The sequence below is a fragment of the Tigriopus californicus genome, chromosome 9, assembly GCF_007210705.1.
Source record: "Tigriopus californicus strain San Diego chromosome 9, Tcal_SD_v2.1, whole genome shotgun sequence".
In the NCBI taxonomy this organism is placed as follows: domain Eukaryota; kingdom Metazoa; phylum Arthropoda; class Copepoda; order Harpacticoida; family Harpacticidae; genus Tigriopus; species Tigriopus californicus.
Window position 1 is genome coordinate 14804550 of NC_081448.1, and position 72089 is coordinate 14876638.

The window sequence follows — 72089 nt, forward strand, 5'->3', positions numbered from 1 at the left end:
ACACATTCGCACACTCAAAACAATAAAATGACGGGTTATTTGTTCGAGTTCATTTTGGACTGAGCAAATTCACAATTGACACATATGCACTCCGTAAGTGTGTGTCTCTCTGTGTCTCTGAGACCGACTAAAACCACACTGACGGATGGACGTGTTCTCGGAAAGTCGTCATTGGTATGCGTGTGTTTCCTGTGGCTTCTGGTTGCTCTTTCAGTGTTTCTCGAGTTCTCTCCTTCCCTTCGTGCTCCTCGCACGAGACTGGAAAAGGCGCACTCGGTCTCAAATTCCAGGCTGGGCCATCGAATTTCCATCGGACGTGAGCTCGAGCATTCGCCGTCAACGAGTCACATGGCCAAACCCACCCTGCGAACGCTCAAGCGTACAAATTTCGTTGCTACGTACGTACAGTACATACCGACCGGTAGGTACACACGAACCTGATGATGGGAATGGATACGTTTGCATACGAAGCAAGATGAAGGAAGCAGTTATTTCTTGAGTGAGATGACTGTCGAATGGCATTTTCTCTCAGGCATTATTGAAAAGGCGAAATGAATTGTCGGAAATGCAAATTGTCACCGTCATCAATCCTGGTGAGTCGAGGAGAAGCCCTCCACTTGGGGGTCTTTTTGCCTTGAGATGAGAATGTGGATGAGGTGACGAGAGTCGAGCGACACTTTGCCCTTTTTCCACCTTCATCCCTAACTCAATTCAAGGGACTGACTGGCCTCCACCCTCCCTCCTTCAAATTCAACCCCCGTTGAGTGGGGTGTATTAACGCATTCGGCATTCCAACTCCATGGGCATTGACATAATTCCAATTCGGCCAGTTTGTGGTTCAGGTTGGACTACGTACTTCCAGTCCAATCAATTTATGAGCCTAGTCTGGAAGTCTTGTGTGACACACGCACGCACGCACGCACGCACACACACACACACTCACACACTTCGCTCCACCTTACTGGTGTAACCATTAAAGCAACTTTAATTGGGTGCTTAATGTCCGGGGGAAATTTTTGTGCAGTCACCAGAAGGAAGTTTTTCGCCATTAAGCAACTTCTTTAATAAGTGGGTCGGTCGGCTTGTTGCCGTCCCTGTTCCTGTTGATGTTAGTTAAGAAGGGGAGAATTTGCCTTTGAAAAGCGAGCTATGGAATGCTTTCCACCTTGTTCGAAAATAAATCCTCCTTTAATATCGTGGCTCTGTGTGTCCGAGTTCAAAGTGAAAAATTCCTACCCAAAAAAACACGTAGTCTGACAAATCCTGAAGTTCTTCTCTTTTTTGCATTTTGTTACAATACTTATCTTTGCAGTCGTTTTTTATCAGGAGGCAAAATTTGCATTTCCGTCAGCTAAATACATTCTTCTACTTGCCCTTTTTATGGACACTGAAAAGACCCTCGGACGAAAGCTGAATGTTAGAACCAAAGTATTAGTCACTTGTCTACCAAATACGTACTCATTTTCCAAGACGATTTCGTTGACCTACTAGTATCACGAGGTATTGAGCGAACAATGACTTGCTAACCACTTTTAAGGCGAGTGTGCCCGCCATAAACATCAAAACTGCATCAGGATCAGACTGCTATTGAATGCTGAGTGATGAAAAAGTAACCTTTTTGGAGGGAGACTATGATGAAGGGGATCATTGGCGCTCAATCCGTTTCATTAATCATTCCATTCAGAGTCCTTTGTCATGAGAAATGCCAAGGGAAGCTGCTTCGAAATGGATTCTTTCTACTCGCTTCCAGCGAGTCACCGAGAATGTTTGTCGGACTGACTGACCCATCAAATCCAGATATATATTCTATGGAAGACAGAAAGGACCGCAGCCCTAGGAATCGGAGGACAGATCAAGGGAAATATGCAGAAAATCCGGGAATCAAACGAAATGGACATAATTCAAATATACCCAAATAACTTTGGAAGGACTCTGGATGGGGAAGACGAAGTGGAATTGACTCCAACGACCGATCCAACAAAAATAACTCTCATAAACTTATAGTTTGGGGCTGCCATAGACAATTCTTTGTCACAAGTCCAACCAAACTTTGAAGGAAGGGGTGAAGACAGAAGATGGAAGGTGGAGAAGGTGTTGTAAAGTCAACCCAATTAATTTGAGCGTGTCCCTATCGCCATCACGTCGACCAACTAACAACAAGCAACAAGATTCCAACGAAAAAGAATCCCCGGAAAATTACCATTGATGGCTTCAGGGACTTGGCCGACGGATGGATGGATAACACTAGACCTGAACATGCAACCACCCGTCGTAGATATTGCCCGATTACCAAAATGCATCAAAATAAGCATCCAAGTTTCAACTCCAAAATTTTGATCATGTTTTTTGCCTAAACTTGACTGAATATAAAATTAATATTTGCAATACAACCTTAGAGCAAAAATAGTGGGTTATCCGACTTGTTGCCGGTCTGTGGATCAATTTACTTGATAAGGCTTGAAAAAGAGGTGTTCTTAGAACTTTCAGCGTGAAGTCCAATAAATGGGATCCCCCTCCCCTCCTTTTGCCTTTGGTTTGAAGATGAAGGAGGTTGGAAGAGGAGCTTCCAGCTCATCAATTAGTCATGCAGGTGCATTTTTCAACAGATCTAAGAAGAGCCAAAATCCTTAAAAAGCCTCACTCCAATTTGTACTTGGAGCATGAGGACAATCGGGGTCGAGTTTGGATTTAATTGAAGTGAATTAGCTGGAAGACTTCAGCAAGGTGTCAAGTTCAGTTGAAGCACCGCTTTTGGGCGGGTTTATGAGGCTTGATGGATGCGTTTGAATGAGGGTGAAAACAGCCAAAGATGGCAAAGAGCAATACCCCTTTCAAGCTCTTCAAGTTTGGCTGAATGGTTGTGTTCAGCTCTAGACAGCTTCTGCCTTCAACGACCAAACCCTCCTATTGAAAACATGCCTGTCATTTCATGGTTCTATGTTCACTTAGGCCAGTTCTCATTTTGGGCCTCTCAATAAAACAGTCGCCAGGGCTGCCATCACTTGGCCATTGAAACCTATACCAAAGGTGTAATACGTTTCTCTTTGAACTGACACTTTCAAACTCAAATATCGGACATGATTTCCATATGGCAACACTGTGTTTGTCACGGTTGTTGAAAAATGTCAAAGCTAAGTGATGAAGCCTAAAAGAAGGTGCCTCTTGAGTTGACTGCTTCTCACTTAAAATTGATTGACTGCCAGACTAAAGTTGGGGCATAAATTGTCCAGTTCAGTTAAAAATGAGCTCTGTACTTTCTACATAGCAAGAGTTTCAGTTGGCTATTTTTAACCATGTGCCCAAAGTCAGAACTAGCCAAAGTCAATGGACAATTTTGAATAGGAAAAGGGGTAAAAGCCCTTCTTTCTTCTTTTGTGGTGTGTTTCGCAAGAGGAATTACCGCTGAGATGAGAAAACGAGTCCTATTTGTGAATCCATCACGAGCAACATTGCTCGTCGACGGCGATTTTCAATATATCTTCACAATGAGCTCTTAATGAGGCTGGGGGTTGACCGCTTCAGTTGCGCGTTCTGCAGGAGGAATGTCATCCCTGAAATTGGCCACAATTCAAAGAACTTCACACCCGGTCGGATTTGCGCTAATCTAGCGTTTGATTACGGAGAGTCGTTCGTTCCTTTTTCTCTCTCACTACTCGCATTTGAGTAAGGTTGAAATGAGTAAAATTTCACTTCACCTAAAGCCTCAAGAAAGGTTTTGACAGTTGCAATCTCGAGGAGCTCAATAAAATTGACAACTACCTCCTCCTTTTTCCCTCTCCCCTCAGAACCCCCCTCTAAAAATTGCATCTGTCTCTTGAGCGAGTTACGTATTCATTCAAAACATGTCTGTCTTGGTCAGAGGTGTTAGCACCCTGTAGTGTTTCGCCGGGACATGCAAATAAATCAAACAAAATTTCAGAAGTCAAATGTCAATGATAGCAAGTATTTCTTTCATAATAATACCCTTTATTGCGACTTGCGTCATATCAATTCGTAAATTGCATAGATGTGTGTGTGTTCAAATATAATACATAGAGGTCTACAAAAGAATAAAAACGATCGGAATGATGAAATAGCTAACTATAATGTTACATCACATCAAAGACTTGGTTCAGTGCACATCGTATAAATAGTTAAGAGGGGTGAACGGTGTAAAAACAGGCAGGTAGAGGTTAGTGATGAAAATCTTGGTTAATCGAATTTACTTCAATTACACTAAAGACTTAAAATCAAACGCTTGTTGAAACTGGTACCTTGCCCATAGAATGTAAAATCCCTTTTACCTTTGAAGTTACCATAAGCCGAATTATCGGCCAAAACTGACCACCGCCAACAACGTTGCTCCTTGGAAGTTTGTTGTTAGATGACTCTAGTTCAACTCTGCACCCTTCTCAATCCTCTCTCTGGAAAGCTTAAAGGAAGACAAGCCTGGCCATTCAAAGAGGATTTAATCCCTCTAGTGCCGCAAACAGCAGGGCGCTTCAAACGTCAATTGAGCCGCCCCAAATGGACACATTTGCACATCAGACCCAGCCTACGAAACACCACTTTTGACCCCACTCCAAATCTGTGAAGCTGATGCAGAAATATAAGGATATGTCAATATTGTGGCCCTCAATGGTCATTGAATTGGTCGAACGGAAGAGCACCTGCCCCGAGAACCATTGGCCGATCGATCACGCCAATAAGTTACCCTTGTCATCGTATCATCACTTCAAAATATTTTGGCCCAACATGCATCCGGGGCAAAACAAACTATGTTTTCTCCTCACCCTTGATGATATGGGGGTAAATATTGCTCATTTCACAAGGAAGAGGAGGATGAGGCCAATCTCCATTTGGCGAACGAAAAGTCGAGAGGACATTTTTGGTCAGTCAAACCTGATCCTCAAAACGACTCCATTTATGGAACTCGAATAGGAAAAGGGACAGAAGAGGGGGAATTGGGAGTGCTTCCCCCTCTTTTCTTTCTCTCTGGCAACTCAGGGACAGGGAATTAATGTGGCTCTTATCATCATCATTGCTTGGGCGTTGGTTGGTGGGGACTGGTCCGAGTATTTCAAGATAAACCCCGACAAAATGTCCAAAAAGTCTGAAGAGGTCATAAGTTTCCTTCCAAACCAATGGCACTCCTCACTTTTCCTCCCCTTTGGACGGGGTCCGTCCGTCGTTGCCCGTTTAGTTGTTCCACAAAGTGGACACAACGACACCCGACCATGATTTTTACAACCTTTCAGTCGAATGTCGGTGGTGAAGCTGCTTTTTTCCAGGGTCTGTTTTCTCGTCTAAATGCAATCACTGCGATTGAAATCTGATCACGTACATAAATCACAGTTGGCGGAATCCCATTGCCACTCTATTATGGGCAGGAATCCCTTGGGTGCATCAAATATGAAAGCTCATTTGGCAACTGTTTGTGGATCAATGAACAGACCACTCCTGAGGAACAAGATTAGTGTGTACTCCTACTTTGCCGGAAACCTCGGCCGAGATAGCATTAACGAGCCTTGATTCATTGTCGGAGAGCGCACATCAAATCAAATTTCTCTTTGTTACCAGATATTGGAGACGACCATGGGAGAGAGAAAGGTTCACTGTAAAGATTCTTTTTAAAAGGATGCCATTACCTCTCTTAGAGTGGCATTGAAGCTTTGAGCGGGTTTTCGCCCAAGTGGAGGCAAGCATCTCTTTGTGATCCTCTGAAGTGATGTGGTATTCTATCATAGGGAGGCTCGGCCAACTATTGTTGAGGTCCACCCGTCTAGACTATGGACCATTCATTTCGTATTGTGTACACACATGTGTGCATACTACTGTTTGTGGACGACAATTCGTGCACTCCCAAATTGAGCTTCAATTGTCCTCTAAAGACTTTGTAAAGATTCCGAACAGAAAGGGTGTATGGGGATAAAAGGGGACCCTTGATCCTATTTTTGAGGGTTGTTGCCAAACGAGGTATTCCATTTTCACACTCATTTCCTAAAATGCCATGTGCTTCTTAAATCTAAGAGAGGTAAAGTGAAAGAGATTGCATACCCCCTTGAACTAATGGGGAAAGTGGAAGTTGGAGGGCACAGATGTGAAGGGGCGTTGACGGCTTTCATCTCGCTCGAGTTCCTTGGAACACGTTGAAAGGATAAAAGATTGCAAACCAGGATGATTGCCAAATGAGCATTTGTTCCCACTCTTATCAACATTGGTGATGAAAAGCTTCCATGAAAAATTACTTTATTTTTTTCGTCTCCTATTTCCATTTGTGTTTTTGTCCAATGTCCTTAGGGCACATTTGAGCGAACCACGTCAATTTTTGACTATTGGGTTGGTAACACAAAAATGGGGAGCTGATGTACCATCATAGAGCGGAAAGTACAGATTGGGAGGATCGAGATAAGAATAGTTAGAATGTCGTCTAGTTGTAAGTGTGCTGTCAATGAATGCTCGTGTATGGTCGATCATGATCGCCCCCCCCCCTTCATGAGCCAACTGGATTTGCATTCAAAGACTTCGAATTTGCATATTGATTGAAACATTCCTCTTTCCTGTGGATGTTCTAGTACAGTACGAGAGCAGATCCTTCGCGTTCACCCCGACCAATAACAACATCAGCCTCACGCTACTAGCTTTCACTTTCAGTCTCGTTTTCTTTTCTACAGCCTTTAAAACAAAATTTTCGTGCTTTTCGTAAAGGGAAATCAATAGCTTTGTGAGTATTGTAATAGGAGTAAAAGTTATTTGACTCACCACTCTCTTCAAAATCCAAACTAGAAAAGTAAAACCGAGCCTACCATAAACTGATTTGGGGTTGCGAACTTTTTTTCTTCATGACACTAATTTTGACGCATTTATAAAATCAAACGGATGTTTTCATCAATGCCTGGTCAAATATAATACGTTCGTATGAATGAAAGAAAACATATAAATGCCTGGGCTTGATGTTAAAACGTGGCGAGAATCCTGGAAGAGAGAGGGCGTGAAATGTAATGCAAAGGATCTCCAGGTTTAAAAACCCAAGGGATTCAGATACGGAGCTCCGTACGTGTCAGGGTCTTTATAAAACATCGAGTGAGAGACCCTACCATTACTCACGTTGGACTATCGAGCCAGACGAATCTGATAATTCGCTCTCATTTAAGCGAGTATCAGCGATATCACCTCGACTCTCACCTAAAAATGGTTGGCACTTGATGGGCAGGCCTTCAGAAAAAGGAGTGCCTTGATCATGTGGCGATTATGGTGCCCTTGATGCCATTTGAAGCTGACTCCATCACTGTCGTTGTTTCTAAGGTCTAATTGAGAGTTCTGATCTAATTCAAATGCAAACTGCCGACGCGATGACGATGAGAAGAGATGATGATGGAAATGAAAAGAGAAAACAAACAGGCATGCTCAGGGTTGCCATTTGTCTTGAACTTCGAAACGAAACTGGATCTTTTACTCAAATCTCGTCCTTTTCCTTTTGGCTAGACATTTTTTTTAATGTTTAAAGATTGAATAATAGGTCGATATCATCGAGGCTGCAGCCCTGAAATCTATAACATGATGAGAATCTCTCAGCATGAATTTGATTGGGATCTTAGGGAGAGAAATTGACAAGAACAGACTGACTGACTGCTCTTGATTAAATTCATGCTGTCTTCACTCAATTCTCTTAAGTGGCCATGAGCAATTCCGTCCTCACAGGTCAGTAGTTACACGACTCTTTTCCTCGCTTTTCCAAGTTCGAACCTGGGGCTAATAACCTTAGATCCATTTGTTTAATGCACATTGGCCATCGTTTTGCTTACGTGGCCTCCATGCGACGTGGAGGATTTGTTGCTTCATTCAGAAATTTGCCAAGGGATCGATTTGGGATATGAAATCCCTTGGTGATCCTTCTTACACATTAAGAGATTACTGGCTTATTCGAGTGTGGTTCTAAAGTACAAAGGGAGCATCATACCTTCTTGCTTAATGAAACCCACTCTCATCATGAAAGTACATCTAACAAAAGCTGGCAATTGTAGGATATCCAGGCAAAGCCCCGAATTGTAGTGGTTTGCTTTCAAATTCTACCTTGAAACCGCATCGCCAGATGGCGTCAATGTCTGCGTCTGAAAATCGAGCAAAAGGATGGGAGAAAGCTCAATTGGTATTAAGGCGAAGTGAGGAGGGAAGCTTTTGGAATGGCATTCCTTCGTTTGCATTGTATGGCTGCGTGTGTCGATAATAGATAAATATGTCTGATCGCTATCGCACCTACTGCTTGTTGTGATTCCCAATTGATATGTTTGTGGCAAATTGGCTCTTGTTTGATCAACAACCTGCTGAGTGGAGAGCACTCACTCACCACTAGTCACTACTAGTCAGTTCAAGTCACTGTCTCATAGAGCGCCAGTATTGCCAACCGATTTATCTATCTATCGTTCCTCACGAGGAGGTTCGATGAGTCTTTTTCCACCTCTGGCTTATCTCGTTGAATCTCTTGTAAAGCCAGTCGATGTCTAGATCGCCCTGTAATGACAAATAACAAGTGGTGAAACAGTAACCAAACCCATCTAAAACCGGCTCATAAAGGGGTCAGTTACCGTGAATTCATTTTTGTTGGGAATGGAAAGACCTGTGTTCAGATGTTTTAGTCCAGGTTGAGTTCGAGATATCCACCATGAGGTATGATGTTTTAGACAAGAATACGATAGAGATGAGAGCCCACAATTTGTCAAACAATGAGGTGTGTAAATAGTGAAGCATCACTTCACCCTTCTCTATAGATCCCTGTGGCAGGCAGCTTCTATATTCTACTGCATATACACTAGATTTAGTATTATGTCTACCTCATCCATCTCGAGTCTGTTGGAGGCTGGGAGTACTATTGCAGCTCTTGAGAAAGTATACGTAGCTATAGGTAACTGTTGACGAGCTCTTGAATTATAGATTAGTTAAATCGTCTGGACCTGGTGGAATGAGGATTTCTTTTAAAGTGTTTTTTTTTTAGGTCGCTTTTTCTGTGGCTTGCTTGATCAGATGGGACGGATCCTGCGTACGTACGTATGTACGTAGTTCGAACGCGACAACCGATCCTGAGAAGGCCAAATGGCGAGGAAGGGATGATGAATTAACTGTGAGTGAGTCTCCTCCAACCACTTGGTTCGTCTGCTCTCCAATGGAGAGAGATCATTTGATGAGTTCGGAGTGACTGGACAGTTTTTTCCAACCTTTTTCCATGAGTTCAAGTGGGTAAAAAATTGAATTCAATGGGTAAGTGAGGAGGCACTATTTTCCTCGTGAACCGGTAAGACGTCCGTTCAGCTCTGGTCGCCCTGAACATGGAATCGATTGACACCATCAATTGATTAGCATTTGCTTTTGGGTATGATACAGCGCTTAAGATGGACCACTTCTATTTGAGTTCTTATAGTATCAAAGTCCACGAGCATAAGTTTAATTTATTTTGGTCAATTGGCAACCCTGAATGTTGGCGAGTTGGCAAGTCTTTCCCGCCTGAAAGGGTCTCTGTTTCTTTTGAGAAAATTCGAATTTTACGCCATGACATGAGCCTCTCAAACTTGTCATTTCCCGTCACAAATTTAGTCCACACCTTCCCAATCCTCGGGACGGGAATAAAGAGTCAGAGCCTGCTTACTCATCCTGAATTCAATGCAGACCATCAAGCTCGAGATCCTTGAAATTCGAATCCGTCCACAGTCTCCTGCAATTCGAAGAAGGAAGACTCGAGCCCCCCAAGGTAAGTCTCGATTCGGATGGTTGAAAGCCTCAATGATTTCATCCTGGCCTCTAGATCGCTTCTCTGGCTGCATCTCATAAGCCGGAGACAATCATTGAGACCCGGGTTTCTGCTCTTTGTGGAGCTCCACTAATTGGAATTGTCTCTTATGGAGGCATTCTTCCGTGATTCCATCCCATATTCAACAAGTTACGAAATTATCCTCATTACTGAAGGACTTCAAAATGCGGAATTGGCCTAGACATGACCAAACATTTGCCGAATTCTGACTCATTGAAGTGCTCATCAATGATTGCTAATGTAAAAAGATCCATTCCAACGCCCAAAAAGGCGATTAGGGATATAGGAAGCGTCATAAAATGAAGGATTGAATAAGTGGCCACTATCATAATAAATTGAATGGCAACAATAACTCTAAATGGAACATTTTAGTGCTCTTTGGATCCTGTTTTCTTAGGTATGTGTGACTGTAATATCCACATTGGAATGAGAGCACCCAGAAAAGCTTGCCACAAGGAACGGACCGGCTTGATTTTGCCAACTGATTATTTCTCAATTCTTTTATGGCATCACCACTTGGACTGACTACTCAACTCCAATGAATTGTAGTATTGTACCTGATAATGTCATTGTACTTCCATGGCTAGAACTTCAGTGGAGTGTCGGTTACTTGTCGTATCTTCCAGTTTCTTCCCTTTTCGCATTTGTCTTCGGAATGAAGCCAAGAATTTGGAAGCGAGTTCCTGACCCAGTTGGTGGTCTCGGACCATTCACCACCAGGAGCTCACTCATTCCCAAATTAACTTATCTCCTAGGTAATCGAGAGACCCCAAAAAGATATTTGGTCTCTCGTCTTTCTTTCCTCAAAGGGTCACATAATTAAAGTTGCCCTTTTTTGCTTCGTTATAATGAACCTGAAAATTCTTGACCGAAAAAAGCCCCACCAGAGTCAGGTCATAAGAAGTGCGTCTCGTCAGAAAAGAAGGAGAAAAAAGCCAAGTAAATACACTCGCTTTGGCTAGGCTACAAACGACATCGACATCTTATCTCTCCCGCTAAAATGTCTCGCCAAAATGTTAATTCGAAAGCCATGCCAACCATTAATTCCACACACACTCAACTTGAATCCCCCGACAACGAAGCAGAAGGAAAGAGAAATAAGAGGGGGAGGGTTGGTTGTTCTTTGGATGTTGGGATGGTAATCTTCCGCCCAAAGATCCTGGATTCCGCTTGACATTCGTAATGCCTTGGCTGGGTGAGAACGATGATGGCGACATATGGTAAACAAATCTTGGCAACCCCCTTGAATTGCAACGATCACAGACATGGCTTTCCAAGAGAGACGGGGATGTCTTTATGTCTTTGAGGGGAACACGAGGAGGAGATGGTGAAAACAATGGATTCCTCTTTTTTTCTAATTGGTATTAGAAATGGGTAGGAATCACGATGAGCATAGTAATGACTATAATAGGGAATAGAGGATCGAAAACTTTATTTCGTAATGACAGGGGTGTGATGCGATATTTACGAGGACGGCTTATTTCAAATTGCTCCATGTGCAAGAGAAATATTGTTCTGGCCTCTCGATAAAGATTTGAGATGCTTTCCTAATTTCGTAGGGTTAAATGAAATTGAACATGTTTATTGTTATTTTTTAAAAAAGGGGAAAAAAGATGGATTGTCAAAGACAAATGCATGAAAAGTCGAATCAATACTACTGAAACTCGCCAACCCTCCCGATTCTTAAATGATCCTTGACGATTTCTAAACCCAAGTTGGCAATTAAATGGGGTAAAAGGGAACTCCATTTGGGCATAGCCTCATGAACAGGGATCTCTCCCATACTTTCGATTTGATATGAGGAAGGAGAACAAGTCTTAGAAGTCCCTCGAGCAAATCTGTTATGTTTTTGGGCCAAAAGCCACCATCTTTTTTTTATTCCTTTCGAGGTGCAAGGATTTCGTCCAACATACTCGTAAACTTAGTAGGCGATTTCTTGCTACTCCGAGTTGCTTTTTTCATTTTGAGAGTCTTGGCTCTGGATGTCTTAGTTTTAAATGGAGAGCTTGATTTCGCACGTCTGCACTCTTTGAGGTCTGATTGCGAACTGAAATAATAAATAATCTTTGGCTTTTTACGGTCATTGACAAGATGAAACACTTATTTTTATTCCATATTCAATAGCAATCAATACTTATAGCATCCTGCAAATGCTTGGCAATGAGAAATTGCAAAACTTTATATAAGCAAGTCGCAATTGACACGATTCCTTAAGAGTCCCTAATGTTTTTCCATCTGCGATTTCTCCTTTCCTCCTTCAAAATCGGACCACAACTTTTCCCTGTCTCAATGGTTTCATTAGTCAGATGATCCAAGACTCATCATAATCTGTATGTGTCACTGCCAGATCTATCCTCGCTCCACTTATTAGATCGTGTCAAAGCATCATTGCCTCGTGTAAGCAGTAGCATTCTCTCTGGATCTCTGGATCTCCTCTATCTTGAATGGACTGACTGGCTTTCTTGAGTAAATAAATAGCCTTGGTTCTGGCAGTCTCGACCCCAAGTGCGGTGTTGTCTGGTGACACTTGTCCGTGCTCAGATCCGATTGGCCAAGTACTGGGTACATTGTAGTATGTCAAGACTCGGGGAAAGTCCCACTGCCATATTTCCATTTCGTTGTGATAACGTCACACAGCGGAAGAAATAGTGGCAAAGTTTGGTTCTTTATCGACGCCTGACCATGATAAGAGATTCCTTTGGCAATGCATTTGATTAGCAAACACACAAACGCACACCATCTTAAAGGAAATCTTGCTTCTCGTTTCAATTGGAACTATTTACTTGTCTCGCAAATTTGCAAATCTCGCACTCCTTTCATCTTGAGAGAGTAAAAACGCCATCCACAGATTTGCGCAGGACTTCTCATGTACTATATAGTACAGTACTGAACGATAACTGTCAATACGCTTCCGCTTGATTTGGCCCTGCAAAAAATGAGCGTTCCCCTTAAATCATCGTGTTCTCCCAATACCATAAACCTGTGGCGTTATGAAAAAACTAGTTGCAACTGACGTGGCTCATGTACATACTACATAGCTTAGAACGATTCTGGAACGAAGCTTGGGTAACTTCATTCTTTATGCCATGTGGTCTCCTCTCCTCTGTTGCCATCTCTCAATTTCTGACTGAGTCTCTATGTCCTAGGAGTGGATTCTTGGGTAGGCAGAGTTTTGGGCGGGTCGCTTGTTGTCCTCAAGGAAGCATCATGATGGTTTCGTGTCCTGGGACGTCATCATCGTCGTCGTCATCTGCATCCGACATGCACCAAAGGAACTGGGTCCGCATCGCGATAAAAGGCAGGCACAGGGTTGTGCATTTCCCCAATGCTTCCAGTTGTCCAAGATAAAAGTGGAAATGCAACCCCGGACTCACTTGGAAACAAATGGCGCACCACCGCAACAAGATCGAAGGTTGGTTGGCCCTGAAGCCTTTGCATTGGCCAGATCGCCGAGTGAACGAGTGTATTATGCGATGTCAATGATATCCAGCATCCTGATCATTGATGTGGTTGAAGCAGGTGTGAACCTAATCAAGTCATCGGGATGGGCCCCACTCAAGACGGGATCAAAGCAAACCCAACGGGACCGCAGAAACCATTTGTCTTCCCTTCATAGTCTTCTTGAGAGCTGGAGAGCAAAACTTTCTGAAACTCGCAAGTGCCTCTCTAATGCATGGGATTCTAACAGTTCCAATAGGAGCTGCCCTGTGGGACGAGATGGGCACGTGGATGGAAGAAAAGGCCTTCTTTCTCCTTTCCTTCCTGTTTTGCACTTCCGGATCTTTCATTGAACTTTGAGGAAATCACTAGTTTTCTCATCCTCATCATCATTGTGGACCACTTTGCCACCTTGTGCACATGATATCCATCTCATTCCTGTCCCGAGTAGCTTGGCTGGTTGGCTGGAAAAGTGGGGTCTTATTTTGTGATTCCATTCGAATCCCAGGGTGTCACAACATATCGTATTTTTCAAAACACTCTCAGACTTGCCAACGTTCTTGTCCAACGGAGTCGCCTGCCCATGGGGATGTTTCTCATATCTGGGCTCAAAATTATTGCTCTCCAAGTTTTTTTAAAAGCCATTTCCACCCTTGGTGACAGCCAGCCGTGAGCAATGTTTTATGTCAATGCCGACTTCGCCTGGGATTGGAAACATGGACAAGGTTATGGGATTCCATTCTGAGCCAGCGGCCAGACCCACACTGAGCCGCCGGGTTTTGTACATATACAGAGCAAGCAACGAGCGAAAAAAAAGCAACAACAAAGTTCCAACCTCGACGAGCGAGGTTGTTAGTCACTACTATTTAGTTCACTTGTTTGTGCCTTGTTTCGCCTTTTAAGAATGTTGAATGCTCAGATACATTTGTGGCGGGAGAACGGTGACGCTGATGCTCCCCGAGGATCCAAGCTTGTTTATGTCTATTGAGCATGCATGTATCAAGTTGATCCGTAAAGCCGCTCATGTCAAATTAGTTCTACAATTTCTCCAAATTCCGTTTCGCCTCATGAACGCCACGCACACACGCCATAGACATGCACGTACATACACTACTACTACTACTACCACCACTATCTCGTATGTACCCATGTTGAGTATGTTCTACGTAGAACTGGAGAACGAGTGAGAGAGCGGGAACATTCTTGTTCACTCGAGGTCTTCGAATGCAACTAACTTGAATTTGTTGTGGCCATTACCTGCTTGTTGAGCTCAGGGGCAATGTTGTTCGCCAATGTTGAACAAACCCAAGGTGAGACAGACAAAGAGACCGAGCAAGTACATAAACGAGAGCACCTCCGTCGCCATCACATTAAAAAATAAGAGAATGGCAAAACTCTTTCGAGTCCAGTTTCTGAAGTTCGTGCTTTTGGAGGCCATCTCGAGTCGTGGTCACATGTCATGATGATCTGAACATTCATTGGCAGGATGCATGGACCAAGGCTCATTGGAGCAGACCTTGAGCAATTGTGACTGGTGACTGGTGAGTAAACAAAGGCAGACAAAAAGGCTCAAAAAGAAACAAACTGAAGGTGGAATTGGCCAATCTGAAATGTCAAGAGAGATAGGGAGTACTTGTCTTGTTTTCTTGAAATCATCTGGCTGACATTTCGGAGCCCAGGAGTAAGAAACTTTCAAGCTCAGCTCAGGGTTAGACAAGATTTGAGCCAACGAATCACAAATGATGGTCACTCTTTCAAATCGACATAGTCCCATATATTCTCTTTGTGTATTTAGTGTTCTTAAGATGCATTCTTGATCCTTTTTGATGATTGGGAAAGAATACGAGCCGCTAAAGAATACCAACAACAGCCTTTCGTCTCTAACAAAAGGTTGAGCTCACGTGCTTACTCTTTCGGAAAGGATGCCAATACTCGTATATGATCTTTCAGATTCCACCAACTCCTTGAAGTACGTACATAGTCGTTGATCCCAATTTCGAGCAATGTCGTTTGGTGGCCGCAGATTTATTGGACTAAGTTAGCTACCAATTACTCGGGGTTCATGTAGTAATTGAACAGGGCCCAACACACTCACTGCTCGACTGTTCTCGTACAGAATAAATGCTCACTCACCCACCAAGTCCAGCACAATCAGAGCAATGGCAAAGGGTAGGCAGGAGTCCTCGTAGTCGTAATGGTGGCTCTTCCGAGTATCAAGCCAAGTGCCAAGAGATTTTGGGGTACCTGAAAACTGCCATGATTTATGGCTTTCACAATGCTAAGCACGGACATCTTGAAGGGACTTTACAGCTCCCATGTGGATATCGTTGGTCGAGCTTCACATCTAGCCATGAACTGATCTGTGCTTTGGCCTTTGTCGGAAGGAACTCGACAGAGAGAGAGAGAGAGAGAGAGGCCAATAGCCGCAGACGAGTTAGAAAGTGAAGCAAGTGATGTCAGGTCAAATAATCTCTAATGACAAGGTTTGCCTTGAAATTGAAAGAAATTTATTATTAGGAAGCGGCGGGCAGGCCGCTTTGTTCCACGACCAGGATGACAAGCATTGGTCTCGTCGTCAAGGAATTAGCCCTCTGGCCACTGAAACGGTGTAATTGAGACTCCATCCAATTCTAGCATTTTATTAGCTTCCGCTTTCTTTCAATTATTACTAATTGAAATTATCCCAATACCAACCATTAAGGAGGAGTCATTTCTCGGCGCCTTTGTTTCAATTTTTGTAATCGTCGTCCTGAAAAACTTCCGTCAGGTTTTGATTCGAGAGCTCTGTCATCCAATCTAAATTAAAAGACTGCAGGTATTTCGGCATGGAGAAAATATTTATATCAATTCTTGACCAGTCATTCGGGGTCTCGAGATTTTTGCCCAGCTCCTTTGTCTCGTTATCCGAGTTAGAAGCTTGATTTATTGTAATCTTCACCCACTTAGATCGACCTGAGGACAATATGATTAATCTCGGCTTTACATGATTTCCAGAATAGCATTAAAGGGTGGTTTTATTCGAAAAGTTCTACAGATTGTGAGTCAGTTACTGTTATAGTTGTTGTCGTCGTCGTGGAAGAAAAACAACACCATCGTTGCCTTCATGGGCAAATCGTGCTCGAACACTAATGAGATGATTTCCCACTCAAGTTTGAGCATATTCAGACAGATTTATGGCCATGTCTTTTTGCTTTTGAGGAACCCAAGTGAGCTCGTTTTATTTTCGGTGTTATTAGATCCCAAATACGTAACCTGGTGCCAGCCAGCCGCAACATTCGAACACAAATGGAAGACGACGACAACGACGATGAAGCTCGTTCGTGGAGCTTTTTTTTTCTTTTTTGAAAGCTCTTCTTTGCCGACAATCTTGGATTTCGTGCTCAAAAATTTGCAATGCATTTTACCGTGATGAGGCGTAGAACGTTGGCAGGGATGCCAAATTGGCGACTGCTCGTCCTCTTGAGTCAATATTGAGGGTCCCATCGATCACAATAACGAGACTCGGATACAACTTGAAGCCATTGCTTGGGTCTGGACCTTCGAGCAAGCTTTGGCATTCATGCCCAGTCAATACTTAATGCTTGTCTATCTACATACAATGAATAATATACAATGTACAATGTACAATGTTCTCTCGCTGAGATCAAGGTTCAGCACTGATTGCACGTGGAAAATGTCAAACCACATTCGACATGCCGTAAGGGACTGCAGAATGCAGAATACGTAAATAAGCTGCGTATCGTACAGTACTTGGTTCGACCTCCGATCTCTATCTTTTTCGTCCAGACTTCAGACACTCCTTCGGAGAAAGTACAGTTCGTTTGGCCGGAGCATTTGTCTTGCATTTTTCCGGACGACAAACATCTTTCCTAAACATTGGAATTCGACTGAATCATGACATCGAATTCCTTTTGTCGGCTGGATCCAAAGCATAGTGAAAATAGTGATTGGTGTGAGCTTCTTTTGGTTGGAGAAAAAGCTCGAGTTTGAACTTTTTCGAGGGTTCTCGGCTTGCTATGTGGAAGTAGACTTTATATTAGTGATTCTATAGTTTTAGATATGGTGAGGTAGAAATTCGGCATAACTTATTTTTAGAGAAGAACTCAAGAAGTACTTTAGTGTTTGTTGTTGTAAGGTATTTAACTTAGATTTAAACAATGTGTTCGAACGAGTACAAAGAAAATGAGTCCAACTATAAAAAAAAAAACTTGGATAGGATGAAAAATGTACGCAAATAGAAAATACAATATGAAAATTCATAGAACTTGTCGTAAAAAAAATGAACGATTTTAAATCCATCCATAAATGTTTACAAGACCTCTGGTGTCTATTAGAAGGGCCGTAGATTGCCAAATTTCTTTGAGTTGATTAGAATAAAGAAATTTAGAAACTTGCTCTCCATGTTGAACTTTGAGAACTAATCAACGGGGTCCTTTCAATTCAGAAGCACTAATGCTTTGGAAAAGATAACACTTTACACTTCGGACCCGGCTCATCAATTCACCCCCCCCCCCCCTCGGTCCCTTTTCGTCCCAACTTCCTCATATGCTTTGTCCTGAAAGATGGATGTTTCTCGGAAATAGGAGTGGGAAGTGAAGATTGGTCGTCTTCATGTGAACTTTCAAGCCCTGCACCACGCACGCACAGCAAGGTGTGAAAGTGAGTGCTTCAAGTGGGGGTAGTCAACCTGTTCAGATTGGAATTTTTCTTGCCAGCTGTCAAAGTTCATCAATTCCTCGTCTTTCATCTGGCAGGGTAAGTCACTGGCCTTCGTTTTTCTTCTTCCTTCATCTTCCTTGCCTATCGAGAGATCTTCAAGTTCCTTCTCCTCGTTCTCTTTCTGTGTGGAGACTTTTGATGAGCAAAAACTCGCCATGTTTTGGCCAGAGGAGTAGAGACAAAACAGGGTTGCTAAACTGGCCCAAGCTCGTTTCTTGTGGGCGAGTTTTTTTGGGGATCTTACTGGATGATGAAGCGAGTGTGAAAGTCCGAATACGGGCAATTAAGGTCAATTACAGTTGCTGCTCTTTTGAGCAGTTTCCCTCGTCTGGAATCTGACATCCCTGCTCATTAACGTTAAGTTCTTCCTCTCCAGTAGCTGTTTTCAAAGCTTATTCGTACGTATGTTTTGTCTATGAGGGCTCAAAACAGTGACATTCAAGGAATACCGTGCCACAAAGGTGATCGTTATTTGGAAGACATAATAACGATGATACTTTACGCCCCGAGGGTAAAGAAAAGCAACTTCAAATTCTCCTTGACATGAAGAAATGAATGCACTTTTTATACGGAAGTCGTTTTGCAAGCGGCGTGACAACCGGGATTTTGACATTTTTGAGCAAGTCTGAGAAAAATGGAGGGTGCTTCCTTTGGCTTCCTCACACAACATCCAGTTTAAAGAGCGATCCTACAATTAAAAACCGGGTAATTTGCAAGCAGTGAAAGTTGTAGTGTGACAGTAAATGATAGAACATCCGCTAAAGCAATAATGATTCGATGCCGACAAAACTTGGGATCCACCAAGACGATTTGGGGAGAGATTAAAAAAGTTACGAGACGCACAAAGAAAAGTCTGTTCAACAAAAGTGAGGGCTGATTTTTCCTCATTCCATATGTTATTTCTCATTAACCAATATTGCGATGAGAGCACCCATTTTTCCGTACTTTTCTTTGGACATTTCAAACGGGGTTCAATGTATAGGCTGCCGCACTTGAAAACGCCATCTATTGATCGGAATCAGATGACCTCTCTCAAGATGTGTATTTTTTTCAAGCATTATGCAAAATACTTATCTGAATTAGTTCCCCCATTCGTTCTGTGATGTTGTCGATGCCAAATTGGAGAAGAGGCTCTTAACCTTGAAGCCCCCTTTTCTTCGACCGAGATCTTGAAGAAATACCAGCAGAGTGAGTGCCTCAACTCAAAGAGCAGAGCAAACCAACCAACCCACCAACCAACCATTCAACCCGGGTGAGCAAGGAGTGAAAGAAAGATCTATCCATCTATCCATTAGCTCAATTTGCCGCAAAATATGCACGCGAAAGGCGAAAATACCCTCGTATTTTTGGGTGAGGAACCATTCGTTGTCGTCATTCTCTTTTGTTCGTGTGAAATTGCATGTGCTCCCCCAAGACACAAGAGCTCCACAGATACTCACTTGCTCACTTGCTCATGCACTCTTTCCTTGGACACTGCTAAAGACACTTGGCATAGATTGGGGCTGCATGGTATTTAAAAGAATGCGGTTCGGTTTCTATGAATAAAGTATTTACATCAATCCTACTTGGAAAAATTTCCCGTGTATCACATATTACAACCAATATCTAGGTATAATGAGATGGCGTACCCATACCCATATATCTACTTCACTGTATTTTAGTTTGGTACAACACTTAGGAAGAAAGTTATTCTGCAGTAAAATATTTTTTATCTTCTCCCACTTGCATTCATTCGAAATCGTTGACCATGGTTCACTTCGAGCTCTTTATAAGATCCCTTTTTTTAACCATCTTCGCCCAAGCACCCACTCGGCTAGATCCTCCACCTCCCCCAACCTTCGTACCAAAACGAGCTAGTATATGATTTTATTTCTTCAAATATGAGGCCACTGCTGTTGAAGTAAAATTGTAAAATTGGGATTGATTTTCAACAGTGTGGTGAGTGGTGAGCATGTTTTGTTTTCAAGCCCAATTCTGTCAAGTGAAGGTAATAAGTTTATTCTTCTGGTCCCCTCTTAGAATTTTGTGTTTGAATACCTCCTCTGAGCGCTTAGCTGTGTACGAGTACGTACCTAAACAGTGACTGTACCCTCATTCTTGCACATTGTAAAGTATCTTTGAGGAGGATCTCATATTGGAAGGACTGCTCAACACTTTTTGCTCATTAATCGCTGAATTCAAACTCTTCTCTCTGTATGAAGCATCCAGACAGATAGATATCGGATCCATCCATCCCAAGCATCGATCTCGGAGCCAGACTTGCCACTGACTTGTCAACCGTCTTGCTCGTTTTGGTTAAGAAGTCCAGAGGCCCGCCAATTTGGTTTGTTCCGAATATGTATGCACGGTCAGGAAACTTATTTTTTGCGAACAAAGAATACGATGGTGGTAAAAATATTCTCACTTTGAATAAAGAGCTTCTGAAACGATCTGGACGTAGTACGTAGTGGCCACGACGAATCCATGATCGCACCAAGTCCATCCATAGAGGCCAATCAACCTCAGGCGGACCCGAATCAAATGAGATGCATAGAAGATCGGCCTACAATTTTGGTCATAGTATCTGATGTGGAAAATTTTGATCAAGGGTCATCCTCGCAATCATTCCTATCCGTCGTTCTCCTTTTAAGCGTTCCCCTCGATCTGGACGGCTTTGGAAACATGTGTTCGAGAATAATGGCGCGTTTGAGCGAAGTTGTGTGATTTAGTTGGGCTGCGCCGAAACGGGACCAGGAAAGGGGGCCTACTTTTTAATGGCCGCGCCTTTTATGAGAATGCATTCCACTTTTGCTTCATATTGCATGAGAATTGTCCACTTGTCTGTCTTCTTGACGTGGGTTGGATTTAAAGGGGATAAGAAAAAGGGACGACGACTCGGTTGCAGTTAATGTACAACTAATTCTTTGCTCTTCTGAGGGCGCCTATTACCACTAGTCCAACCAAATCGTACATCCAGTGAACCAATTCAATTTCTTGGCCTAGAGACCATAACTACAGAGACACGTCCACCATTCTTCTTTTAGCGATTGCCACCGAAGTACATTGAGTATCTGAGAAACAAGTTTGATGTGGGTTTTCTATTGTTGTTGGTCTCTCTACATATATATGAAATATCAGACTAATACGTACGTAACATTGATCGATGCTACTGAAAGGACTAATGGTACGTGATTCAAAATTACTTTCAAGTTTCATAACGATTTTGCAATTTCTAAGCATGGCTTCATAATCTAGAAATTACAAAGTTGGAAGATAGCATGGCCATTAGTCTCCCAGTGGTGTTAAATTACCAAGATCAAGCCACTTTATAGCTGTCTTTGGCTTTGAAACGAACAAAGTATCTACTTTTTACCTAACTTGTTAGTTGGTCAGTCGTGTCTCTGGATGCAGATTTGAGGACTTTCGTTGTCGTCGTAACTCCTTATTCCTCCTGCCCTGCCTCGGACACTTAGGAGTTTGGACCCAGATTTGTATGCAAAGTGACCATCATCAGCATCAACAATACCAGCAGAAGGAGCAGAAGCCGAAGCCGAGGCAAGAGCCTCCGGAGCACCACGAATCTCCGGCTATGAACCAACCAACCATCGGGGTGAGTGGGCCAGAACAATATAGAGCATTTTCATGAGGTGCATTTTGATGCTATAATTATACCTCATTTTCGACCGTCCATCTTAAAACGCTCCTGTAAAATTACTAATGCCTTCTCAGCTTCCATGCGAGTGAAAAAAAAAGATCCCCCTCACCCAGTGTGAAAAAGCAGCTCGAAAAAAAAAACCAGAGCACGAAATTTCCAATCAATCTCACTACATGCAGTGTTCTCGCTGGGTTCTTACTTTAGGTCTCAAAGGGATGAAAACTCGAATGTATTGTCAAGGAAAGAACACGAACACAATTTGATGGGATAGGCTTGGGTAAAGCCAAGAAAAAGTGAATCCCTCTTTTGCAAGGGGGGACTTTATTTCTGCGATGAATCAATGCTCCATTTGGAATGGCAATCTATTGGCGGTGGCTTGAATTTCAGCCCATTTGGGCCTCAAATCAGCATTTTCTCTCCTCGGTTCAACTGGATGAAAAATGATGCCAAATGGAATGACATCTTCACCTGCGGTTCAAATTGAATGGATCGTGCTAACTCGGCTGAAATCCGAGGATCGACCTTTTTTAACTCCGTTTTTAAGTCGCCGACCCATCTTGTTAGCACAAGTTATGTCCATTTCTAACGAGTTCGCTTTCCAAAATTCCTTAATTAGTAATTTATTCCACTTCCAATTTCACCTTGCTGATCTTTTGGACTTTCTTGCCCCTTTTGCCACAACAGGGCGCTCGGTCAAGACCGGTCGTACTCCAGCTTTGAACCACTCACAGTGAGGGTCATAGTTTTTCAACCACCACCCTGTTTATCTATCTATTCAAAGGTAGTGCGTATGGAAGTATGTCGTCCTTGGCAATGCTCATTATCTCACTGGTTCAACCGAAGTAGAGAGCTCGAAGCTAATCAAGAAGCTGGAGATACGGACGTTGAAGCCCCTGAGATTGAGAAGGAGCGCGAGCCAGCGAGAGCGAGAGCGAGAGAAAGACAGGGTTCGCCTGGATGGATAGAATGGATATTTTTGAATGTTTGTCCAAATTTACATAGTTCATCACCGGGGTTATCGCGATCCATGAAGAACATCTTACAAGAAAGATCAAGCATTAAGCCATGAAGACGACCACGATGATGAGAAAAAGAAGGAGGAGGATGAAAATGATGGTAGGGTTTCTAACTAATTCAAACGAGATGCAAACCCGACCAGCCTTTTAACTTCACGCTCCAAGCTCATCTCTTGTGAGAAAATACTATAGTATTGCAACGAGCTTTAGTTTTGATGATGTAACATATCCTCTTGTTTGTAACATAGTCACGGATTGGCATTACTTGTATTCGTTTTTACTCATTCAACTATATGTTTCTTAATGCCTCTATACATCTTTACGCCACGAAATGACCAAGAGTCGCAATAACGATGTATTATGAATTCATATGTCTATTCGCTATCGCCAAACTTTTCCATACATTTCGTAATTAAACAGTTTTTATAAGGAGACATAAACATTGATTGGCATCTACATCAGAAAAAGGGTCGTCCTTAAGACGAAGTTTGATGCTACGCATGGAACGAAAATACTCTTAATTGGTTGTTCCTACCAAAACATGTCAAAAGACAACCTACATGAGTGTTATAGTTGTACCTGGCCTTCTTCACAAACGATGAAAGTGCAAGTTGACGTTCAAGTCAAAAGGCACTCTTTCGTTTTGCGTTCAAAGTGTCTAAAATCAGATTAGATTTGTGCCTGCCAAGGTCTGGGTTGAATGTAACACGGTTTTCCTATTTTCCATGCTTTAGTAGACCTCCTAATACCTCGGGTCAAAAGATGCCCACTAAGTAAAGGTCACGAGATCACTTGTTTACGCTTCTTGGATTTCTTCACTTGAGCCACCTCTGCTGTCTTGAGCCAGACCATCTTCAATCTTGGAGCGAAGGGCCCACTTTGATCTTATCCCTCGGAATGTTTGGTCGGACATTCTGAGGCAGTCGCCGTGTTCTTAATGGGCTCAGATCGAGAGCCCTTTTTCTGATTCATAATCAGTGGCCATCACAACACGTTGTCCGTTAGGATTCGGGTCCTAAACATTTACTCCTATCCTCATATGCTGTACTGTATATAAGTACAATCTACCTGACTCCGTCTACTACCGTTTTGTATGTAGATATGCACTCTCGTCAAGACTAGTCGCTGAGACTGAGATGTGTGATTACGCACTCGACGATCCCAAAGCTGTTCACTTGAGGCTGGTTTGAGTTATGGAACTCCTCGTGAGCGAGAAAGAAAGAAAGATCTCTCCGCTCTCCGGCGTTGGTCTCGCTCGATATGTGTGAGTTTCATTATTGTTATCAACGAGAAAGGCCGTCACCATTACCCTCCTCCTGCTCGATCCTCCCCCAGCTCAATTGATGCTTGAGCATGCATTCTTAATGGACACCTGGAATTATTGTACTACCCTTAGGTGGAAAAGAATTACTCGTACTTCGGTGCAACGATCTCCAACGATCCATAGATTCCCGTAATCATGGCCATAGACCGACCCCGAGAAGGTAAACCCCGGCCGGGGTTTGATAGGCGGGAGGCAATTAAACTCAAGTGGGATGGACCTCCCCTCAAGACCTGTTGATTTGGAGGAGGCCTCTCGAGAATGGGTCTTCATATTTCATTGCCTAATGAACCTGCTTGGGTTCATCAAAAAGGTCAAACTTCAAGGCAACAAAGTGATGAAGAAGAGTACCTAATGTGTGGAGGGGCAAGTCATTAAATCAAATCTGAGCTCAAGAGAACGAAGAAGAAGAAGAAGAAGAAGAAGAAGAAGAGGCAGGAGTAGAAGATGGAAACAACAATTTGCATACCCCTTTAGTCCCTTACCCTATGATTGGGGGAAACAGGGGGAGAAGGTAAAATGAAAGAGACATAGCTCAAGACAAATCCAATATTGCTAAAGGGCAGCGTGTTTGCGTAATATTTGGATATCACTTATTGTTCCCGTTCACCCCTTTGATCTGGCCTCTCATCCCCTTGAAATTGAAGAGTGAAGTGGGTTCGTGTGTATGGGCCATGCACGTCAGCTTTTTGTCCATCGCGCTCGATTTCCTCCACCGAAAAGTGACACAATTCTCTGCCAACGATTGATTTTCATCTCTCCTCGTTTGACACAATCCAGAAATGTAACGTGACATTCAAGTGCCTCCTTGCGATCCTCTATCTGTCGACCTACCCACCTATCTCTTCCTGCACATCATATGTGAATGATGAACTCCCCCAAGTCAAGTTTTTTCGCTTTATGCCGAAGGAACAACTCGTTCGAACTCGTTTCACCGAGTTTTGAAGGAATCCCGGGGCTCAAATGTCAGTAGTAACTGAGGTGGGCGGTCTCGGAGGATCCGGCGTGACATCTCCCACTGGGTAAGAGGCATCATTAGATACACCGACAACGACGACAAGAGCTTTGGGGTTGGGATCGAATGGCTGATCCCGAGCCAAAGTCGAGCAAAAAGTGCTGAGTCGAGGGAAAGAAAAAGTCATCCGCTCCTTTAACTCATGCAAATCATATCGTTTCAGATCAGGACTCAACACATACTGTATACTTGTACATATACTGTACTAGGTTCGAAGTACGTGAATACACTGTGTTGGTACTGTATACATCCATATCTACGGTGCATACGTGTAGATACGTCCCTCCAGAAAGTTTAGCTTGAACCGACGTTGGGGCACTTCATCTACATTGATTGTTAAATGTAGCACCTCTGATCTTGAAATACTCGTCAGAGCGACCTTTGTTCAGGTCGAGGTTGGAAAAGTCGGACTACATTTCTCGAGAGCCCACGAACATTTCAAGTCAGAGCGTTGGGATGAGAGAGCATGACGAGGCAATTCTTTCAATCGATACCATCATCATCATCATCATCACCATGATCACAACTTCATTTTCTTGCTCGTTCACATCAGATCCTGGTAAACATGACAATGAGATTGTTAGATGTTCCCGAACAAGTGCCGTCGCCATTTGAAGGGCCAGACCAAAAAAAAAAAAGAATCACTGTCGAGCTAGTTCTTCGTCCTACAAGTCTGTTTTGGCTCCTGTTCCTCTGGCTTAAGTTCCCTCGTTTCCAATGGCTCTAACAAATTGGTCCCTCTTTGCTTAAAGGCCAGGGATTATAAGCCCTCCCCCCCCATCTACTCGGAGAGAGAATCCAATGGGAGAGCACTCACACACTCACCAATAGTGAACTACCTACTGTGAACAGACAAGTTCTACGAGGAGTGACTTAGTGTTCGTTGGACTCGAGACTTTGCTGCTTTATGAGTGTAATTAAGATTTCCAAAGGGCGTGAGGCATCGGAAGGGGATTTAGACTACGTGGTGGAACCCTCCCAAACTACTTCCACCATTCCCCCACTAGGCTAGTTGTCCTGGCGGGGCTTTGATCCCAGCCCCCGGACCTTCCCGACAACGATGTACGAGTGTACGTACGCGTACTTGTACATTAGTAGTTGCAATGAGGGAGCTAAGAGATGATTGGGAATCTTGATACTGCAGATAGTAGACCAAACACCTATGTATTTATTGGGATCTCTCTGGCGTAACAAAAGTAACGAATAATACAAGCCACACAGACAGAACAACGACAATCCAGTGTTGGGTGCACATATCACAGCATTTTTTATGTCACACAAATCGCCATTTCGAGGGCCTTCATAGGCTGTGCCGCAGTTCCTTCATTTTGTCTGTCGCCGTGCTCCCTCATTTCTTGAGGGCCTATATGCGGTCGATCTTTTAGGGGTTGTAGGTATGTAGCTCATCCAAGTCCATGTTGAGACGGAAAATCTTTGGTATGTAAACAGTTTATGAGCGAAGTAGGGGATTAAGCAGCATTTATGTTTTCTGCAGTCCCTCGTGTGAGGCCGACTCCATCCCATCTGGTGGGACTCGAATGGAGAAAGACGATGTGGACGAGGACACGGTGGACATCGAGGACGACGTTCCTCCATTAGCACGGCTATTAGAATGCCCATTAATGTGAGGGACCACAGCTGCTGTGAGACGGCTGGGATGAGGCCCACCACCACCACTCGTGGAAAGCCTACCACTCGAGAAAGTGGATTTAGCACAATGTCTTTTGGCCACGCTTAGGCCCTCAGTGGATGAGCTGCTCTCGGCAATTGTGCTTCCTCCGCATGAACTCGTCGAAGTGCTACTTGTGGAGGCACTCACAGGCCCATTGGAACACACGGACTCGATCACGCGATACAGAAAGAGGTAATCGTCTTGGCTCTTCCAGATGCCTGGCCGGCGATTGTGAGCCACTTTGGCATATTGATACACGTCCACGTGGTTTTCAAAGTCCAATTGGCGGAGTAATGTGGACAAAGCACAGAAGGTGGCTGCCTCTGGTCCGCCAAAACGGTCCACGATGGCCAATGGACCACTGGAATGTTGAACTTGCGTGTGAAGGGTGTTGGCCACGCGGATGAGATCCGAGGCCGTCGACAATGGTGAACAATGGTGAGGCCAACTGGGACAGAACACCAACTTGACGGACATTTCGTAGTCGTCGTGGTGAGAAATGAGATTAAATTCTTTGGTTTGGTAGCCATGGTACTCGGATTCATCGACTAATTTCACTCTAATGGCATCCAAATCCAGATCCACTTGTTGGCTGGGCCAAAAAATGCCAAATTCCTGCAAAATATTAAGGGAGCGGTGAGGCTCGAGATCCAATTAGAGCCCGCAAAAAGGTCTTACCGGTTGCTGGAGGGCGGACAGGACCACCACTGAGCGAACATTGTGGTCCCACAACATTTGCCAGAAATCATCCACCGTATGATCGGTCGGGTGTTGGGTGATGATGAACTCCTTCAAGCGCTTGAAACCTGGGAGCCAAGATGCATTGATGTAATCCGAGCCGTCCAGGCTGACCCGCGGAGCTAGCGGCACACGAGCCGACTCGATGGGCAGATAATCAAAGTTTTGGTTTTTGCATTGATTACACGTCTTTAAGGCCGCCATGAATTGGACCTCTTGCGGCTGATAGGCCGTGGCCAGTTTGAACTGACGATCCAAGAGCTGCCAAGGGATGGAGTTCTCGTCGGTGGTGAAGCTACTCTGAAGACTCGAGATGTAGCGCGACAAGTAGGAACGATTGATGTTGGTCTCGCCGGACGCGACAGCCTCAGCCAAGGCGTCGTGGACAAACATAAATTGCTCCTCGGTCTGGACCAGGTAGTTTCTTTGGGTTCGGATATGCTTGAGATACGCCACGAGATTCAGCTCGCCTTTCGCCCTCATTTGCTTGAGCATCGCATCAATGAGAATGTAGGCGCCGGTTCGCCCCACACCAGCACTGTCAACGTGCGTGAAAAGGAGAGAAGAAGCACTTAGAACTCACATGCATTCGTGATCACCACATTCAAGCTCACCCAAGTTTGGTCGTAAATCCGGACCAGAGACTCGGATTCGGGCTGATTACCCCATATTTATTGGACGATCTCTATGTAATGGCGAGAAAACTTACCTGCAGTGCACGACGATGGGCCCATCACTCTCACGAGTCGACGAGGCTGACGACTTTTTGACAAAACTTAACACGGGCAACGGGTTCTCGGGCACCCCATGATCTGGCCAGTTAGTATAATGGTACTGATGCACGTAGCGCTCAGAAGCCTTTTGCTTGACCGCCTTGATCTTGATATGACGGATTTTGAAGGTGCGCACTGTGTACGTGGCCAACTCTTCTTCGCTCACCAATGAGACCTCGATCAAACCATACGTGGCTGGGCCTTCAGTCGGCCAATACAAGTCACATTTTCTCTGCAAATCAAAGAAGAAACGGATTTATAGTAGGCTCGTAGCTCCTCCAACCAATCACACTCAGCATGTCAGTCAATTGGAATTGGACGAGGGATCACCAAAGGGGGGGGAGGGGCGGGGGGGGCGGAGCGAAAAAATCAATCGCCAACTTTTTAGGGAACGTTGCCTCTTTTTATTTGGTGTATTTGGCCTTTTTTTCTCTCCTTCCAATTCGAGTTAATAAACCGGCAACCCGATAAGAGCAACAGTCAGATATGACCACAACATGAGGTGAGTGAGTTTGATTTGAACATAGGCTAAGACATTCAAACAAAATAAAATTGTTAATGTGGTCAGAAAGATTGTTGGTTGCACTTTTGGGGGAAGTGTTGGTTGGTTATGGCTCAGGAAGGGTGTTAGTGGAGATCAATCATAATCATTGGAGGAAGTCTCTTAAAAGTGTGAGTAGGTATGGTTGAGAGTGCATTCTTGAGTGTTGACCAACACCCAATAACACGTTCAACCTTTGAAGCTTTCCGTCACTGTGAAAACTCAATTCAGATGCCCGACTTAGAAGTGGGTATGTGAGCGCGTTAGAAAGGAGGATTATATACCTCGAACCTCCAAGGTTTTGCTCGCTTCTCATCAATGTGAAGACGAGTTGAGCTGGTCGAGATCAACACGAGTGACTGCTGGTGTTTCTGCGTCAACGACTGCCGCTAAAACACATGAAAAGAATTTTTTCCCCTTTGATCTTAGCCTCCTCCTCCTCCTCAGGACCTCTTCTCTTGCCTCTTTTGGGTGAAAATAAAAGCGAGGGAAATTTCTGACTTGGCAATGCCGACTGATCTTGTATAGTGTGTGGATGAGTGTGAGTTCGTGTGAGGTGAAGGAGCGAAGAAGACACAGAGAGGCCAGAGAGAGGCCAGAGAGAGAGTCAAGGAAGAAGGGCAGAGCGTCTTCCCTCAAGGGGAAAAGGCAATTCGGGTTGACGAGTGTGTCGGCGGTTAGAAACGAACGAACTTACCCTTCCCCGTTCCACCAGATTAGTGATCATGACCACCACTTTAACTTTTTGCTCCCAGATCATCCGCCAGAAGGAATCGAATGTGGAAGGCAATGGGCCTTGAGTACCGATGTAGGCGTGCGCCTTTTGGAAGCCATCAATGTAATTGGCGTTGACATATTCACCTCGCTTCTGACCAGGGAGTGGGCGCAATTGAACCCGGGAGTGATCATCTGTGAAAAAGATGGACAAGATGAATCATAGTGAGAGCCAGAGGGGAAAAATGGGAGCCCGGTAGCCAAAGTACTTGCACGAACTATGTGTCATAGAGTATCCATTGGTGGTCGAGAGGAATGGTTGATTGGTCAGCACAAAAAAGGGGTACAGTGAGGGAAAAAAACCTGGCAATCCTTTCGACGCCCACCGCCCATCCATCCATGCCTTCACCCATCCATCTATCTGTGTTCTTACACAGTCAATCCATGTAGCTAGCTCGGCACTAGCTCGTTTGCTTGCTTGCTGTCTTCCCAGTCCCTGCTACTATCTATCTATCTATCCATCTGACGACTACTTACATGCTACGACATTATGATATCTATTCTTGAGCTTATTGTCAGCTTGATATGATGAGTCAGCTGGAATTTCTTCATGGGTCGAGAGGGACTGAATGGCCTCGTACTCCTTGCTGAATCCAATGTCACCGTTGGCATGGAGCGAGGCCACATGCTGAATGAACAAGTGGGCCGGAATGGCCGTTCGGGTGGTGGCCAGGCGAGGTCCCTCCCCCACCATGGAGGTCGTCACAGATTGCTCAATGTCCCAGTCCGGGACCACACTCGGAGCCGGAGTGGCTGGGGACTCATCCAAGTAATAGTAGGACTCGTTGAAATAGCGCCTGCAATGCAAACAACAACAAATACCCGCATGTTAGTTGAGGACGAGGACCACGACGACAGGATAAACGGCACCCACCCACCGAGCCCAGGAACGTGTCTCGAATGAGTAAAACAATGAATTATATGAGGCACACAACACGCCAACGTGATGCTCAACCCAGAATAGTGGAACGTTCGCGTCCAAGGCAGCAGGTTCACGGTTTGCACCGTTGCAACAACCGCTGACTTTATGGACCCATCACTTAACTCATTTCCAGTTTTCCAAGCTAAACTTTTGGGACGACTCCATATGTAACAACGTAAGTACATACAGGACAGTATGGTGGTGGTACGTACCTCCACAATGCAATGGCCACCAATGCGAGCAAAAGTGCGAAGAGGACACAAGTTCCTCCGGCAATGATCCCAGCACTTAGTTCCAGGCCAATGGTGGCCGTTCGGACCACGGTCGAGGCCTTGACTTGGTCACAATTCAACTTGAGCAATATCTTTTGAGGCTCAGAGAAGTCGCCTCGGTATAAAGTGGTTTCATTGTAGATGCTCCGAGTGGCAGCTCTCACTTTCAACTCGTGCATGGCATTGGTGGTGAGGTTACTTAACAGGATCTGAAAAGGCCAATTAAGAGTTGCGAATGGGCTAATTAAGATCCCCACCAAGTCTTCTTGTCTGGGCCAAGCCAAATGAAATAAAAAAAAGGACCTCTAGGAAAAAAAAATAATCCCATTTTCTTTCTTGCTTTTCCTTTTTTTCCTTCAAAACTAGGTGTATGGTTTGGGAGGCCTTTGTCTTAAAGATCGTACTAACCTTGGATCCATCCTCGGAGAGGCCATGCTCGCCCTCGTCGGCACCGCCGTTTGGCTGGCTGGCATTTCGTTCCACAATAATTTCCTCAAATTGCCACTCGTCCTCACTTCGGTAGTAGATGAAATAGAAGTCGATGCCTTTGTAAACCCGTTCCGGCCTTTCCCACTCCAAATAAATGGATTGCTCGTCCTTGCACGTCAAATTGGAGATGAGCGGCGCACTCGGCCCGTCCACGTCGGTTAGCATCTCGAAAGGCTCGGATGGCTCACCTTCATTCTTCCAGGTGAACGCTTTCAGCCACAATTTATACTTGGTAAATGGCTCTACAAGGTTGAAAAAGAATGCCATTAAGGGAATGAAATGAGTGAGAGAAAGAAAGTAACCGAAAATTGAAACAGCCATGAATTTCAAACAACGTTGACTGAGGAACCCAAAAAGAGGGAGAAGGGAACGTTGGAACGTTGGAACGCGAGACGTACCTAATCCGGCCAGGTTGTGTTCCATCTCTTCCTCGGGATCCCTAATGGTCTGCACATCAGTATAGTTCTTGTGCATGTAATAGAGGCGGTAGCCTTGGATGATGCCGTTAGGGAACTTGGGCTGATGCCAACGTACCAACACAGACGCATTGGTCACTCCTCGGAAGGACACGTTCATCGGTTGGCTTGGCACTACAGATGGACGAACGGGTAGCACAAACGAACGGTACGAGGACCACCCAACAAAGCATGGGACCACGTCAGGCAAGTGGAATGGATCGAGAGACATAGGACGGAAGGAGGAGGAGGAGGAGGAGGAAAAGAGAAAAAATAGAGTAATTGAGCATCATTTGGCAACAGGCAGAAATGATTTACATCCCTAATGACCAGCCGTCTAACTGGGTGGGACACTCAAGTCCTCACTTGGACGGTCTCCTAATGAGAAATCGCTTGTGGAACTCACCTCCTTCGTCCGTCATTACCACCACGGTGGTGCTTGGGCCCAGGCCTTCGGGGTTGTAGACTTGAACCGAGATCAGGTATTGGGTGAAGGTTCGAAGGCGTGTGATCGTGAATTTGTCCACATTCGGGTCCTTGATCAGCATCTCATTCACGGCCTCAGGGCCCATATGACGAGGCTTATAGGCGATCCGATAGCCCAAGAACTCGCCATGGAGGGTGCTTGGATGCGGGGGTCGCCAAGACAACTGGATCGATGAGGAGCTCGTGTTGTGAGCGGCTGTTATGGTGGGCTTTCCACTTGGCACTGCAAAGACCGATCATAGTCTTTGTTAAGGCTGCCTCTCAGGGAGACCGGTCGTTTAACTAACCTTCCCGTAGGGTGATCATGTAGTAGGACTCCTTGCTGGGATGGGAACGTCCCAAGCCATTCAGAGCCGTGATACGGAAGCTGTAGGTAGTGAAAGGTTGAAGGTCGTCCACTTGGAACACCGTGGCATTGCTTTGTGTTTCCAACGTGTTCTTCTCGTCCCAGATTCCATTCTCACCCACGCGCACGTGGATCAAGTAATGCGAGATCGGCGAGTTATGCGTGTTGAACGGAGGCGTCCAAGACAAATTCACGGACCTGGATGTGAATCCCATCACCAAAGGAACCCCCGGCGGGGCAGGCACGTCTAAAGAAGAGGAGGAGCAGATCGTTGTAGTGATAAACCTATGGAAGTTGTTGGTGCCTGTGTGTTTTCGGTGAACATAATGAAACTTCCTGTCTTTGTTCAAACTCTCTTAATCCGAAGTTGAATCTTGACGGAATCGCACCGCTCAGAGAGAGTGATTCAATGTCTACCTTACACACATTTTCGTCGTGGCTCTCTATCTCGTGTGTGCTTGAGTGTTCACGTACATCCCTACAATAACGGAGCACGCGAGCTGGAAGTAAGATTTCGCTCTTGAGAACTTCATTTATTCCAACTCGCGAGACAATTAATTTACATGCCAACTCTCTGGCGGGTACGTAGTAGGGACTATGAAGTAGATTAAGCAAAGAGTGAGCTAGGAGGGCTCCGTTCGTCTCTTTCCTGGTGAATGGAAGAAGTGCCATAATGACGGAACAGGCCTCGCCACCATCTCATTAATCTGATTCTCGTCGTCGCCGTCGTCGCTGTCGTCGTCTTTTTCACTAATGGTGTCTTGACGAAAAAAAAACTACTTGAGTACAACCATCCACACATCGGTCGATTCCCAGAAATGATTCTTGCTTGACATTTGAGCTTGGAAGTGAGTAAGACACAGTAAATTCACAGTGTCTACAGTGTACTGCTGGTCTCTCTGAAGAGCCCTCCGTCAACCTCAGTCATCAGGGAGAGCTCGTTGCGATGAGCAGAACTGATTTGGCCCTGAGGCTCCGAGCTCTTTCCGGTTCAGCCTGAAGCGAAGAAATGTTGCTCAGATCTGGACTCAGATCACGGGAAAAAAAGTAGTGGTAGAAGACGACGACAGCAACGAGGCTCGTTTCCAATCAATCTTGAAGAGCTGGGTAGTACATAGTGTGCACTTTTCAATATCGAAGTGGGATGAAGGCTCATAAAAAAGGAAATAAACAGGGAACATGGCACTGAATGGCCTGAAATCGTGCCGGTTTAAGAGTTTGTTGGCCAAATGGATCCTACAAAATGTCAACTTGTTTTCCAAAATAAAGAGGGCAAGCCATTTACTGGAGACCATCATTAATAAATGATAACCTATGAGTTTGTATCGGTAAGTGGCCGATGAATTGCGGAGACCAAGATTTTGTTTTGGTCGCTCTAGTTTTGCTTCAATGTACATGTAAATTACCATGTACTAAAGTACTAGTGAGAATCAGTATATCTCCCGCACACCCACCGAGTGTCTGGTTCACGAGGGAAGATGATCATAATGACTACAATGAGGTCTTCACACGCGTTGAAGTTTCCCACCGAATTGGATCAAAACCAAAAACGTAACCATGGGAGAGTGGTAGAGGAAGACGTACTGTCCATAGATCAGTCAGTGCTCTCCATGATGTGAAGAATGGAGCGGAAACGGAATAAATCATGGCCGAGCAAGAGAGGCTCGTGCCTTGCGGCTGCATTTGAGTCCATCACGATTTTCCCAACCACCCTTCGCCAATTGTTGCGTCTAATTCACAATTTTGGGAGTAACGACAACAACAACAACAACCACTACAAACACAACGAAAATTACAACAGTTTTGGAGAAAAAAAAATGCCAACAACTCTTTGTTGACAGGGAAGGATCTCAGCGGAAGCTTCGTGTCATTTGCTAAAATAATTTGGTGACATGGTAATGAAGAAACGATTTAACAGGATGGGAGTTATCCGAACAAATGGAGAATAAGTGAGTGGCATAATGGAAATGTGGGAGATCTATTTTATGATGCCGGGGTAGTGGCATTGTATCCTATTAGGGAAAGGTTACATAATTGCAATTTCCTTAATGTACGTGTCATTGTAATTGAAAGAATGTCTTTGGTGTGTGCATGTGCGCAATTTGCCTGACAACCCCGAGCGGATCACGAAGTGAGTGGTTCTTTCGCATTTCAAGGCACTCTCAAGTATCCAGCCTTCTATCCATCCATTAGTTGATATTACCTGGAGGGTAATTATTTTTCTCATTAGCTCAATAAAAGTCTTTTTAGACGAGGAGGAGCAAAGATGGATGCTCTGATGACGACCGCAAAGAAGACACCAACAAGCAAGATCGTCCTCCTCGTCGTCGTCGTCATCCATCCATCCATCCATCCTACTCCACTCAAGCCAGTCAAAAAAGGTTTCAGAGTCGAGATCTCGAAGATAATGAAGAAACGAGTGATCTTCCAGACTTCTTGCAACCCTCAAGCAATTGAGGCTTTGAAGCTCATAAACTCATTCTCGGCCTCCTTGACGAGGATCATTCATCTTGATGCACCCTGTCTAGGTTGCGTGGCTCATTTTCGAGTATTTCCTTGCAATAGGATCTATCATCTCGAAATATTGGCATCTCCTCAGTCCTCTCATAGGCAATCCATTAGATCCTTGTTAAAAGAGGATTCACAGTGTCAAACAAGTCTCGTGAGAGGGGGAAAATCGTGCATAAACTGAACTTGTCGTGCGTGCCAGGCATGGTACATACTAGAATACATATATACACAGATGCGGGTGTAGTGGTAATCTAGCGTTGAATTCCCCTGTCTCGTTGTGACCCTGACGAATGAGGATAGTCACACCACTTACCAACCCTCTGCACACCTCACCAATGACGTCTCGGGTGAAGGTCTCTTTTCTGGTCATGATGAGTCACTTCTGGTTTCATTTTCAACTCTCCCTTTCTCCTCCTCCTCCTCCTTCTCAACGTCTCGAAATCCATCGGCCGAGCAATCGACCGATTGAGCGACCGAGAAGCACTCCGCGTCATCATCAATAGTCTGTCGTGAATCAATAATCAAGAAGAACACACCAACAGATGGTTCCTTCAAACGATTCCTTATCACAATTCGGATCGCAAGTACTTTTTGAGTGGCTCCAGGGAAATCGAAACCACTCTCTGAATATGACTAGACGACCATGCCAACGACGACGACGCCGACGACATGTGGGTTAGCAATCCTTTTTGGAATGTGAAAACCTGCCGTCATCGTGATCGCGATTGGATTCGATTTCCGTTGCTTCCCGGAATGGAGGACTCCATATCACCACAGATTGGGTTTACTGCAGCACACCATGTTGTTTGTTGTATCTGTGTTGTAGTCCCGTGGATGATGATGGCATTGAGGATGACGCCGAGGTTGTTGATGATTATCACTCACTCTCAAGAGGAAGTTCATCATGGAGCCAGCCATGCACACGCTCATATACTGTACATACGTGCATGTACTGTATACTATGTATACTCGAAGAGCACACACAGAAAAAAAGGCAATCAAAGGCAAAGCTATTAGATTTCAGGAAATGAACCCCCATAAACACACCTCAATATTCGAGGCCTAACCACAAGACAGTGACGATTCAGATCACACCACAAGAGCTTTGAACATGAAACAAATTTGTGGATTCTAAGCCGCAAGTAGGACTGACCAAAGAAACGAAGAGTCGTGCCGTGAATGGCAAAGCTGGATCATGAACATTGGCATGATCTCTCAAGGTGAAGAGCTCTTGCAAAAAAAAAAGAAAGAAAGAATTCGCACAAACAATTGCCATGCACATGAACAAAAGACTCCTTGATTCATCTTCGTATTCAAACCCTAATGAATTCCGAGTAGTCTCGGTTTCCTCGTCCTTCTTCGCGTCGACGTTCCCGATCTCAGTCGATCTCAGTCTTTCGAATTTCAATCCTTCACTTCCGGAATTGAATTGAAGCGAGTTGAAAACCGTGTCTGAATTTGCCATGATTGTGACCCGTGAGCTTGACAGACAAAGAGAAATAATAAGTCACAACAAAAGGATCTGCTCGAGGTCTTTGCCTTGATCCTCCGGACCTTCTTTCTGCGCCCGCCCGCCATGCATGCACTACTACTACATACTCTTTCCCTTCAATCTTCAATCTTTCACCCTATCCCGACCAAACAGGCATGGGTGGAAGCGTCCCTCTTTCTCACTCGTGACCTTTGAGACAAAGCCAATGAAAAGAGGTCATAGTTTATTGAAGGCGCCACTTCCCCTAGGCTCAATTAGGATTTTTTTTTTTTTTTTTTTTATTTTTTTATTTTTTTATTTTGTTTGTTGTTGGTTTAATTTTTTTGTATTTTTTTGTTTTTTTTTGTTTGGTTCTTTTTTTTTTAAAAAAAAAACGGAACAAGAGGTTGGTTACTTTTTTTTGCCGAGGCCGACTTGTCTTTGTCTCGGAAATTGCAACTTTATGGTGGGGGATCTCCTTCATAATTATTATTTTTCTTCATGCATGAGAGATGCACCTTGGGAGCGATTCAAGAATGACATCTCAGATTTTCAGGGATAACGACGCATCCGTACTGAAGGCAGTGCTTGTACGAGTACCTCCTTCGATATTTGAATCTCGAGGTGACTCGGTGAAAACCTTCCCAAAAAGTGTTTTGTTTTAAGATGATCATGACTCGGAATATTTGTTTTCAAATCGAGCTGATCCATTATTGAAATTGGAAACGCGAGATTGACCCAGATTTGGAAACTAATCTGCATTTCAGGATGAGCACTTGGTTTCAATTTGATGTGGGTAAAGCCATGCTCTGGGAGCATTACCCGTTTCCGGTGAAATCTCTCAATCTCGAGGGGATTGCTCGATCGAAATCAAATGAAGAAATTGTTTTTCCTACCCACCAAGATGTCAGAAGTGGAAGTAGACATCAAGTATTTATAAACGGGCGGCTGGTTGGGTAGGGATGGATTTCTTTTCCCATCCAGGCCTTCTAAGTGGGTTTGAATTTCCAACCGATGCGAAATCTGAGAGCGTAAAATTTTGCTTGGTTCCCCTTCTTCTCCTGATGAGTAATCTTGATCAGATAGTACTTGTTCTTCGCTTCCTCCGCGCTTTTTGGCCAAGGAGGATTCCCTTCAGTGCATACACGCATGCACATACACAGTGTACAGTACTGAACATAATCTCGACTCAGAACGGCTCAGATCACCAAAAACGAGCTCCAAAAGTAGTCACATTTTCAAAGAGGAGACTAGAAGAGCCAGGTATAAGGCCTTGAGGTGGGCGATACTCAATAATATGTAACAAGCATTGCAAAAGGAACACTTAATGATATCAATCATCGATGGGCTTTTCAAAACCCATTGTGTTGCAAAACTCGTCCGTCCTCCATTGCCTTTTGCAAATAGCAGAATAAGTAAGTATTAGGACAATTGGAAAGGAGCCTAGCGGTGATTTAGATTGCGATCAGCCTCCTTTCTCTCTAAGCATCTCGGTGGAGGAGTGCAGAGACAAACGCGCATACATACTCCACAGTTAAAGGCTCTCAAGACGAGAACGATTTCTCTCTAAATTTCAATCTGATTTCAATCCCGTCTCTTCGGATAGCAGCGGCTTCAACACGACCAAGACCATAGCGCTCTCTGCCAGCCAAATGCTTCTCTTCCTCAGCCTCTTTTGACTCACTCTTTCCGCTTCAAATTCAAGATTTGAGCGTCTCATTACAAAGCAATTTATGCTTTACACGAAATGAAATTATGCAATTGAATCCAACATCTCTTTAGGGCGGGCCGCATTTGCCATATCTAGCAACTAAACTCGGTTCAACAATCAGTTTTGTCATTGGAAAAAATGGCTGACTACATCGTTCGTGAGTCCAACGCAGATGTTAATACTAGTATGATGCCTAGCTTGACGAAAAGTCTCGAGGTGAAAAGGTCTCGGAGTTCATGAATACGTACATGGATGTTGGGAATTACTGTCGGGGATCTGAAAACGAGCTAATTTTATGACATGTGTACACTATAGTGTGTGTATGTATGTAGCAGTGCCAGGCGCTCAATTTCAGTATGCAAGTGGGACTTTGAAGTGGTTAGTGCGTGAATAGGTGAATGATTATCACTGGCCGTTTCTTGAAACAGCTTGACTACCACTGTGTGTACCTACTTTGTACCATTAAAATCTTGACTCCACAACAACTGCAACTACTACCACAACTACTCGTACTACAGCAACTAGAACGAGTAAGAACTCAAGGCTCTGTTAATTGGACATGGCGAAACACTCTGAAATGTAATTTGGAAATCAGTGTGAGAAATCAAGCGATCTGGTGCCCATTGAGTGTAATATGTGAGCATTGCCCAGCGAGCTAACCAGGCGAATGGTAGACTGACGGACGGGACGGACTGACAACCGAGCAGACGGGCCTTCTTCTCCTTTGGAGCGCCACATTTTCTCACCATGTGCAGTGACCCCCTCAGACGAGTTCTCGTTGTGGTTGTTTCACGCATGTAGGGTTTGTTATGATTATTACTCGAGCTTCATGGGGTCTACCTACATGAACATGGAACATATCTAGTAACTCTTGACGAACCCCCCGCCATACTAGTGCATAGAATGAGTAGTGCAATCAAAGCAAGAAAATAGGCTCAACGCCATAACAAGTATGTATTCCGGAATGGCCGGTCTCAAAATCTTTGGACTGTGGCAGTGTAAAGGAAGCATGTATGGGTGAAGAGAGGGTAAAAAAGCTATTCCTTGGTCCCACCGGTCCATGGACCAGGTTATTAAGGCATGGAAGTGCCAACCCGCCTCTCCACTATCCTTGGCAACCCTGATGGGGGCAAAAAATCGTGAAGTACAGGAAATCCGACCTGAACACCAACCCAAGACAGGGCCCTCCACGTGGATCAATAGGGCACACACTCGCAGTACGAACGTACGTCGCCCTCGTGATAAGTGTACAAGTACGAGTGAAGAACAAAAGACAAACGGCCACCTGTGAGCCATCTTGACATGAAGCTTTATGCGCAGGAGTTTTTGTGTCACAAGCCAGTCGTGTCGAGATTCTCGGGGCATTAAAATTGGGCATTCATTTCATTACAATGGGAGGAAGCAGAACGAACGAACAAACCCTATCCTCGGTGCTCTTCGCTCTGAGTATGCTGACAACCTACGGGGCTCGACTCGTTCGACGAGGCACACGTAAGATGAGAAGCGAAGTGGAAATGGTTTTCCATTTTTTACGATGTCATTAGCATAAACAAATGTCCATTTGTCGAAGAGAAACACACGGGAAGTGAAAGAGGGAACGAAAAGAGCCACCAATCCCCTATGTACTGTCCTGCGAGGAGAGAAAGTCCGGGGATAGTTTTAGACAAGGATGCAGAGAAGTAGGAGGGGGAAAAACTCTGTGCCAATGGCATTGCTTGTGCCAATACGCCTCCTTAAAGTGTATTTCAAAGGATTAGTCTCTAGAAGCCATTGTCTGGGAGAAACACGCAAAGTTTCCAGCATTTTGCATACGACATACAATGAGCGCAATAGTGCTTGGCGTTGGCGTTGGCGGGCTTTGGCGACACGACAAGCGGATCTAGTCCATGTATTACTCTTACTGTTATGGTGTGTGTAGAATGACAGATTATCGTGGTAGTCATTGGGCAGCTTAACCTTGAGCAGAGTCAGGCGCCGACTAAAGGCCCACCCACAGTCATGCACTAAGGCTCAACGATTAGGATCAACGTTGCAGATAGTATGCAGAAACCAGAATCGCACAAACGCGAGCACACCCATTCACGGGCGTAAAGCCTCTCTATGTTAGCTATAACGTAATTGGCTCTGTCAAGATGAACCCAACGCGGCCAACGATGGATCCAGAGAAAAGGGAACGGATCCATGTAGGGATGCAGTTCTTGCGGAGCGGAGGGGGGACCTCCTTCTCTTTTATCCCAAACAATTGAGCCACGTTTCCCTCGCTCTCTTTCTGTCTTGACACTTTAGTTTGCGACGTTAGGTGCAAAAACGTCAATTTCAGGAGATAAAATGCCGTTCCCTCATCCCCTTTCCCACCACTCTCCTTTTTGAGTCGATCTAACCCAAAAGAAAGGCTACATGTCGAGTAAAGAGTGAAAAATTACCAATTTTTCCGGAATTGTCTTCTGAAGGGAGAGCATTGTAAGGAAGAAAAGAGCAGAAGAGATGGTTTAAGGAACTCGATCAACGAGGCCCAGGCCCCTACCCGCAAAACGAGTAATGGATGGATGGTCTTACCTTGAACAAAGAGTCGAACGGCCACATTGGGCCTTTTGCGATTGTTGACCAAGCAAATGTATTCGCCCGAATCCTCGGCGGCCAAGGGCGAAATCTCGATACTGAACACAGATGGGGTGAGTGTCACTCTCGGTGGAGCCGAGGATTTGCTCGAGAGCTCCAATGATGACTCATGGCTCATTTGGGCGGGGTCTTCGAGATCCTCGTCGGGGTTCTGCCCCTCCTTGAACTCGGCCACGATCGTCTCGTGGGAGGGTGAGTTCGAGTAGCAACCCTGACAGAGCCACTTCACCGACCGGACCAGGGAGTCCTCGGTTAATCCTTGACAGAGGAGAGTCACATTCTCCCCAGCTTGACGGTAAACATTGTCTGTGGTGCCCACGGGATCCCTCGTGTGTGGACCACTGTGACTACTACTGCTACTTGAACCGGCACCACTCGCACTAGGGGGATCCGCTCCTGAAAAGGGAACAAGAAATAAAACTTATATGACATGTTTTGACGGCCATCCCAGGGTTGACAAAAAGGCTCTTTCAGCTCGCTCTAAACGGAACGAAGACGGAGATGACCAAGGAGTATGCTTGTATGTACTTCTGGTTCCTCCCAACGCCTTCTTTTCCTTTTCTCATCCTTCCAGTACTCTGGGAAGAAGAAGAAGAAGCTCTTCAAATATTTGGTCAAAGAGAGAGAGAGAGAGAGAGAAAGAGAGACTACGGAACTCAAAGCCTCTCTTCTCTTCTCTCTCTCCCTCTGTCTTGGTGGGAACGGGCGAGAGAACGAGTAATTTAGTCTGAAAGGCCCCTTAAAGGCTGAAACCGACATTGACAATGTGTGTGATTGCAGGCTCGCTTGTCAAAAGCGAGCTCGAGCATGTTCCATATGACCCTTGAGCGACCCACTAAATGAATGAATGGGTATGAGGGCGTGGATGGGACGAAAGAGGCCAAACTCGCCAAAATCTGAGACGACCGAATCCAGTGAGCTCTGCTCAACGAGACTGACCGCTCATATTGCTGAGGCTTGGAGCGCCAAAATTTGGAATTCGTCGGTGTTCCATGTCAATGACCGTGTCCTTCCTTCTCCTTTCCCTTCTCTTTCCATTTCTTCCAGCCTTAGACGGGAAATGATCACTTGTGTCTGAGAGGATTTGGAACAAAGTTCCACTTGGGATCCACTTCTTAATCCCTTGACAATTTTTTCTCGGACAAAACGTCCGAGGGTGAGCTACACGTTCAGTTAAGGCTGTTCCTTCTCCATTTCTAGGGTTTTCTTCGTCAAGACTCATGAGATATATATCTAGCGTACAACGCAGCAAGAAAAGGATGCCCCCTTGGCCCCTCCCTAAAAAAGGTCCCCCGACGAGGATTTACATCCAAACGACCTCTCTGACACCAATAGGTTATCGGTTATGGGCTCAAATGCAAATTACCGAGCCTATATGCTTGGAAAGTGCACTCAAACTTGCAAACTGGAGTCGCTTCTTAGGCCAGAGAAGTTGTTCTTTTCCTTGATTTCCACTTGAATACATCGATCTACTATGTGTTCTCAAGATAACCAGATAACGTCGGCTGACAAGGAAAGTGCACAATTTCGTGTCTTGTGAGAGGGTTCCACAAGGGCCAAATAAAACAGGGGGATATTGGATACATAAAGAATGGCCAACGATTTTGCGAGCCTCAAATTGCAATGAACTTTTCAATACAAGTCCTTCCACCCCAAGTAAGAAAGAGCCTCTCGATGGAAGAAAAATGGACCCTGATATCCCCCACCCATCTAACCAACCAACCAACCAACAAACAAACAAACCCGTCTTTTCAACATTGCAAGTGGAGGAGTTTGAACTGGCAATAAGTCACTGGATATGCCTCATTTTATCTATGTCTTCCTCCAAGGAAACACTTTTGGGGGCTCAACTCATCTTGGAACCCATATATTTGGGGAGAGGACACACACAGAGAGCTAGCGGATATTTGCTCATAAGGAACAATAATCATCTCGAGTTAATCCTGGGCGATGATCATGGAGATGCGCTCTCATTAATCTCGGTCTTTGTCATTGAAGGAGCTTACCCAGCACTGACTTGATGGCTCACATGCCCAAAGGAGGACCCGCATAAGCATTGTGCTGGTTTGTATATTTCCGTCCTCTGCCTTGTTTTGTGTATAAAATGGCCAATACAATAGGGATAGAGGGGAGAGAGAGAGAGAGAGAGAGAGAGAGAGAGAGAGACTAATCCAATACGGTCATCTTGCCGCATTCGCTCGCGACAAGACAGGGAAAAAAAGTCGGACTCTGTTTGTGTCAGACCTCATCGTGGTGTTCCTGTTGAACTCACGGATGTACAGTTAAATGTAGGATCAACAATGCCCAAGTACGGATATATCTTTTGCATGCTCGAACACGGATCGAACCGGAGGGACCCATTCCAGAGCCAAGTCTTTCATGTAACCGACTGCAAATCGGCCTGACAAAAAGTACTTTTTCACCAAAAGTCATAACTTAAATTGTTGCCAAACGCTGCGTAGTGTTAACTCTATGGATTTTGACTGCAATGAAGCTTCGCCAGAGATCGCCTTGGTCCATTGGTGTGCACAAGCGACTTCTTCGGCACTAGTAGTGCTACTACTACCACTACTGCTACTACTATTACTCCTACTTCTACCATCACCGTCCTTCTTGCTCGAAGAGACACGAAGTCAGGCAAGTGATAAATTAAAACTGACATTGCAAAGACAAATGAAGCTCATTGACAAAGTGAAACGGCAAGATGCGACAATGGCCCAAGTATTCCACTTGATATACTCTACTGGTGTGTGGACTCAGGAGCGAGCAGAAGATAGGCCAGAAATGAGAAGAGAGAGAGAAAGAGGGGGGCTTGCCAAAGATTCCAGAGACGCGACCATTTGCAAGCTATGACGCACTTTACGGATGAGGACGGGGAGCATTCAAATTCCTTGGGGAAAATGTAATTTCAGGTTGGACCATGTCAGTGCATCCAATTAGTTTACGGTCATTGCACGAGGCCTCTTGGAGGGATATAAAAGATCTGCTAACAAAGATAGCGACGACCAAGATGTCTTGTCCCGGGTCCTTTCCCAAAATTATTCCATAATCCAGTTCAGTAGACTGTAAATGAATAGGATTTCAAGACTGGCTCATGAGACTTACTTTTGCTTCCCTTCGGTTCTGCAAGACACCATGAGGAGAGCCATGTCACCAGATCCCTTTTTGTCTCTAATATATGCATAGGCAGAATTCCAAGACGCAACCAAAATCGCCAGAGAGTTCGTCTAAGGCTTGGAGGTGTCAGGTCCCGACCAAACCGTCACTTCTGCGAGCAACATTCCCCGAATCCTTTTGCCCGTGACCAGTCCAGGATAAAAAGGGGCAATTTTATTCCGTCTCGTCGGGTGTATGTGTGTGTGTGTATGTGTGTGTGGTGCAAGTCTGCTGGCATGTGGGTGCGAGTGCATTTAAATTAGGCTGGGTCTGCCTGGAGCGTCACGCACCACAGGCAGTTAGCTCCAAACAGTCCTAAGCAGGGACCGATTTTCATCACATTTTAAGAGCGGAGCACCGCCGAGAAACCCATGGGCTCAGCATTTTGGAGACTGGTTTCCAAGTGGAACCTTTTTTCGGTGCCAGAGTTGGTCAAGACAAACACGCTGGAGGCTTTGAAGAATATGGTTGAAACCGTCAAACCGTCCAAGTTGGCCAATCATCGGAATGAATAAACGTGGTCGTAAAAAATGTGCTTTATTGTGTGAACACATTTTGAATGCGATCTCGCCCAGTCTCGTGCTGGTCTTTCTTTATGGGAGGTTGGTTACCTCACTGACCTTCTCTGGGCTAGCTTGGGCATTGATTCCTTGATCAGACGGACTAAGACTGATTTACTCCTTCAAGTATGAAGAGCCCGAGGCTCGGCCGTATTCTCACTTCCCAACCGCCAATCACCACTAGAGAACAGTCAACGGAAAAGTAAGCTTGTCGCGTGAAAATACGCCGCACACTCGATCTCGGTCCATGGTTTCTTCTGTGCAGTCGATCGAACGTACAGTATGTGTTTGGCCCGGCCTGACATGACATTGAGCTCAAGAAACCAGCACAATAAATCACTGATAGGAATTCAATCCTACTTTTTCACAAAGGACTAATGAAGGTACATGAAAGGGGATGCTTAAGCAAATAATTCATCGCTAACGACACCTGTCCTGCTGGTTTGACAAGCCAGCCAAGATCCCATCGTCTCAAACCCACCGTCCCCATTTTGAATGCCAACTTTGTCAACGTAACAAGAAGCATTACGAGTACGAGTATATGGAAGAAGACTTATAGACGAAGAGGGTGAGACACGGGAAGGCTGATTGCCAAAAGATCTTGACCTTAGATGAAGATGTCCGAGAGAATTACGAGGTTACGGACAAATAATTAGCCGCCTACCATTACATCCATGGACGAAAAAATGGACGCACACACACACATAAACAGAGGTCCATCTGACACCGAATAAATAAATAAATGAATAGGCTTATGGGCCTTAGAAAAGTGAAATCTTCATCTGGGTCAGATCATAAATTCATAAAGTAATCCCATGAGTTGTGGTTGGCGGTGACCGGCAATAATGGCAGCAATAATAATGGTTGAAATATACAGGTCCATGGAGTAATGGTTTCCTCTTTGTGGTTGGTTGGGCTATGCATTTTCAGAGAAATTACTATTTTTTTGAAATTTTGCGGCGGCAATGTGTGATGGAATCTATTGGCACAATGGGGCATTATTGGCTTAGCCGCCATGGGAAGGAAATCCAACCAAGCATCTCAATTGATTTCTCAATCGCATTCAACGTGGAATGAAAGGTAAATAGCACTCGATGAATCTCTGCGGAGGCGGTGCTCCATTTTTCCGATTCTTTTTTTCTTCCTTCCCCAAGAAGTTTCTTCGCTCTCGTTTCTTCTCATGAAGGCGTGATGATCTTGTTGCTGTTGGCTTTAATCCCACATGTTCTCGCTCTCCTCCCTGAGATGAAGAGACCATTCACGATAATATTGTTTGATAGCCAAAAATCTCTCAGTGATTGGTGGTGAGGGGGGAGCATGAGAAGAGAAGCTTTTGGCTTTTGGATAGCGAACTGCATCAGGCTCTCCGATCATCCATCATCACTCAAAGAGATTGATGAAATAATCAATTGCATCTGGGCTAAGCTCCTTTCAAGTTCGTACATACCTAGCGGAGGAGGAGTTGTTGTACTACTACCAATAGACGGCAAGACGGGAACAACAACAACAACAGCGACAACAACAACAGCGACAACAAGTCGACAGATCCCTCCGCGAGCAACAGGCAGCAACAACAGCCACGACATTAGGAAAAAAACCCATCTGGATTCCTGCATGCTCTTTTGATCGCCAAACTTTTCCAAGAGCCCTGACAATAATTGTGAGGTATGGATGGGATCCCAACCTGAGAATCACGAGGGGAAGGAGCTGGATGGCTCGTTGCTTTCAATCCAATTGATTCATCCAGCTTGAGTAAACAGACGCCCTCTTGACGTGTCAATGATCTTTCCTTCGTTTGTTCGAATCGGCTTTGGTCTGGACAATGCCGAAAACCGTCATTCCTTTGGTTCGGAACAAACCAGCTTGAACCATTTTGTTGACAGATCGTCTGAACAAATTAGAATCCAGTCAATTGGCGTGTTTCAATGCAAAGCTCGAGGGTGTCAGTCCCAAAAGGTTCTTTCAGACTGCTTTGAAAAGCGCCGAGTGTGGATTTACCCGTGAGCTTCAACAACTTGGGGTGAAACCAATCGGATGAAAAATTAGCTGTCCATTTGCATATGGTTGGTTATGCTCATACACTTGGAGTGTTAAATCTAGCAGGTTGGCATTCCTCAAACGAGTTGCGTGCGTGTTTCGATTCGTCCGATTCGTGTAAGTCTCTTGTTGTGTGTGTGTGTCTGTGTGAGTGTCTTGAAAGAAAACAAGACATTCCACCGTTTGGTAGTTATGATGGATTAATCCAAGTGACTCTTTCCAGCAAGCACGACCAAGCACCTCTTAGTTGATTGGTTGTTTGGTTGGTTGTTTGGTTGGTTGGTTAGCTGACTGTCCGGTGACCGAACCACTCTTGAGGATAGGAGGACCTCAACCATTTGGGAAGAAATGTCGGTGGCAACGTGGTTCAAAAACTTGAAAATGATTGTTCCTCTGATTGATTGACAGCCAAAGGAGCCTCCAAGTCCAACAACCAAAAGTGACCATACATCAAAGCAATTGATTTCTAGTCACGTCTTGAGTTTCCTCGCTCTTCAGATGATGGAAAAAGTGATACCAAACGAACAACAAAAAGAAGATGAAGCCAGAAAAAAAATCTGAATTGGAGCGCAGAGTTTCGCCGTTTCCTGTCAAAATCCAGAGAGTGATTTAATAGACTACTGGCAATCCCGGGGTTAAATTTCCATGCATACCAAATTTATCAATCAATGGAAATGGATCACACAACGCCACCTGGTCCAACAATGGTCCCCTGAGGTGCAGCCTTGAAATTTCCAGAGGAGGAAAAGTTTTGGCCTTCACTTCCTAAATCTTGTTTTTCTTCCCTTCAGGAGTTTGCTGTTATCGTCGTTGTTATTGTTACGCTGTTGTTGTTGTTATTGTTGTCTTTGAGCGAGGGGAAAAAGGGGGTCCGATTAGACAAAACTTTGAGAACTTTGATGAATTGTCAAAACGTTTCCTCAAATGGAAAGTGGTTTTGTCTTGAAACCAGGGAAGCAGATATTTTAATTGATGGCTTGCTTCCAAGTGGGACATTCTGCTTGATAGTTTCTTCCTCGGTCTCAAGCCATATTTGGTAGCTAGCACCAGTTGGATTATCATCCGCGTGCCTGGTCAAGCCCTGCGATTTCAAGGCAAGATTCAGAAATCTCTACATCTCTAGCACTTTTGGTCTTGAATATTAGGAAAAGGTTCTACTATACGTACGTACTGTAGGTACGTGATTCTCATTTCCTTTGAGGACCGGGATATTTGTCAAGTTTCTTCCTGGTAATGGGTGAGTAACGCTCCATTGGAGGAAGATCTACGTATCTACCCTGTTCAGTGTACAATGTATGTACGTACACCACTGACAATGGAGGGCTATGATTAAGTTTTTTGCTCAAACACGGCCCCGGAACTTCAGAAGCACAATATCCTGCCCAGATTGGGTTTCCTGCGCCAAAATTGACCTCTCCCTCTTTCTGCTACTGTACAGAATACTGCGTTGTTTCTCATGTGCCTTCTTTTGCGTGTCCTCCGATCCATACTATAGAGACTATTCTTTGGTACGTAAGACGCTCAACGAGATGCCACCTCACAATAAAGCAGATCATACCTGAATCTGACAGAAGAGAGAATCAAGTTAACAATTCATGTAATCGCCTCCTGGTTCTGGTCTTTCAACTTCAATCCAGAAAGACACGAGGGGAGAGCCATGCGAGAAGACGACCAACAAAGATCTATCGTCTGTGAATGGTGATCGTCGTCGTAGTAAATTACTTTGGTGGTAAACCATTAATGTAACATGAATAGGCAATAAAGCCATGAGACAGCGATTCAAAGACATCTCATCCCTCTCAAGTTCGCAGTGACATGTGAATCAATCGCTTTATTGGTTTCAAGGGATTGCACCTCTCTGGTTATCATTATGCACACATATCCATCCTATACAGAAGATATCGTTCATAATACATCAATGACCCTGGAGTCAGGAGGACGAGGGCGGAGGTAGGGGGGGGGGGCAGACAAGAATGAAAGTCCATATGGGAGTGGCTGATTTGAGGTAATGATCTCCACTAAAATTCTATTGGAACGCCAGAGTAATAAAGTACGTACTGTACATGCAGGATGTCAGTCGGGGATAATGAGAGTCGATATTGCAACCATTGGGTCACGATCTGGACGACGGTTGTCATGATTTTCAGCAAAACTTCACTGGCTCCATGAGAGTCACCACAAGACACGATCGAGGAAGACCAACCGAGCAACCAAGCAACCAGGTAACCAACCTCCCAGGAAAGGTGTCATTAATCATGGGACTTGAACACATTGTTGTCTGCAATAATGCATCCTCCATCTTCCTCTACTCTTCTTCCTGAACGAAGATGGCGCATAATTTGGCGTCAATCCTGTCCGAAAGAGTTCTCGATGACAGCCAGCATCCCATCAACCCTGACGACGACGATGATGATGATGATGACGACGACAACGTTGATGTTGAGGAGGAGGAGGAGGAGGAAGAAGAGACGAAAAGGGAGATCAAGGCAGACGAGGAGATCTGTGTTCAAACATTAACACACACACGCCTCCTAGGGAGATCACTGAGTAATTTTAGAGCCATATCTGATGATAATGAGACTAGAAAGTGGGCAGCAAAAAGTGCATTCGATCAAAATTAATCTTGTTCACTACCGTCGCCCGGGACTTGGTTCCTCCTGGTGGGAAATGGGATTGCCGCACTTGGCCGGTCCAAGTCTCCTCTCAGGGATGCCAAAATCAGTTCTGCCAACCGGTCTTAAGGATAAGCCTCTCCTTTGCCCCGTTGGCTTTCAATCACGGATCCCGAGTTCATTGACGCTCTCTATCCATCCAACTATCCAGCTATCCAAGTTGGGCCATTAGTCAAGACCGGCCCCCAAAAAAACAGGATTGCGAGAGAAGGAATGAGGACCCCAATGATCTACTTCACTTTCCCGAGGCCTGCCAACACGGGACTTGATAAATCACCTCTCTCAATTAACGCTTCTGGTATTTAGTGAACGTAAATAGCCTCACATTGTGCCTTCAAAAAGGTGGCGTTTTTACCAAGGTCCCTCTGCCCTTAAGTCAACGTGATCAGATCGTCCTGAAGAGCCCTCTTCATTTAGTCATTTTGCTGATGGGACCCCACAGCCACTTTGATTTAAGAGCTTATTTTTCTGAACGGGTGAGAACATTCCAGATTCCAGTTCCCTCCTCTTCCGTGGCTTTGGCTTCGGCTTGGGCTCCGTTTTCGGACATGTTTGTTTGAGTCTTTGCCGCCGCTACTATTTGCAACTAGGGTGGGTTTGAACTCGAAAGCACCAAGGTCTTAAGGCGACATGTTATCACGACAATGAATATTTATGGCGCCCAAGACTCTTTCTGCTCAAATAAGAAACGAGCTTCCAACAAATAAATACCACCAAGAAACACCAACTCACCAACTCTCATGTCAGGCTATTGCAATTTGGGTTCGGTAAATATTCCGTTTTCAGAAGAGTAGCTGGGCTACTTGTTTTGATTTGCCAAGACTACCCAGGTACGTATGCTATCCGATAGCCATTATCGCTCGGATTTGTCCAATTTCGCCTTAGTACGCGCTATTGTGATTCAGTGCTTCAAAATCGTGAGGTGATAAGACGGGTAACAGGTGGAGTGGAAACTACTTTACAGGGGATATCATCGTCCTTGATCCGGCCATTTGGCCACTTTCCTCCGAGCACTTGTCATTTGCGTGTGTTTACGCACATGGGTAGTAGTAGGGGTATGAATGAGAGCATTTCCATTTGTCCATCTTGTCTTGAAATTGTCCCGGATGATCGAGAAGTCGACTTCGTGACTCACGGCTTTCGTGGCGTTTCATACGACTCAAGTGGAGGGGTCTTTCGAACGTGGATTGAGAATTCGGCGATGATGAGGGTGATGAAATGTCAACACACGTACAGCTGTGAATCTGGGCTTGGATCCCGGTTTTCTAAGCTCGTCTTGTAAAGAATAGACAAAATTTCTCATGTTCTTGGATGATGATCCATGAAAACCAAAAGAGATCCCCGAGCTTTTTGGCGTCAGATTATTCACTCGTGGTTTCGCTTGTAATCCATCATTTCTGAGTGGGTTGACTTCCTTGCTTGTCCCACTGACTTACACACACTGTTATGATGAGATGGTGGTTGGTTGTGGTTGCAGTGGTTACAGTACGTTGCAGTACTCGTTAGACTGTAGCCAACAACCTCTGAGGAAGGATGGATGGAGAAGGAAAGAAAGAAAGAAAGAAAAAAAAATGAACCAAAGCGAGTAAGGGAGAGCTCAGGAGAAAAGAAGCCGGGCGACCAAGACGAAGAAGGGATGCTCGAACTAAGGTGTAGATGAACCCATGTAAATGAGCCTCATTGAACCAAAGTTTACATACACCATGCCTCAAAAATCTTATTCTGAGGCATTATCAACGGCCGTTGACCATATGTGGAGGAAAGTTGTGCAGCTTAAAAGCTGAGAGTGGCCATTAATTGGGATATCAGGATATCAAATTGAAGCTGTCGGAACTAAATCAATCCTGGAAACAAGAAAAAAAGCCTGGAGACAAGTAGCTGAAGAAGTTGGGTTCAAACCCAATTGTCATGGGAAAAATGTGTTTTACTCGTGTTATGATTCGAATTGAAACCAACTCAACAACGTGTACTTTACAACGCAAAGTTGTCGTGTTTTTTGTCAGAAGTGTTTTGATGCTCTTTAAAATTGATGCAAATCTCATGAAAACCGTGTTGGTTTACATGGTCCAGACTTTCGTGACCGGGTGTATGTCGAGGTTTTCGCCGTTTCTTGCTTGTTTACTTGTTGGCATGTCTGCAATGACGTATTAGGTCAAAAGAAGACAGAATACAAATGAGGTGGAGGCCTCACAATACATTTACTTCATCAAAGTTTTCTTTCCACTTGGCCCGCCTACGACCTCGCTCGCCAAGAAATTGAAATGGAGGCAGGCAAAAAGTGACCGGGTGTGAAAGAATGTGATGGTGGTCGGCGTAATAGAAGAAGAGCATTATTATACCATTGAATATTCTCAATGCTCATACGGAGAAAGCTGAGCCACCCAACGGGCCTAGAAGCGCGACATACTCGTAGTAAGTACTACAGAGACTACTATAGAAAGATCATCGCCATCATCATCATCATAGAGTGGAAGACAAATATCCTCAAGCTTCGGTCTCTTGGTGCTGCGAATTTTCTCATTTTCCGGAAAGTTTTTTGTTCCTCCCGAAAGTTCACTTGGATATCCAACAGAAGGAGCAGAGTGAACGAATAAGAAAGAAAGTTCGCTAGCTCACCTCTCAATCTTTCTCTTATTTCCAACACACTGCGGACCAACTGAATAGGGAGCAAGGAAACTGACTCCTGGATCCTGGGATCCTGACAACGAAGCCCCACTTACAAGAGCTCCTAGTTCGCGAAATGGATGGCAAATGAAATTGAAGCCATTTCTACATTTTTCTCAATTAAACCGATTACACCGTCTTGACAAAGGAATAGGTCCCGAGTTGACCCAAACGAAGCGACATCAAGAAGACGCACGAGGAAAAGACGAGGCGAATACAAAAATAGATACGTACTCGTACGAGATACTACACGACCAAATTGACTGTTTCCCCCAAGTGCTTCGATCAGATTACCGGGCTAAGATGTGCGTTGTGATCCTCGTGTTTCCGTTTAGTCTATTCCGGCCCTCATTTGACTTGGCCGTGATTTTAAGAGTCGAAAAGATGAGACCAATCAGCCAACCAACCAACCAACCAACCAACCATTCAGCTCTCTATCTGTTTGAGTCGCCATCGCTAGCTAACCACCCCTGAGAATTGAGAATCTTCCTGTCACCGCAAGCTCAATTTAAGTCAGCCTTGGTTGTGGCTGAACCAAATGAATATGAGGGAGATAACAAGCCAAGTCACCAGATCGTGGAAAGACGTAAAGAGAGGGAGAGAGAGAGAGAGAGAGCAAGAAAAAACGTCAAACGTCGAACCTCAGAAATCAGATTAGTCGAGATTCTTGTCTAAAGAGCCACTTCCGCCATTCCTGTTCCCATCCCACTTAGTTTCTCAGGCTTGGAACAGGGGGGGTAATGGCATTCTTCAGAGATGATTTGGTAACCCTGAAACTTTGACCGGGACTTCTCACGGGCGGCAGTGATGCCAGAGTGAAACTCAGTTCAGGCCCATTTTCATCTTATCCATCAAGTGCAACAATAGCTGAAGAGTGGTCCGTTTTTTAATGGTAAAACATTCCAGATGGGCGGTTCGTTACTTCACCAGATGCTATTTTGGGCATTCCGGGACTTCAGGGAGGATTGGACGGTAAATCTAATCGTCACGACGAGGGCGACAAAGTGGATGGAGAAAACTCGTCGAGTCATGGCTGCTAGAGCAGCTTGATTTTATCTGTACACATCATTATAGATGGGAGCCGCCGAGAATTTGCATGAAATTGCTGATCCGTCATGATCTCGAGAGTCCACTGACCAATTCTGAAGTCCATCCATCCGTCCTTCCAGCATTTGGCGAGTGTGATCAACTCTGTCCGGTCGGCGATTCATTTGGTCTGGATCTTGCGGATGGTTGGTGGATTGGTGGGTTGGCACAGATTGATCCTATTTCTCATTCTAATGACACCCGTCACCCCCAAAGCATACCCCATACTGGGCCTCTGGTCGAGTTATCGACAAAGCAATGATACAAATTATAGACCCATGTATGTATGTTTCGAGTGCGTTTATAGAGGGGTGGGTTAGAGCTGGGATTGTCCATTAGAGGCTCTTTTTTATTTCAAAGAAGACATCCTTGATTAAGATCCCACAATTGAGTTGCTCATTCCGTTTGAGGAGGATCCCGAGAAGTTTCGTTTCTTTCGTTACCTGGAGGAGCATTGGATTGCTGAATGTCTCTGTGTGCCTTGTCTGATCGCGAGAAAGAAAGTCTCCGAGAAATATTGTCGCTTCCTGTCTAACCAACTTGTCAGCACTTCAAGCTCGTACTTCTCAGCGTCCTCATCGTCTTTGCCGTCGCCGACGTTTCGTTCAAATGAGAAAGAAGATCAAGCCTTTTACAATTTGACTTCTTTTTCTTATTTTTTGCTTCAGCACGAACACGGTTCGGATTTCGACGAGGTCTTTCTTTCTATCGTTCTTTCTTTCATCGTCTTCGTCGACGACTCTAAGTCAGCCTGAGGGCATCGAATGGCACTCTCAGATTCATAACGAACTCAGAGGACTTCCAGAGAATCAATCGAGGCTGAGGTGTTGGAAATTCCAATTCGACCGTCCGACTTCTTTCGCCTTATTGCACGTGTTCATTCAATCAGGGACTAGCCAGCTTGCTAGCTTGCCTGAATGCCGCATTATAGACACTTATTCACAAGCAATCGCGATATTTTTAAGACCTTCAAAATTGGCTGTTTTAGTGAATAAAGAACTTTTTTGACTTAAGCTTCACTGACAATTGGCAGGGAACTTCAACCGAGTCTGGATTTGAAGAGTTCTCTTCTGCTCCTTGCTTCAAGAGAGGAGGGGAAAGAAAGGTCACGCCAGAGGTCACCACTCATAGATTCAACAAGAAAGACGGCGGACGAGCTCAGCTCTCGCTCTCTGACTTTGAGGGAGTTCCATAACCACACCACCGACCAACCAACCAACCAACCATCCAACCAACTAAACAGCCAACCAACTTGACAGGATCTTCCTCGGCTTCTGCCATGACGAAAGTTCACGAGAGACGTCAAGAACTCCGTGTCGATCAATGGTAATGATGGCTTTGAATCTACAATTATCATCATTATTATTACTACTACCATTACTACCACCACTACTTCTACTCATCAGTAGCACTTGTCCAGAAGCAAATTTCATCCCTAGGGGAGTCTAAAATTGTCAGGATTCATAGAAGAAGTTCGATTTCAGACCGCTCCAAAAAAAGTGGTTGCATGCCATCATCTTGATGAACTTCTCCTCTCCCTCATCTGAGCAGCTTCAAGACTAGTAGAGCCTACCTAAGTACACTTACTTACTCACTCACTCACAAAACCATTGGTGCTCAAACCCGTTGGTATGAAGAAACATGACGAATAACTACCTGAATTTGAGTCTTCCGTCAAAACCCACCGACAAAAATCGTCACGTACAAAAGCATTTAAGAGCCTCATCCTTCTCCTGCTCGCTAGCTAGGCCCTCATCCTTTGGCTCTTGGCCTCTCGAAGCTCTTACCAAAATACCCCAAACCTCCTCCAACCATTCTCTGACATTTGAGATGTTCAAGGCGCTTTAAATGGCAATTTGCCATTTTCAGGGAGGCCCGATTCATTCTCCTCTCGCGTTGGATTTTCGTTCCGAACGTGGTGAGGTTAGAATTTGACGAATTTCATTAGAAGGTGGTGAATATTTGCCCAGAGCACACATGTGATTGATAGCCTTATTAGGCAATTGACAAAATCTTGCCCAAAAAACACGGAATTCCAAACCAACCGTGCTATGGCATTCATAATCAGCCTAGTATGGGGTTGATTTCGAGAATCGTTGGGCGGAATAGCACCGAACACAAAGCTAAATCCCAGACTTCCATCCCTCGATCCTAGCTTGAGCTTGTTCCTTGCGTCACACTATTAAGCCGTTTCATGGCCTAAGATTAGTCTCTTTGACGAGATCTGTTTTGACCAGCCCATCATGACTGGGTGATCAACTTCTTAATGCCCGAGCTTCGTTCGACGTTGGTTGCTCAACTCTAACAAAAGCCTTGGGTCATGATCACCCCCGTCATCCTCATTTTTGCGCAGTGTTGTTGGTATTTTGGAATCTTTTTTGACTCATTCATTCGGTCACGCAATCGTGGTCCAAGCTCATCCGAGAACTCACATTGTGCAATGTGCATGCTGGACGACGACATTGGAACTCACTCGGTAGAAAACCAAACCATGGACCTGACTTGGGATCAACTAATGCGCCAAAGGACATGAGAAGCGATTTTCCGGTGATGAGAGATTGAGAAGCCAGCGTGGAAATCTTGATCTTAGCGTACCAGGTTGGGTTCCGCCATATTGCTTTGACAGGTTCCCATGTAAATATCGGAGAGAGGAGGGGAAGGTCATAAGCTAGGAGCGTTTCATTTCCTGAAATGTCCCTCGACTCTTTGTCAATTCTAGAAACATTTCTCCGGGGCCCCGAGAGATGATAATCCTAGGGGTGGGACTGGTGCCAAAGTACTGCCTAAACACTGCCAATTTGAGTGAAGAGGTGAAAGTCCCTCTTTGGATTTGGTCCGTGGATCGTCTTCAATGGTGGAACGCTTTTCAAAGACTCTTTCGTTCTCTCTCTCTCTCCTTCTCTTTTATAACGGATCGAGGCGAAGTAAGAGATGGAGGCCAATTTGATTGTATCTTTCGATGCGTTTAAAGTCAGATTTGCTCCCGGTGTGTCCAAAGGAGCCGCCACTTGGGCAAGTTCTCCCATCTCTCTTCCTCTTTCTCTTTCTTTCTTCTTCAACCTCAACTTCTCTCACTCTCCTTGGGATCTACCGAAAAAGGACGAAGAAAAATGGCAAAAAATCACTTCAAGTTTGCAAGTTTTGGCGAAGGATAGGAGGAAAAGGGAGAAAAGAAGGAGAGCAGCGCACCTACTACCACGTACAGACAGTACGTAAGATGGAACGTGGTAGCCTGATGCATCCATCGGCTTTTCTCTCAACACCACTGGAACAAACACTCCAAAGGCACCAACTTATTCAGAGGGAACCGGCTTGGACGCGTTCCCATCCAACTTAGACAGCGCGGATGAACTTCAATATGGTGGTGTTTTTCGCTTGGGAATATTTATGGCGGAGAGGTTGGCACTAGATTAGAAATTTCCCAGTGCAGACCTCAAACTGACACTTCGATTGATTGAGGAGAGGTGGGTGGGCAGGTTGGTGGGTGGATGGATGGAACACAGTGAAAACGCCTTTCCTTTTCACAAAGTCAGTCTAACCCTTCACCAAAAAGGGGAACATTTGGAATCTTGGAATGACCTCACTTAAAAGTTGGTCCCAAAAAGTGACCCGTGACCCGTGGGTTTGATAACTCATTCGTTCAAGTCCCACACAGCTACTACGTAGCACCTCTTTCTTTTATCCCATTGAACAACAAGTTTTTCCGGGGATTCCTTCCTTTTTCGAGAGGGGAACAGAGCTCAGATTTGGCCATGGATTCGTTTGGTGCCAAATGAAACTTTTAAGTCGGGGGATGAGGATCAATATAAAAAGAGAGCCTCCAAGAACCAGGCGCTTACCGTAAAAAAACTGTTGAGCCGAGACCGCACTTGAGGCTAAAACCGTCCCGAAGACGAAAATCAACCACATGTTCAAGGGCACTTTTTTCTTCTTCATGGCCCGAACACAGGATCTTGTACGGGTAGTTTTGTCACTGAAATGTCATTGCCACCAACACTCACACTAAAATCGGTGTTCAACTTCAATTCAACTTCAATTGGAAGCGAGGAATGATATCTCAAGGGTCTCCAGATGGCTCCCTCGGACAGCTCTTCTCATCAACAACTGACAAACTTCGAGTTCCCAAACGAAGAAGCGTCATTGTGGGTTCATCCTTCACACGCCCGCACCCCGATATCCGTCTGGCCTCCATCCCGAAAACCCTCCTATGAACTTGCATTTCCCTCATGGGCGAGAAATACACAAGTAGCCAAGCCACTGTTTCCACTCGCTTCATCCACGGCTCAAAAAGGAGGACGGGAAAGAGGAGGAAGGCACAGACCTCTGGAGGAAGGGCGTTATGACAGACGGCGGCGTTCCTTCTCCGATCAGCTGTTGTCGTCCGCGAGCATCGTTTTTCTGAGCGGCAGATTGATCGGTCATTCTCGGTTCGGGGTTCGATTGAAGGTGAGAAAGGTAGAAAAGCCTTGGAACGGGCTCGTCATTGATGAATCGCCAATGATTGAGATGTTGTGTTTCCGTTGGAAACGAAACCTGATGAGAGCGGAGATGAGATATTGAATGGGGTTCTGATTATGGGGATCCGATTTGCACCCAACCCTAAACCCGCCATGGAGTCTAATTTAATTTCTGAGCCTGAAAAATCGGAACACCACTAACGCGGTTACTTTTGCACACTCGTTTTTTACCGCCGCCCAACCCCCCACACATTGCCCAAAGACGTGACATTTCCGCGGAAATCCAATCAAAGATAGCAAATGTCATATGAAAGAACCCGGATCTGTTGGGCCAAACTTTTCGTTTTTGCCGTGGCCCTTCAAAATGAGATCCCTTTTTTCCGTGGAAAAATACTTGTGAATGTCTTGAAAGGAGCCAATCATGACAAATTTCAGGCGGGCGTTCTCAGGCCGGACAAATCCGCTTGGTCGGTGTATAATCATCATCATAATAACGCGAACATCCGGAGTTGTCTTCAGGTAACTTCTCAAGAACAAAAAGGAGCCCAAACAACAACAACAACAGTCCCAACTTGAAACACATTTCCAGAGTAAATCACCCCTTGCATACTCGTTCGTTGAAGACGCTCCATACCTGAAACATGAACAAAAAAAATATCACAAATTGAATGAATGTGTCCAACTCGGCGTCGTGAGCCTGTGCCCACCTTTGCTCAACCATTCACCTGTGTGCTAATGGTCTGGCCACTTACAGACAACCGACCGACTACTGACTCGGCAAGTCGCTCTCGAAGTCTGTGAACTCCTCAAGAATGCTCATAATTCGAAATTACGGGAAACGAAACGAAAGCACAAATTCACAACCTCGAACCTCGGCTTGTGATCGAGTTGATGGTGTGGATGTTGTTGGCTCGCACTCGTTCTTACTCAATCAACAACGCTTGTGCAAAATTCATGGTATTGTAGAAGAGTCGTTTGAAATCCTATGACGAATAATTCTATCTTGGAATGGGTCTCAATTTGATATTGCCAGCTTTGAAAAGTCCTATTGTGAGGACTCGCGAGCAAAAAACAAGGGAGTTAAGTTGTCCAAGTGATCCATCACGCAAGGTTCATTTTCCCCAATGAAACGAGAACATTGGACAATGCCAGACTCGGCCAAGCTGCCAAATGGACTTCTAGGTTTATCAAGTCACAACTTGCACCACCTTCGACGATTCAGTGCTTCGAATTTCTTAGTGATCAATGTGGCCAATGGGTGTCTCTTCAATTTCAAACGCTCCGTACGAGGTTTGGCATCCGAAACTCCAAATGTCAATTAGGCCATCTTCAAGTCATGTTCATGAGGAGCTCTTGGCACGTCAGCTGACTTTAAATGAGTTCAATTTGAGGCCCTGAGACTTGGACAAAAAAATGCATCATGAAAACATGGTACGACGAATATGCACGCTATGTTGGGAGCGCTCTCTCTCTTCTCATGATGTGGTTTTGAAGAGCAGAATGTAGTTTACATACTAGAGATACGAATGACAAGGTGCAAGAGAAGCAAGGAAGAAGTACGGTGTATGTAAGAAGAAGACAACACTAGAGGAGAAGAGCCTTTTGCTCAGCAGAGCACGACTAATTAGAATCAAAAGCCGATTGGATTCGCCCAACACGATTGTCCACTACCCCAGCAAACCAAGAAACCATTTGTGTCAAAACAAGAGTTGATGACTTTGGACCCTATGCTCCATCTCGGATTCGTCCAGACCAGTTTCCGAAGACTCCCCACAATTGTTGGCCTGACAGTTTCAGGGACATTGGTGGCAAGTTCATGGGCGGCGATGGGCCATCATGAAGGGCCTCAGGCCAAGCCAGGCCTATTGTGGTCAAAATTACAGCTATCAACGCGTTGTTTTCCGTCTCGCTTAAATTAACACATCGAGCTCGGAATGAAGTCAACGTTTTAAACTGATGTCTTGGCGAGGTTCGCGTGCGGCAACAGTCTTTGTTACATAAGGTTCCGATACAAAAATAATAGATGAATGGGGCCCTCAATGGGTGCCTGACCAATGATCGGATGGCTGGAAGTCATTCGTATGGCTCAAGCCATTTCCTAGTTGATCAAGATTAGTACTTCCAATCGATTGGAGGCAATGAATGAGCACCAACCAACAATCCAAGACCAACTGATTGGGTGAAAAAACCAATCTGGGTGATTACTGAGCATTTTATGCGGATCGGAAATGGCCCGAGTCTTCCCGTGGATTCCCTGTGTGCTTGATGGCCCATTTACAGGGGCTCTCTTTGCCTCATGAGAAGATCAACGAACACGGGAAGTGATCTCCCCTTCCCACCTCCTAGCCATCAACCATCCATCCAACCATCCAACGCCAAACCAATTGTTTCGCTGAGCAGAGAAAAGTTCGGAGATTTCGCTGGGATCCCACCCGACTTGAGCAACTAAATTGCCAATGGGCAGGAAGCATGCGGATTATTTTAAGGGTTTTATTTTATGTTTTGTCTTTGTAGACGACCAATATTTTGCCGTGTCCTGTTTTGGCTGTTTCTTTGCTCTTCTCCATCGTACATTATTTGCTTGCTTGTGAACTCGGCGTCCATAGGAAAATCTTGATCCTGGACGTGCTCAATGAGGTGTGCTCGACTTAGGAGTTCGAGGAATGGCGGCAGACTAACTGGAAAACGAGACTTTGTGGACGAGAGTGAAAATCGGCGGAAAGAATTTCTAAAGATGAAGAAGAAGAAGAAGAAGAAGAAGAAGATGAGGAGGAGGAAAAAAATGGGAGATTAATCCCTTAAAATGTCTCTTTAAATTCAGGAGGACTCAAAAAGAAAATCGAAAAGCCTCTATAAAGAAGAAGAGCGCAAGCTTTGAACCCGTAGTCATGCCTGACTGACTGATGATGATCTATTGAGGGGAACCAAGCAGAGAGGAGGGAGCAAATCAGGACTAAAACGGACATCACATGTTTCCTCGCCCCGCATACATACACACATACATACGTACATACTGTACCTAGTAGTGCCCATTACGAAATGATTTTCGCTTAATCTTGCCCACCCGTCCGGTTTGCATTCCACGGGTGCGTGCCCGATGCTGCATTACGTACGTACAAGCCACCACCACCCTGCGTTGCTCACCAAAAGGACCCAATGCTCCTCGAGCATTGTGGAGCCCGTTTCAAGCTGCTGTCCCCAATATTTGCCAACTGTTCCCCAAGTGGTTCACACATTTATGGAAATCATATTCATTCATTCCCCTTCTTGGCAAGTGTACCACCCACCCCAACAAGAGCGAGCCATTAAGTGGGCGGGAGGGTGGGTGAGATGGGAGGGTGGAGGGTGGAGATAATGGACGTAGTTCCAAGCGGGATCGGATGGGACCATTCATTTCAATGACGACCTGAATGAGTTACGGCGCTGTGTTTCAATGATGGATGCCACATGTTGATGGTTGGTCGGCCACCATTTGCCGTCCAGAATTACCAATGCCCATCCATCCCTTGGACAAAGCTCTGAGGGTTCATAATTAGAATCCGTCGCCGGTAGATGGTGTCCGAGAAATTTCATTCATCCGTCCGTCCATCCATCCGTCCATCCATCCATCCTCAAATCCATTTTCTTTTGAGTTCGCCACTTTTTTGAAAGCCCTTTTTCCCAGACCCCTGGATTTGCTGCCCCATTCACAAGTCCCTTTTCTTCCAAAGGCCAGATCAAATCGGTGGGGTATCGTACAAGTATTTTATACAAAATCCATAAATTCTGAATATCCTGTCCCCTTTGGGTCTTTTCGAGTGGATTTACGAAGGGCTCTCTCTCTCTCTTTTGGAATAACTCAACTCCCTATGAACTGTGTCAAACTGGCTTTCTACCGTACGGGTCAAAATGAGCTCCATCCACTCAGTGTACGTAGTAATGCGTGGACTACTATGTGAGCAGGGCTTCTTTGGGGGGAACAGAAAGGAGGGGAACCCGTGTATTCATCCCATTTCTCTTGGGACATTGCCTATGACGACTTTTGCTCAACTAGCCTTTTATTCCTTGGTCCACTCGGTCAGATTGGCGGTGGACCATGGCTCCATCCAGCATCCAGCATCCAGCATCCAGTCTCCAGTATCTAGCCTGGGACGAGCTTGAAGACCAACACAAACTCGAAATACAAAGAATCGCTGATCGAGATCAGTGAAATCTCGTGCTTTTGCGAAGGATGGACGTATCACTTGATTGAATCTGATACCTTCACTTTATCTAGCTGTGGGTGTGACAGTGCGAATAAAATCTATTAAGGTCCAGTCCACTTCCAAGAGAAAGCAAGAGGGAACGGATTGATCCATCTGGGGATCGGTTGGATGTTGGAATTCCAAGGGAGCCAACCAACTTTCGGTTCCATTGTCTCTTGTATTGATCGAGTTTTTGTGACGGAACCCAGTTTTTGTTCTATCGATTGGAACAAGTGGTGGATTCGTCGAATCGTCGGTGGTGGGTAGGGGAGCAAAACCTCGTTTCGGGTCGTCCACATGTTTCCAATTTGGCGGATCCACAAATGGAGACAAAAGGCAAAAGGGGAATAAGAAGAAGCAATAGGCGAGTAAATGACTGACTCTTGCTCGGCCTTCTTATTTCTTGCTGACATTCATTAGATCCAGTAGATCTAGCTCCGCCAAGAGGGAACAGTATTTCGATGAGTTACAATGACACGTCAAATTTTGGAAAACAGTCCTATCATGCATTCATTTATTTCAGTCCTCGACCTTAAAAAATTCCTCATAATGGTTGGTGGTTAGTTACTTAGTTGGTCTTGGAGTGTGTGGTGCGGTGGTGGTGGTGGTGTTAAGGGCGTTGGTGAGAATTGAGGAGAAAGGATCAGGGATCTCTTTCGTTTCTCCAGAATCTTTGGCTCTGGGCTGAAAATACTGTATCAACCTCATGAATTACAAGACCTTTGGGACGATGAAAAACACGGAAGGGTGAAATTACTTTTGATCCTCCAGAGACTCGACGACCTCGTTGGAATGGAATCATCTTCCTCTGCAACTGGTTAGTTGGTTGCTTGGTTGGTTGTCTTGGTATTGTTATCAAACATCACTCGTCGGCACTACCACCCTCACAAAGGCCTGGGCCTTTCTTTTTTTAAACAAGGCCCCGTCGTCAACACTCGGTGAAGGATCAGCTTTCGCGCCAGTTCGAGCTCGATCTTGCCCCCGGGGACCGAGAACGAATTTGAAACTTTGTCTGGGTCGATTGGTCTATTGATCTCTTAACTTTTTGATTTCCAAGTGGTTTCTCCTGAACTCGAATCCTTCTCTGCCTTCCTGTCCTCCTCCTTCCTCGTAAACCAGCTCGTCTTCTGTCAAAAAGCTGGCTTTGATCCCTTTTCAATGGAGATGGAATGCATTCTGCTCCATTGACTTTTAAGCTATTTCCATGTGGACATTTTGGCCCTTTCAAATAAGCCCCCACAACACTGAGCAACATGACTAACTTTCCTGGCTTCCCCCTCAAAAGAACCACAATGCACGGCAGTCAATATTTGAAATGGCATGATCCATGCGCTTTCAAATGTTCAAGAAGTGGTATGTCCCTATAATCAAAGGCCAACAGATTTGAATCAAAGTTTCGTGTTGTTTGGTCCATCTAAAATGTTGATATCTTCTTCATCGTGAATCAACCTTAACAAAAAACAACGTTAATCAAATAATTAGCTTGAAAGACAAAAAAACTCCTTTGCCGTGCCTAATAATATTCATCATGAGCTTTTCCAGAAAGCCATGCTTAAATAAACAAAGATAAACGACTCCACACGAAAAAAGTTAATGCTTCTGGAACGTCTTGAAAGTTCAATAATTTCACATCCATCAACACAAAAAAAAACGAGCCATCTTTACAATATGTACGCACAGCATCTTTTATAGAAACTACGCGTATAACAATCTTGACAACGAGGGCACTCTCTCTCTGTCTCTCTCGCAATTCTAATAAAATTGGTCGAATCAAGTGCAGCTGGGGCCAACCGGAGCTGGAAAGAAAAAGGCCCCGGGTGTGATGGAACATTGGCCGAGAATCTCGAACTTTCGTGGCAAAACCACTACCAAAATGCCCAAAGGTCTTGAATATCCCAGCCACCATGGCATCTGCATAGAGTTGACCGACTTAGAAGTGAAAATCTGGTCCGCAAAATTCTTGCCCACACGGGATTATATTTCGTCTTCGAACTGACAAGAGATTTGCTGTTTTGCGGGATTTCTTACGTACGGCACATTCGTACTAGATTGAGATTCAAGTCTGACATCCTGAACATCCTGGAGATTTGAGCTCATTTTTTCAAAGAGTCTTAGCCAAGAGGAATCTGCCTATTTGGTCCGGATAAGTAGGCATTTTTGGCTCCGGCATGAAGCTTATAAGTTGGATCCTTTTTGTTTCAACTTTATAACCGGAAACAATGACCAGAGACATCTCTTTGTAAGCAGGTATTGTGTGGCAGACAACTGAATCATCACTGCCCAGGCAACCCGTCTCTCTCTCTACCTCTACCAATGAACTCGAGCTATTTCCACCGAGGTTTGTCGAGATTGGCCACACACAAATGAAAGAAGCTGAAGAAAAAAGTTTCCCGCTTCCCCAAAAGAGCAGATTAGGGGAGCATTGTTTCACTCACCAGCCAAGGAAGAGAATAAGATTTGTCACGCTTCAATGGCAACAGATGTTAGTGCGTGTGTATGCACGTACCTACGTACGTAAGTACTGGCAATGGTAGTAGTAGAGCATCTCGCGAGGATCTGGCCTGCCACGAGCAGATTCACCCAACAGCCACTTCCAATATCATCATCATCATCATCCTCGAGCACTACCACCTCTGTCTTTCTAGACTGCATTGCTTTGTTCACTTCAAAGTCCTTAACGGAAAAATTTGATGCTCACTCAGTAACCACCAATTGGTTCATTAAAGATGAGCTCCATCATTAGACCCTCAACCTACCAGCAAACCAACCTAACAACCAACCAAAGTACGACGACGACTAGGTACGTATATCGTTCGATGATAACGTCGTACCTGGGCTGAACTTGGAAAAGAGACTCAGGTTCATATTTTGGGGGAATGATCCATCTTAAGGGAGCTAGGAAAGGTTATGTTTTACGTTGTACGAAAGTCTTTTCCAAGCCGACTTGGCATTTCTGGATCCATTCGCTTGCATTGGAATGGGAAAAAGAGAATGCTAAATATCCTTCAATGAACTTGTCTACATATGTCAACCATGATGGCACCTATCTTCCAAACTAATGATTGGGTCAAAAATGAATGTGGCCACATTCATGGGTGCTTTTGGAATCAGGATATCAAGGAGATCAAAAGTTCATCAACAGGGAGTTTTAGTATCCTGAGGAAAAAGGAAAATTATATGCTTTGAATTGCAAAATATCACAAGCTTTTTCTTTCTATTCGACGGGAATATTCTCCTGCCGATTGGCAGATTGAAACTTACTTTTCATTTAGTTGGTGAGTTGTACCCTATAGTTCTACATTTTTCAAAATATGACCAGATGATTTTAGATTTGCGTTCTAACCGATAGTAGTTTCCAAATTTCGAAGCAAGATGCAAAACAATGAAACAATATACCAGTCGAAAAAAAGGTTTTCAAGGTGTGATTTTAAATGTGTGCATTTCTCACATACTAACTTTGGAGTATACGTGTTCCCTGAAAATGAACAGGTCAGTGATATTTTCAATATTTGGAGTTTTTTCAAAATCTTTGACCGCAATGATTGAGCATCAATTACCAATTCCCTTTGCTGATTCTCACGATCGAAAAAAGCAAACCGAACAGTTTTCATTTTCATCCACATTCTGTTAGTTTTCTTGTATCTCTTAAAGTAACTATTTGTCTGAGAAATTTAATTGTCATCTCAAACCATGATATTTATGATGGCTAACATTTCTCCCCGAAGGATCTTTCTTTTTCTTGGAACGCTAGTTATTTGGGTAAATTCAACCTAGGTTTTTCGTTGGAAAATTGTTTTTCTCCCACAAAATTGGACTTCACATGAAGAGCCCAACCGTTAAGTAGACTCCAGCTTTTAAGGGGGAGAGAGAGAGAGGCAAATAATCTCATTAGCGTTACGAGCAAATAATTTTTGCCAGGATTATCTTTCAAGTCCTCGGAATATGTGGCTCAAACGAGTGGATAACCATGAACCTCTACGTGTAGATAAAATTCATATAACCATTCTCAAAACAAAAATGGGATTTCCTTTTCAAAAACACTTTTTTGCGGAGCTTTTCTTCAATCACATAATTACTATTCATGTGGAGCAATTCTCTGGTTAAATCAGCGGATCGAGATATCCCAGGATTCTTTCCCAGATTAGAATTTACTTGATGCTCTTGAGTTTATTACGTGTGATGGACTCATCGATGCAAGAGGGTCTCATCGCTCCCACCATCTCCTCTGTGTCTGTCCTCTGTGTCTGTCTATTTGGGTGTGTGTGTGTGTGTGTGCGTGCGTGTGTCCCTCGTCAACTTCTCTCTCTTTTAGTATCTCTCCGTCGATGTCTTCAATGTCGGTGCACTCGCCACTGTCGAAGACAAAAGACAAAAACTCATCCAACCAACCCTCCTCTTCCTCCTAGATATTGGAGCTAGTTCAGTTAGAGCCGGTGGCACGTTGGGATCGGTTAGATGGATGGACAGAGGGTCTGAGACCGAAATTCCTGAAATTTCAAAAGCGTGTGTGGCTTTGCTGGTCGGAATCCCGGAATGGTTCATTTCATCCTGGAGGAGGCTACCGGTATCTTCTTGAAGAAACTACTTTTGAGGGGGAGTTCTAATAAACTTGGACATGAGGGGAAAGGATTTATAATACTACGGATACGTATATGTATGGATGTGGTTGGCGGTCAACGAAGTAGCTGTGCCAATCAGTGGAAGAGTTAATAAAGAACCGGGAAATTCAAATGGATGGCCAAAAAAGCCATGTGAGATCATTGTCTAAGATAGGCTGCTGATATGGGGGCCCTTAATTTCATGCGGCTGTGTACTGATGGAATTATAGCCTTTAAAGGAATGCCAACTCATCCTACTCTCAGAGGTAAGTGCGAACTGTCCTAAGTGGAGAGATCTCAATTGAAACAAAAAAAAAAACTCGAATGTCTCTTGCTATGATGGTGTCGTAGCCACGGTTATTTCGACATGGTCAATGATCTGGCATCCTTTCAACAGGTTTTCTCCATCTCCAGATTGGACACTCACCTCCATGAATCTCTCAATCCGTGATTTAAAGGCCCAGTCACCCTCGATTTGTGCCGTCTTTCCTAGCTGTTTTAATGCACGACCACCACTAGAACATTGGGGTTTGCCTTTGACCTCACTTTGACTTTTTCCCGAGCTTAGTGTGTGCATCGAACGAGACGCCATTAGAGGCGATCTTGAGAGCAAAAACCACCACCCGGTATAGTGTCTGTAATAGAATACTCGTACTAGTTGCCACTGATTGGATTGAACTCTCAGGCAGGAATTCAGACAATTCACATCGTTTGCGAGTGGTTTGCATTTTTGGGAATCTTCTCTGGCAGGTGCGCCTCAAGGAGTCACTCACAAACTTTCTGAGGCTCAATGATGAGAACAGGCCCAGGTTCAAATGGCCTCAATGGAAATACTTCTGAAGAGTGCTAATTATACTCATATCAGTTCGCTCCATTACGTCCTGGGCACCTAATCGGTGGGTACGAAGTGTCTAAAACAGATCATGGAGCCTTGGTGCATGCACACACACACATTGAGTGGTTTTCATGAGCTCAATGGTTGGTGGGTGGTTGGTGTTTCCAGATCAGTTTTACCCGGTTATTTCGTGTTGTTCATTCGCCGCCTTGGCCATCCATGCCTATTTCTACGTACAATGCCTTCGTCGTGGTCCATTAGAATGAGATATAGCCCATTTGGCCGAGCAGGGGTCTTTAGGGACTGTTAATTGCCTTCCAAGTATTCAAGGCGACAACAAATTCAATTTAAACCCACATTTCCCAAGGGAAAAAAACACACCCACACCCACATTACAATCACCATGGCGAGTGAGATTGTCCCTTTTGGCGGTGAAAGGGCTGAATTGTATAAGTAGATAATTATCACGCCATCAGAACAGCAGTTACACTTAAAGAAAACAAGCACCCTAGACAGCGAATAAAATGTGGCCTTGAACGAATCGCAAGATACCACTCAAAAAAACTAAGGAGTTCTAATTGGAACGTAAGAAAAATGAAAAAATGAGAGTTTTGATGAATGATTCATTGCTATTTCTGTTGGGGGTTTACGTCATTCCTTGCTCAGATTAAAAGTAGACATTCTCAGCCCCAAATTGACGTCATTCCTAACTCCTCAGACTCCCTCGATTTGGCCAAGAGTTAATTTGATTTTCAGAAGGCGTTGAAAAAAGGTGTTCCAGAGCGATTCAGAACCAACATCTCGAGGAAAACGAAACTTTGGCGGGTGATGCCGGTCCAATAAAAATAACAATATATCTATCTCTCGTTCCTTTTATCAGTTTTCCCGGGGTGGCCGAAGGAAATCTCGAGTTTTGATGAGGAAAGTTTGATCTGGTGTGACCATTACGGGACCATTGATCCACAATGGTCCTCATCCAAGTTTATCCTCCACCTCTGTTCCGCCAATGGAACATCCAAACCCTGTTCCAGAAACACACCGCATAGACTGACATTGATCCGTTTTTAAATGAGGTCTAGGTCCATGGATTGGAACGAATGCTCTCGGTGTGACTGATAATATATCACGGAACGGAGTTCAGTGTGGCTGTTATCGGGTAAGGTCGAGTCAAAGGATGTCAGGCTTTCCTCAGGGTCTGTGGCTAAAGCCTCGGTCGGCTTCAAGCCTTGCCAACAAAGAGGCCTTTCAATTCCCTTTTCGTGCGGGAGGAATAACTCAGAAGATCGTTGCGAGTGGCCACTTGCTTTATGAAAACATTTTGCCACCTCTTATCTGGCAGTTTGATACATCTTACTGCGAAAGGTATCTATCTACCTGCTAGAACTATCTTATGCACTTTTTTCACATGTTCAGAACATAAGTGAGTAAAGAAATACAAAATCCGTCGACTCTATTGCTCCCTTCTTTTGGGGGGCGGGGGGTCATCATCAATGTCAGCGAATCTTTTAGGTTCTGAAAAGCAAAACTTTAGCCATTAATCCTTGGGATATGAGCTGCTTCAAACTTCAATTCAGGTCCATAGTGAAAGAAAAATGGATCTCAGTCATAAAGTTGAATCATTTCAAAGCGGAATGGAAGAAGTGTCTGGCCCGTCTTGTTTCACGAAATCCATTTGACCATTACGTTCACCATCATCGTTCTGATGATAGGGGGATTCAATCCCAGGGGGGGAGGGAGGGTTGGATTTGCGCCCACTTGCCAGGAGATTGTATTTTGGGTGGACCAGGGTTGGAAACATGTTCTCGATTCTCGAGGGGGATCTATTCGCTGCAAACATCAATCATTCAAAGGATTTGCTTGAGATCCATCAATTCATTGGCAGGTCTCATCCATGAGGGATATAGGTGTAGTCCTCCAAAATAATGGAAAGTTCGATGAGCATATCCAGTTGAAGGTGGGTAAGGCTTTTCAAATGTGTGGTTGGATATATCGCACGTTTAAGTCCAGAGATAGCATCGCGATGCTAACTCTGTACAATTCCATTGTCCAGCCACATCTTGAATATGTCTTTGGGCTCCAAAGAGTTCAACAGGTTTGCAAAAGGTCGAACAAGTCCAAAGATGTTTCTAACGAACATCACAAGTTGGAAGAGCTCTCATATTGGAGAGACTAAAAAAGTTGGGACTGTACAGTGTTCAGTGAAGGTATCTCAAACTGTACGTCTTTAAAGTATCCATGAGCTTTGTCCCAACCCAGGATTTAGGGTCAATTCTAGTGACCGGAGAGGCTTAATGTGCGTTTTGAGGGCACCTTTAAGCCTCCAGAATCTAGACTAGTAAGAACAATGAAGTCCACCTTCTTCTTTCTCGGGCTCTTCATTGTTCAATTTGCGGCCCTCAAGTATTCGTAGGGACATATGTAGGCGTTGATCCAGTAGCAGGATTAAGTCAGACTTGGACAAGTTTTTGACTAAAATTCCCAATCAACCGTGTTTTCAAGGATTAGCCAGATCAGCCAACTCAAATTCGTTGGTGCACCAAATATCATATAAAGCTTGAAAGGTAATAAGTAGACGAATTATAACCCTTCATTTCAGTAGTACTGGGGATTGCATTTCCTGTATCGGTTAGAAAACCCCTGAAAAATCAAAACAAAAATTATGCAATTTAAGGTGGTTAAAGCTTTTCAAATGTGTGGTTGGATATGTCGCACGTTTAAGTCCAGAGACAAAAATCTTTCTTGCGACTATGTTACATGCAGGCGTGAAAATGTAAAGGAAAGATGGGTTATAAAAATTGTTCGGACAGTTAAGTGGATCAAAAAATAACAATGGTAAAGCAATAAATTGTTGATTGGAAAGTGATATCACAATGAATATTGACTAGAATTGGTTCAGTACACTTGAAATAAATGAAGAGCAGATAGTTCAAACACTGTAAGGTCGGGTAAGAGATGAAATTCTTGGTTATTGCAGAGAGAGGATGAGCCAGATTGAACAAGTTTTTTGTCAGCTTCCGTCGTTGATGGTATTTGGCCTGGAGCCGGATAAAGGTGCGTGACCGCCAATACTCCGAAGGGATGTCAAAGGACAAAAAGGTGTTAGCAAGTCCTTGACCGGGAAGGACTCTGTTACAAATCGATTGTCCTGCCACATCTCCGATTACTATTGTTTATTGTATCATTCATTCACTTATGCTGTTCCACCTTGGTTAAAATGGTTGAAATGGAGCTCCGTGATTCAGAAAAGAAAAGCATCCCATTGTGGAAGAAAGCATATCGCGCAACCTCTTAATTTTTCAATCCATAATTTGTGGTGCGCCTCCTCATACAAAGATATATAATAGTCTTAGGTTCATCCTCATTAAGAGCAATAGTATGACACAGCAAACAGAAACCAAATCTAGGTGCTTGTAATTGATAAATGATTAGGATCTGATATCAGGGTAACCAAAAATGAATGACGTTCGATAACAAAAATCTAGATTTCAATGCACCCTCATGCCTAAACGCCCGGAGTTTAGGTTCATATTTTGAAGCGCCTCGAAATTGTAATATAGGAAAATTTAAGCAAACACTTTGTAATTCGTGACGGGATTTATGAAGGGAAAATTAGTGTGTAAATGCCTGATGATAGTAATCAGAGAACAGGACAATACTCGTCTTCAAGTGTAGAATAGATCCACTCCAAACATGAACCTCTATGCCTACACGGTGTAAGAAATTAGGGGCCTCTCTTTGCGGCTTCTGAAAATCGTTTCCCCTTACTCAAAGAATAATTTGATGATATTGAATCTGCAGTTTTCAACAAAAGGGCATATTGAAAAAACTAGCACCATACCATAAATGATCCGAATTAGCTCCAAAGTCATTGGTAACCATCTGATGTTTGGCCACGAAAGATTGACCCTTGAAATTCCAGATTTCGGCCTTTGGTCCGGTCTGTTCTAAATGAATTTAGCGCATTTGCATGAGGTTCTCCACTTTCAAGTGGTTTGAGAATGAACACTGAAAGGCTCACCAACGTATCTTGCCTTTCCCAGCCTTCAGGATGCCTTTCTTTGATTCTGGCCATAAGACTGTGCTTACTTTAATTTTCAGACATTGTTTTTGACAGCAATTGCTCAGAGGGTTACTCATCGCCTCTAGGATATCGTTGGACCATTTGTAATATACCACTATATACAAAACAGTGTCTCGTACTGAATGCTTTGGGTTTAATGTCAAAGAAATCTTTGAGCAGGGAGAAATATTGTTAAGAACAGCCATGGAGGCCCTTAATTTCTTTACACCGTGTACAGAATAAAAAGATCTTGCAAATATGAGGAAATACCTGAATATACTATTTTTGGTGCGCTTTGTCTTTGCTTTTTTCACTTCATGAAATTATGCGAAAATGTTATATAGAAAAAAACAGTCCCTACGATATCAATAATCCTATTTTTTATCGATTTCATTGTTATGAATCGCAAAAAAAGTCATTTTAACAAAAAATAGAGCGAAAAAGCTAAATCTTATTCAACTAGATAAGACATCTTTTCGTCCCATACTATCCCGTTTAAAAATACAGATTTATAGCATAAGCACATAGCCTTTTAACAAACTTATTGTAGGTTAGGTAGAGAGAGTAGAGTAGAGTAGAGTGGTAGAATGGAGTAGACCTTATCATAACATTTATCTTGATTTTTCTAAAACTACATCATTAACAATTGATCTGTTCACTAACTCGTGAACAAGTGCCGATCATCCTGATGTTGCCAATGTCAGATCTGAATGCATTTGAAAAAGGCATCCATATTCGCACTAGTATTTGTGATTTACTGACGGTCGTCTCTAACCAATCCCAAGAAACGAAACTTGCTTTTGCCCTTCGAAATAGTATAAAAGTTCAAAATGTTAGATGAAACACAAATAAAGTTACATGGCCAAATATTTATTCAAAGAAAATTGGGAACAATTGTACTTCTTTTAATGCCGTAACGTCATTGCTGCTTTTAAAAGATCAGAATTGAAAAGATGTGAATTGCTCTTTTCGTAAAGCATATTCCGTCCGGCGTCACTTATTAGGCTTTTTTTTTAACGATGCTTTACTTTCTTTTT

At 44.4% G+C, this 72089-nt stretch overlaps 2 protein-coding genes across 3 annotated transcripts in view; both read right to left on the reverse strand.

Moving 5' to 3' along the window:
* LOC131886942 (tyrosine-protein phosphatase 99A-like) overlaps nucleotides 1-226 on the reverse strand; it is a gene marked incomplete in the record, with an annotated part of 36966 nt that extends 36740 nt beyond the window's left edge. The window contains 1 exon segment of the mRNA XM_059235411.1: nucleotides 1-226. This exon segment is cut by the window's left edge and continues 123 nt beyond it.
* A 25843-nt stretch (nucleotides 227-26069) lies between these two features.
* LOC131886767 (tyrosine-protein phosphatase 99A-like) lies at nucleotides 26070-57009 on the reverse strand. 2 transcript variants are annotated; one of them, XM_059235165.1, is made up of 13 exons: nucleotides 56719-57009; nucleotides 40642-41100; nucleotides 40509-40529; nucleotides 32334-32639; nucleotides 31967-32269; nucleotides 31504-31695; nucleotides 31025-31347; nucleotides 30557-30825; nucleotides 29900-30219; nucleotides 29346-29557; nucleotides 28044-28339; nucleotides 27275-27872; nucleotides 26070-27211 (listed from the first exon to the last, which is right to left on the reverse strand). In XM_059235165.1, the coding sequence occupies exons 1-13, from the start codon at nucleotides 56813-56815 to the stop codon at nucleotides 26405-26407; spliced, it is 4203 nt and encodes a 1400-aa protein (XP_059091148.1). In that variant the 5' UTR covers nucleotides 56816-57009; the 3' UTR covers nucleotides 26070-26404. The 2 variants fall into 2 exon arrangements, with proteins under 2 accessions (XP_059091148.1, XP_059091150.1); XM_059235167.1 differs by lacking the exon at nucleotides 40509-40529.
* Between the last annotated feature and the right edge of the window lie 15080 nt (nucleotides 57010-72089).

Coding starts and splice junctions, on each gene's coding strand:
- LOC131886767 (XM_059235165.1), bottom strand. CDS start 56,815: ATGAAGAAGAAAAAAGTGCCCTTGAACATGTGGTTGATTTTCGTCTTC. Junction 32,640..40,508: donor AGACAATTCCGGAAAAATTG/GTAATTTTTCAC, acceptor CCTCTTCTTTAG/ACGTGCCTGCCCCGCCGGGG. Junction 30,220..30,556: donor GTGGCCATTGCATTGTGGAG/GTACGTACCACC, acceptor TTTGCATTGCAG/GCGCTATTTCAACGAGTCCT.